This window comes from Vigna angularis, chromosome 5, assembly GCF_016808095.1.
Source record: "Vigna angularis cultivar LongXiaoDou No.4 chromosome 5, ASM1680809v1, whole genome shotgun sequence".
Taxonomy (NCBI): domain Eukaryota; kingdom Viridiplantae; phylum Streptophyta; class Magnoliopsida; order Fabales; family Fabaceae; genus Vigna; species Vigna angularis.
In genome coordinates, this window is record NC_068974.1 from 19662222 (window position 1) to 19734310 (window position 72089).

A 72089-nucleotide genomic window follows, 5' to 3' on the forward strand; every position below is an offset into this window, starting at 1 on the left:
CCTCATGTCGAGCGTTCGTCGTTGAGAGCGTTCGACCTTATGTCGAGCGTTCATCTTTGAGAGCGTTCGACCTCATGTCGAGCGTTCGTCTTTGAGAGCGTTCGACCTCATGTCGAGCGTTCGTCTTTGAGAGCGTTCGATCTCATGTCGAGCGTTCGTCCTTGAGAAGCGTTCGTCCTTGAGAAGCGTTCGACCTCATGTCGAGCGTTCGTCTTAGACGGCGTACGGTATTCTACCAAGCGTTCGTCCGAAATAGCGCTCGGCCTTATAACGAGCGTCAGTTCTAAATCGCGCAAGGTCCCATATCAAGCGCTCGTGCTAATTGATTAATTATTTGATAAATAGCGTTCGTCCAAATATTTCAATAGTCATTTTCTTACGTTCGTTCAAATACAGGTATCAGTTATTTTAACTGGTCAAACAAGGAGTCACGTCCGATCCTCCAGTACTATATTTGAACGCTCGTCCTAATTCTTCAAAGGACTGAACGTTCGTTCTTTTATACTCTTAAAGTTAAATATGAGATTGATTATGAATTATGATAAATTACAGTGCGAACGTTATATCAAGTGATTTTATGATTATGGAATTTGAACGAGCGTTCCAAGGAGGAACGTCTCAGATGTGTTAAATATTAAACTTTGGTAAAGTATGAACATGGATAAGTTAAGACTCGCTGTCCATCCTGATATTCCGTGATACTTCTCTTCAAGTAGAAGGGGGTAGTCATGTGTGGGAATGGCAGGAGACCCTAGTCCATTGAGTACTTCGGACAGATAGGGTTAACCTCGAGGGGCAGCTGTGAGATTAGATCAGTTACTACACCACTCGGGTGCAAGGACGCTTGTAACTACATGGTTCATACAGTCCGGACGGTCTGTCTTATATATGTATTTCTATGCTTGCTGATGCATGAGTTACATGTTGTAGGTGTGGATTTAGCTGTAAATGTATGTGTTGATTGTATAAACTAAATATTATAAGCTTACCCTTGCTTTTCCATTGTGTTGTCTGCTGTCCATGTATATTTCCGTCTTGTCAAAATGCAATGATCATCCGTTGTGGGTGTGAGCAGATGGTGGAGCATCCCTTGAGCAAATGCTGGAAGAAGAAAATTTGGAAGATGCGAATCTGGTCGAGGTGGAAGTCAAGGCCGAGCCTTAGAGCGCTCGTTAGATTAGTATTGTAAATGATAGCGTAGTTTGAACGTTCGGCTAAGTGTTTTGTAAAACCGTTCGTCCTGTTTGTCACTGAACTCATATTGAACGTACGTTCTTCGGTACTGACGCCGTTCGGCTTCTTCTGTAATTTCTGTTTAGTGCCAAAGACTGTTTATGTTACTGTTAATTGTAATTAATCCTGATTTATGGTAATTATGGTATTTTGGGATGTTACATTAGTGGTATCAGAGCAGTTTTGTTCTTTTAAGGACACTGTAGGGTTATGAGTGCACCGTGTTTTTGCTATGTGCTTATTTTATGTTTGATGAGTTATTATTATTTTAACTCTTGGACATAACTAACGCTCGTTTTTCCCTGTATCCAGAGAATCAATGGCACCTAGATTGCCTCCCCCTCCTCAACCGAATGAACCTGATACTTCCAACAACTCTAGATTGTTGGAGAACGTAATTGAGAGACTCCAACAACAAAATGCCACCCTCATGGATCAAAACGCCACACTGATGCAGCAAAACCAAGCTGCTATGCAGAGTCTGGAGGCCTCTCGTGCAAATTCTGAGACCACGCAGAGGCAGTTAATGGAGATACTTGCAGCAACTAGAGGTGCGTCTGGAGCATCTTCTTCAAACGCTGCTCAACCAAATGCTGAATGGAGTTTGGAGAGTTTCCTCCAACATCATCCGGTCAAGTTCAGTGGGAAAGGTCTTCCGGATGAAGCGGATCAGTGGCTGAGAGATATGGAGAGAATTTTCAACGCCAAGAGATGTCCAGATGAAAACCGCTTGGCGTATACGGAGTACTTGCTGACTGGAGAAGCAAGCCACTGGTGGGCGAGCGCCAGAGCCATTCTAACGGACGCTCACCAGCAGATTACTTGGGAAGTGTTCAGAAACAAATTCTATGAAGAGTACTTCCCTGACAGTGTCCGTTTTGCAAAGGAGGTTGAGTTTTTACAGCTGGTTCAGGGGGGAATGTCAGTTTCTGAATATACGAACAAGTTCAAACACTTGATTCGCTTCAATACAATGGCCACTAGCGAGGAGTGGCAGTGCAGAAAATTTGAGAACGGTCTACGCAGTGATCTAAAGGTTGTGATTTCCAGTTTGTGTATCCGAACGTTCCCGGCTATGGTGGAGAGGGCCAAGGTGTTGGAGAAGAACTTGGCAGAGGCGGAACGGCACAAGAAACAGCAAACAGTAAGGGGGCCGATTGTCTCAAGGGGAAATGTGAATCAGAGAGGATCCCCTTACTCTCGTCCAGCAGTCAACGCGAGTGGATCTCAAGCCTTGGTTCCTGCCGGACAGTCTGGGCAGCAAGGTAGCGTTGTATGTTTCAAGTGTGGAGGGCCACATTATCGATCGTCATGTCCTCAGCTGGTTGGAGTGAAATATTGCACTCGGTGTAGGCGAAATGGCCATCTGGAGAGCGAGTGCAACATGGGCGGACGCGCAGTAATGAGGCCACCGAACGCTGGGAGAAATCAGCAGGGAAGAGGTGGTCGAGCCCAAGCTACTGGGCGGGTTTATGCAATCACTGGAGCGGAGGCAGCGAGCTCAGGTACGCTCGTTACTGGTACCTGCCTAGTTCATGGAATACCTTGCTGTGTATTATTTGATTCTGGGGCGACACACTCCTTCATCTCGAAGGCATGTGTTGAAAAGCTGGGGATTGTGGAGAGAGATATGCAGTTCGACTTGGTGGTATCAACACCAGCGGCTGGAGAGCTTAGGACATCTACCGTGTGCATTAGATGTCCTATTGTGGTTGAGGGGCATAGCTATAAGGTGAACTTAATTTGTTTACCTTTGAAGGACTTGGAGATCATTCTAGGGATGGATTGGTTGGCTGCCAACCACATTCTCATAGATTGTGGCAATAAGGAGTTAGTATTTCCAGACGAGGATGAAGAATGCGTAGGTGTGACGCTCGGTCAATTGAAAGAAGATATTATGGAGGGCGCGTCTTGCTTCTTGATCATGACGCATGAGGACCAAGAGCTGGAAGAATTGAGGCAAGAACGGGCGTCCGTTGTTGACGGTAAAGAACGAACGTCCATTTTGGAGGAATTCCAGGACGTTTTTCCAGAAGATATACCAGGGTTACCTCCTGTGCGTGAGATTGAATTCACCATTGACCTGGTGACCACAGCAGCCCCTATATCTGTTCAACCGTACCGTATGGCGCCTGTAGAGTTGGTTGAACTCAAAAAGCAGATTGAGGAACTGATGGAGAAGCAATTCATAAGACCGAGCGTATCACCCTGGGGAGCGCCTGTGCTCTTAGTAAAGAAGAAGGATGGCAGCTCTCGGTTATGTATAGATTACAGGCAATTGAACAAGCTGACCATCAAAAACAAATACCCGTTGCCTAGGATTGATGACTTGTTGGATCAACTGCATGGGGCAACGGTGTTCTCTAAGATTGATTTGCGTTCGGGATATCACCAAATCAGGGTGAAGGAGGACGACATCCAGAAGACTGCTTTCAGGTCGCGTTATGGACACTACGAGTATGTAGTGATGCCTTTTGGAGTAACGAACGCTCCTGCAGTGTTCATGGATTATATGAACCGCATTTTCCGACCGTACCTGGACAAGTTCGTGGTTGTTTTTATAGATGACATTCTCATCTACTCTAAGACACAAGCCGAACATGAAGAACACTTGAGGGCAGTGTTGAGCGTGTTGAGAGAAAAAGAGTTGTATGCAAAGCTGTCCAAGTGTGAATTTTGGATGAAGGAAGTACAATTTTTGGGCCATGTGGTCTCGACTGAAGGTATTTCTGTGGATCCAGCTAAGGTGAGAGTAGTGTTGGATTGGAAAAGCCCGCGTTCGGTCACGGAAGTGAGGAGCTTCGTTGGACTTGCGGGCTACTATAGACGCTTCATAGAGGGATTCGCCAAGATAGTGGCTCCGCTTACGCAATTGACTAGAAAGGATCAGCCGTTCGCTTGGACTGACTTGTGCGAGGTACGTTTCCAGGAGTTGAAAGTGAAGTTGACGAGCGCTCCTGTACTAGTCATTCCGGACACGACCAAGCCCTTTGAAGTCTACTGTGACGCGTCTCATCAAGGGTTGGGCTGTGTGCTTATGCAAGACAGACGAGCAGTAGCATACGCGTCTCGTCAATTGAAGGTTCATGAGCGTAACTATCCAACGCACGACCTGGAGTTGGCAGCGGTCGTTTTTGCACTAAAAATTTGGAGGCATTATCTATACGGATCAACATTCCAAGTTTTCAGTGACCACAAGAGCCTCAAGTATTTGTTTGATCAGAAGGAGCTGAATATGAGGCAGAGGCGTTGGTTAGAATTCTTAAAAGACTATGAGTTTGAGTTGCTCTATCATCCTGGGAAGGCCAATGTAGTGGCGGACGCCCTAAGCAGGAAGTCAGTGCATGTCTCGTTAATGATGGTGAAGGAGCTGCACTTAGTAGAGAGTTTCAGGGATCTAAAGTTGCAGTTTGAGTTAGAACCGAACAGCATCAAGTGCTGTAATCTTAGAATATCAAGCACTGTATTTGACCGAATCTGGATGAAACAACGAGAGGATGAAGAGCTAGTGAAGATTTTAAGCGCGCTCAGTACGGATCAGGCCAAACATTTCAACGCTGGAACGGACGGCATGTTACGTTACATGGGTCGGACATGCATTCCCAATGATGGCGAGCTGAAGCGGATCATACTGGAGGAAGCGCATCATAGCCGTCTTAGCATACACCCCGGTATGACTAAGATGTATCAAGATCTTAGACGCTCGTTCTGGTGGCCTGGAATGAAGAGTGATGTCGCTCGTTTTGTGGCATCCTGCTTGACGTGCCAACGGGCGAAGGCCGAACACCAGAGACCAGGTGGATTACTTCAACAGTTGGAGATTCCCGAATGGAAGTGGGACGGCATCTCTATGGACTTTGTGACTCATCTACCGAGAACGGTTAGGAATCATGACTCAATCTGGGTGATCGTGGACAGACTAACGAAGAGCGCCCATTTCCTGCCCGTGAACTTGAAGATGTCAATGACAAATTTGGCCAAGTTGTATATCAAGGAGATCGTTCGTCTTCATGGAGTGCCTTCAAGCATCATTTCTGACCGAGACACGAGATTCACATCTCGGTTTTGGCAATCATTGCAAGGCGAGTTGGGGAGCAAGCTGCAGATGAGTTCAGCATATCATCCGCAAACGGACGGCCAATCCGAACGTACCATCCAGACGCTAGAAGATTTACTGAGGACGTGCGTCCTAGACCACTTAGGCGCATGGGATGAGGTCTTGCCACTGGTGGAGTTCACGTACAACAATAGTTTCCAGTCTAGCATTGGAATGGCGCCGTTTGAAGCTCTCTATGGGAGAAAATGCCGAACGCCACTTTGCTGGTTCCAAGAGGGAGAGAACGTGCTAACTGGACCTGAACTCATCCAGCAAACAACCGAGAAGGTTAAGTTGATCCAAGATCGATTGAAGACGTCCTTGAGCAGGCAGAAATCCTATGCGGATAGAAGAAGAAGACCATTGGAGTTTGCTGCAGGAGACCATGTGTTCTTAAGACTCAATCCGATCACTGGAGTAGGCAGAGTCGTTCGTCCAAAGAAGCTGTCTCCCAAGTTCATAGGGCCGTACCAAATTTTGAAGAAGATTGGACCAGTAGCTTATGAACTTGCCTTGCCTCCTCAACTATCAAATCTGCATCCGGTCTTCCACGTATCTCAACTCCGGAAGTACATTGTTAATCCCTCTCATGTCTTAGAACTGGAAGACATTCAACTGCGTCCAGACCGAACGTTGGAGTTACAACCAGTCCGCATTGAAGATGTTCGCACCAAGCTACACAAAGGAAAAGACGTTCGTTTAGTGAAAGTTGTGTGGGACGCTAAAACTGAAGATTCAACGTGGGAGGTGGAGAGTGCAATGAAGGATATGTATCCGAAATTGTTTACATGTAATTTCTAAATTTTCGAGGACGAAAATTTTTGTAGTTAGGGAGAATGTGAAACCCTCAATATTTAGCAATAATAATTTGGTGTTAAATCAAATTAATGCACATTCTGATCAATGCTTGTTTCATTAAAACCCACTTCAAATCTGCTAAATCCTTCTGCTGGGCACAAAAACCAAGCCTCATCATTCTCTGAAACACGCACCACGCCACCCACTCAGTGCATTAAAAACGCACCAATCTTTGCATGCACGCACGCCACGTGTCGCGGGAGAAGCTTCCAAAGCAGGGTTTGGTGTGCAAGTGGCAGGATGGGAGACGCTCGTCCGTTTTGACGTGGAATCCACAAAATCTGAGTTTTTGAGAAACTCTCTCTCTCATTTGCACGCACACTTCGTCTTCCCCACAACCTAAAACCTCCATTTTCTCCAACTTCTCTCTAGAAACCCTAAACTTCTCTCTTCTGTAATCCTCACGTTTCTCCTCCGATCCCATTTCCAGCACCGTAGGAACGTTCGTAGCACTGAGAGCTATCCACTGGACCGAACAGCTTCAAGGACTGAAACTGGTAAGTCCCCTTCCATAGCTCGTCCTTAGGTTTTTGGAAAACTAGGGTTCATAGTTGCATGCAAGCTTGTAGTCTCAGTGTTCTGTATTCTGTGGTTAGATTGGTGATTGGAAGAGTCAAGAACGTAAGAAAAACGTAGTTGGGCGAATCCACTGTTACATCTAAGATCAGTTTGGTTGCCAATCCGGGTAAGGGAAGCTTATATGTTTAAGTTATACTTGTATGTTGTGTAATCTGGATTGCATGTATGAAAAGTATGAAGTTTGAGCTGTATTGGACGTTTACTGATATCTGGTATGAATTCTGGTTTTGATTTATCTGTCATGAACGAGCACTGTCTGTATGTATTGAATATGTTGTGGACTTTGATTGAAATGCATGTTGATTTGATTACGTATGAATGGAGTATGGTTATTGTATAGTTGGAATGATTAAAATGATGAGATCTATATGATGATGATATTTAAGGTGAATTAAATTTGGAATGAAAGTTATAAAGTTTATAAATTTGAAATCTGGAAAAATTTTATAAGGTTGAGAAATCTGAAATTTCATTCATCCCCTTTGATAAATGACGCTCGTCACTATACGGTCTTAAATCGTTCGGTTTCCCTTAAAATAACTTAGAATGGGATTCCTTCATTTGGAAAGAATTCTGCTCGTGAACGAGCGTCCCCATTTGAATCTTTGAGAGCGTTCGACCTCATGTCGAGCGTTCGTCGTTGAGAGCGTTCGACCTTATGTCGAGCGTTCATCTTTGAGAGCGTTCGACCTTATGTCGAGCGTTCGTCTTTGAGAGCGTTCGACCTCATGTCGAGCGTTCGTCGTTGAGAGCGTTCGACCTTATGTCGAGCGTTCATCTTTGAGAGCGTTCGACCTCATGTCGAGCGTTCGTCTTTGAGAGCGTTCGACCTCATGTCGAGCGTTCGTCTTTGAGAGCGTTCGATCTCATGTCGAGCGTTCGTCCTTGAGAAGCGTTCGTCCTTGAGAAGCGTTCGACCTCATGTCGAGCGTTCGTCTTAGACGGCGTACGGTATTCTACCAAGCGTTCGTCCGAAATAGCGCTCGGCCTTATAACGAGCGTCAGTTCTAAATCGCGCAAGGTCCCATATCAAGCGCTCATGCTAATTGATTAATTATTTGATAAATAGCGTTCGTCCAAATATTTCAATAGTCATTTTCTTACGTTCGTTCAAATACAGGTATCAGTTATTTTAACTGGTCAAACAAGGAGTCACGTCCGATCCTCCAGTACTATATTTGAACGCTCGTCCTAATTCTTCAAAGGACTGAACGTTCGTTCTTTTATACTCTTAAAGTTAAATATGAGATTGATTATGAATTATGATAAATTACAGTGCGAACGTTATATCAAGTGATTTTATGATTATGGAATTTGAACGAGCGTTCCAAGGAGGAACGTCTCAGATGTGTTAAATATTAAACTTTGGTAAAGTATGAACATGGATAAGTTAAGACTCGCTGTCCATCCTGATATTCCGTGATACTTCTCTTCAAGTAGAAGGGGGTAGTCATGTGTGGGAATGGCAGGAGACCCTAGTCCATTGAGTACTTCGGACAGATAGGGTTAACCTCGAGGGGCAGCTGTGAGATTAGATCAGTTACTACACCACTCGGGTGCAAGGACGCTTGTAACTACATGGTTCATACAGTCCGGACGGTCTGTCTTATATATGTATTTCTATGCTTGCTGATGCATGAGTTACATGTTGTAGGTGTGGATTTAGCTGTAAATGTATGTGTTGATTGTATAAACTAAATATTATAAGCTTACCCTTGCTTTTCCATTGTGTTGTCTGCTGTCCATGTATATTTCCGTCTTGTCAAAATGCAATGATCATCCGTTGTGGGTGTGAGCAGATGGTGGAGCATCCCTTGAGCAAATGCTGGAAGAAGAAAATTTGGAAGATGCGAATCTGGTCGAGGTGGAAGTCAAGGCCGAGCCTTAGAGCGCTCGTTAGATTAGTATTGTAAATGATAGCGTAGTTTGAACGTTCGGCTAAGTGTTTTGTAAAACCGTTCGTCCTGTTTGTCACTGAACTCATATTGAACGTACGTTCTTCGGTACTGACGCCGTTCGGCTTCTTCTGTAATTTCTGTTTAGTGCCAAAGACTGTTTATGTTACTGTTAATTGTAATTAATCCTGATTTATGGTAATTATGGTATTTTGGGATGTTACAATTACAGAGAGAAAGGAGGAGGAAATGTATATGTTGAACCACTATTTTAAGGTTCTTCTCTTGCTTTTTCTGATATACAAATCTCTGTAATTTCTTCATGTCAATATAATCAAATGATAACTAATAATATATTTGAAGAGTTTTTATTACAGCACAACTTCCTTATCTGTTTTTGTTCGTTATCAGAGAAAAGATTGAATCAAGTTACTTCTGGAACACAACCCACTTAAACAAGGCTTCTTATTTGTTGTGTTATTCAAATTTTAGATAACACTTAAATTATTTTAGACAAAGCTTATTGATGTCTGACAAAGGGTGCTTATTGACCACTATGCTGCTGATTGTTGTAAGGGTTGAGAAATATTAAATTAAATTTTCTTTCAATTGTTTTTTAAATTTAGTATTTTTATAATATTGGCATATAAGTGAATTTTCAATGCACCAAGTCATTGAATTGCTCTGCACTAAAAACGTTAGGACAGAAATCCTCATAGGATTAGCTTCAAAAACTGAAATTTATCAATCCTAAGACTAAAACGTATCTAAAAACACCTAATAAGCACAAATTCATCAAAACAACTATGTTATCATGAAAAGAAAAATCTAATCTATAAAAAACGTATAAGAACAAAAAATGGCCCAAAAAGGAGTGTTTTAACTCCTAAAATCATGCTGAATTGGTGACTTAACACACTTCCTCATTTAAGTCCTTGCACTCCTGGACAAGAAACAAAGAAAAGAATAATAAACAGAATAAAAAATCTCAATTTTCAAGGGTGGACAAAACCAAAACTTCTGCTGCAAAGCTGAGATTTGTGAGCATCCAAGAATCTGTCAAAGCATAACTTAAACATCCAACCATGTCTGAATTAGCTAAAATAAGGCAAATGCAGTAAGAATTGATCAAACCAAACCCTAGAAACAGAACTGAGCTCATTGGATGGTGTTTACCCTCATGCTCTCAAGTGTGTTTGGGGGTAGGTGTTTATCTCTCAGCACACCAGGAACAAAAACATTGGCATAGGCTTGGAAAATCTCTCAGCACTTATAAGGCTTATAATGTGGCTTGAGTAAGGGTAGGATAAAGGATAGGATGCAGAGCTAAACCAAGGAAATGTGAGGCAGCAATACCAAAAAATCTGGAAGCACAAGTGAGTTCAGTACCTTCATCACAAGTCAGACCTTCACAAGTCAGACCTTCATCAACTTTTTTTGTCTTCTTTTTTCCAATCAAAGACCACATTTGATTTTCTATTTTTCTTAGGTAACTCTTCTATCTTATTCACTATACTACTTATGACTACACAAACTAACATCAAAATTATATTTCTACTATAAGAGACAAAAAGCAGGAATTGACTCATCAATCTTACTCCCTTATGCTCAACCAATCTGTGTAGCTTGATCATGCTCAATTGATTCTACATTTCCCAGGCACTCTGCTGTAGCAGCAACACCTCCCCATCCAATGAAAGTTTTCGGGTGTGTGAAACTGGAATAAGCCGTGCAGGCCTATCAGCAACAGGAACAATTCTATTTAATAAGCAATAATCAGCTGCATTAAGATCAATTAACACTGCACTAAGAGTGTCAGCTGCAACATCAAAATTAAAATCAACAGTTTCATCCTTGAATTTATCAGAAGCTCCATCAACCTGTGTTGCAAAGCAGTTATCAATTGAAATTGTATCAAAATCAGCGCATTCAACAATTGAATAAAAAACAGCAGTATGTATATCAATGTGATTGTTGGACTTCTTAATTCAAGAAGTCAAGAAAGCAAATAAACCACACCCACCGATTATACTTCTCTGAATATACTTCTCTTATTCAATGAACCAAGAATACAATTGTCTAGTAATCCCTCTTAGGCCTTGTTCACTTGAATAGATTTGGGGGAGAGTGATTGAGGGAATTTGAGAGAATTTGAAAGTAAATTTTGTTGTTGTTTATTTGAGTGTATTTGGAGGTAAGTGAGAGTGAATTTGGAAGTAAAGTTTGTGAGAATTAGTGTAGGATTTGATTGACGTGACAGATTAAAAAAATTTACTTCCAAATTCACTCTCATTTACCTCCAAATTCACTCAAATAAACAACAAAAATATTTACCTTCAAATCCTCTCAAATACCCTCAATCACTCTCCCCCAAATCCATTCAAGTGAACAAAGCCTTAAGGAAGTCCGATCTCCCTCCACTGGACTAATGTTCCAGTCAACAACAATTACTAATCTCATGCCTCCCCCCCCTTCCTTTTCCACTAATTATTATTTATACTCCCCTTTCCCTCTAACAAACTTCTAACAGAAACTCCCTCCTAATTTCTAAGGGACATTTTGTCCTTCCCGCCTTTATTTTTCCTTACATATACTTTTATTCCCCTATCAATGATTCATAGCAAATGCTGAATCAAGAATGAGAATGGATAGTCCTAACAGCAGCAGTATAAGCAGCATGGACATAAGCAGCATGGACATGAGAAAAATCATCAAAATCAGTGGGAACATCATGTAATCAAGTAGGAACGTCAAATTCAATGTAAGCGTGAACTGGAATATCACTGACTGCCTCACTAGGTGTTTGTTTGATGATCCGCAGTTGTGAAATCAGTGTGAGCTGTATGTTCAACAAAAAAATCAGAATTTAATCCAGCAATATCAATGTTAAGCTCAGAAACAACATGTGAATTTTTAAAAACAGTATATTGCTAAATAAGATGGGAATAAAAAAGCTACGTATTTAAATACAAGTCAAGACAAAAAATTCATACCGAATAGTACTGCTAAATAAACCCATAATGCAGGTAATTTTTCGTACCTTCACTTAGAAGACTTTCGCTAAAATGTTTATCCACCACAATAATCGCAACTTATTTAGTTCAGCATTCTCAAGGATCCTCTGAAGTAAACTTGTCTATAAAAAGCAGGAGTAGGCATTATCCACCCTTGTAATTTACAGAATACCCGATAAAGCATGCATATTTTACAGTCAAGTTCACTTTCAAAGAACATTTTACTCTATTCAAAACACCAATGACAGTAATAATGTATGTTAGCATATGTTAACATTCACTTCACTAAATAATAATAACCAAGTGGACCTATGAGCTCAATGTTAATAACTCAGTTTGCAACTATTATTACACACAATTTAAGAAAATAAACTCCTAACAGACCTCACTTTTCTCTTGAAGTTTTTCACCAACACAATTATACGTGTACTCATGCTAATACGTACTAAGTTATGGTTTTTTTTTTCAAAAAGTTCAATATTAAAGCCTTTTAGGATTCACCATTGTCCTTTTGTCTTCTTTTCAGTTCACGCTCTTCCCCAGATGAACACAATGCAGCCACATAAGAGTGTGATCCAATTCAATATGAATGTAATTATGTATTATAGATATAAGAGACACAAATAGATCAAAACTTATAACTCTTAATCTTGGTTTGCAGCAATTCTTTAGAGATGTTTATAGTTAAGGTTGTTCGTTCGGTCCCTACTCATGTCCGACTGCTCAGCCATGCCTTGTTTGCCTAAATTCGTAGGTTTAGACGTATGTGACCGCTCTTTCTTTCAGCCACATATAAATCTTACACAAGCATTATAACAATTCCTAGTGACAAACTTCTTATGGATTTGATAACCAACCCCCTTTAAACTTATTGGAAAGGCATCACATATGGGTCATGGTCCTTACAGGATAATTTAAGTATTCTAAGGTCTAGACCTTCAATCAACACATAATCAAACATCCAATAATTTCAAAATAATATTATAAACCAAATTAACTACAACAACTACCCAATAATAGATAAAATAACTGCAATAGTAAGGCACAACTAACAAGTAAGGCACAACTAACAAGGTGTACTTGTGAAGAACTTTTTTGTTGTGATATACATGAAGAAACTCGACTTATACTTTCACATAAGGTATCATAAATAGCCATAACCCAATTATAGTCATTTATATCTTCTAAATTATCTAAAACCTTAAAAGGTTTAAACCCTATAAAATAATTTGTGTTACGAAAATAAAATTCGGCTAGTCCAAGTAATATGTAAAATCTAGCAAAGATTTCAACATCATCGTTGTGATGTACCTCAAGTTTAAAAAAACATCCTCATAAGAAACATTTTTTTATTGTAAATATTATGATTGTTTCACTCTGATAACAGTTGAAAAACTGTTATTTTTATGCTTGAAATTGATACTAAAAGCAACCTTAACCCTTAGAAACTAGCTTGAAATCATGCTTTTATTCATATTTTCAGAAATAAGAGAGCTGGACAGGTTTATGCTTGATTTCAGTGTTTTTGTGTAGTTTTTAAGGTGAATTTGGTGAAAGAAGTGAAGAAGGAGAGAGATGGAATCAGAAAAGACATCAAAAAGTGCAAAAGGAGAAGCCGCAACTGCCGCTCAGCGGCAGTTTACCGCTGAGCGGCACTCAGGAGTTCACGGGAGGTCCGCTGAGGGGAAGAAACCAACTCACGCACTTACCGCTGAGCGGTACTTTACCGCTGAGGGGAAGAAACCAACTCACGCACTTACCGCTGAGCGGTACTTTACCGCTGAGCGGCACACTTATGGGCTTGGGCCTAAATTTTCTGTAATTTTAGAATAGTATATAAGCTTTAGGACGTCCTAGGGTTTGTATCTTTGGCTGTGACGAAGCAAATACTCTCTCTTCCACCCCTTTGAAGGAGGATCTTGGATGCTCAGGCTACCTCTTCACCTTTTTAGGGTTTTATCTTTCCTTAATTCATTATTGTTCATCTAGTTTCACCATGAATATGGTGAACTAAACCTTGTATTGTTGTTGGGGAATCAATGTAGTCTTGTGAAACTCTCATATATGGAATTTGTTTTTACATCTTATATTTAAGACCTATGCTTTCTTTCATCATTAGTTAGGGTTTTTCCTCTTTGCTCAATGCTTTCTTTGTTTAACTCATTCAATGCATGATTATTGATTTTGTCGATACGGGAACGTACGGGGAAGTCTAGATCCGGGGAATTTCTCCCAATAGTATATTGGTTGCCGTTAAGCTCCTGCACTAAATAAACTAATTATTAGGAATGCTAGGAATCGTATGAACTCGTAATTAAGGAGAAGCCTTCTTGAAAGGTAATTTAGAGAGTGGCATTAACAATGATGAAAAGAATGTTGAATTCCTAAAGTATATGAGAGTGGATAAGATGAAATTGATAACCCCAACAACATACTCATCCATATATTTCATTGAAGTGTTTGTATTTTGTTTTAGCCATTGATCAAATTCATGCATACATGTTTATTTTCTTTTTTGCATATTAAACTCCACTTATTTCGTTCTTAAGTCTTAAATAATCAACGAATCACATAACTAAACTAGGCCGTGAGTCCTTTGGGAGAACGATACTTGGTCTTACCGAGTTTATTACTTGAAACGATTCGGTCACACTTGCCGATTGTTAAACAAGTTTGTGGCGCCGTATTTCGGTGTTCATAAATTTGTCATCACACTCTAATCGTCATCATTTAAATTTACTTGTCTCCCCACAATAGAAAGGCCTAATAATAGACAAACATCTAAAGGTATAAAAACTACAACTCATGAGAAAACACCTCCATCCATATGATCTTTTACATAGCTCTAGAAGTAGTGGAATGCTTATATTTATTTCTTCACTTATTTTCAATAATAATTTGAGGGGAGTTTCACTTATTCTAGTCTTCTGCATGTATGAGATATCATTATTTACTTTTTTAAGCCATTTTGTTGCACAACTTGTGTCTCAGTCAAAAATCTGCATGGTTGTATAGGATTGAAGTTTTCTTGTTGAATACCTAGAAACAATAAAAAGAACAACATACTGAGTTAAGTAAAAATGATTGGAATCCATGAAAAAATTATATGAAATATGCAAAATAAGCTAACAATTGTTACTCTTGTAGAATCTGTTTTATTCCTACTATAGTGGCAGGATCTGGATTAGAGTATATACTAATGAAAATAAACTGACTTGTAGCCAATTTGAGTTAGGATAAGTTGATTGTAGATTTAGGATTAGTGTAACTTTCTTTGCTTTTTCATAGTCTAGGATAACTTAGTTGAGTTTTATTTTCCAATACAGTTTGAAGAAGCAATAATTTACACTTATTTCCTTTGTCCTAAAAATTCATTGACTATCAATCCTAAGCCATGAACTCGTTTTCTTGTAAGCTAGAAAATTTAAAGGCAGTGAACTTAAAAATTACTTATTACTGCTCTTTATTGACTATTTTGTTTTCTCATTAATAGAAATATATTCATCGTACACCCTTGTCAATGAGATTAATATTGCATTTTATTGTGCTGTCTTTATGAATTAAACATAGAATAATTGAATAAACTTAGGAAAAAGATAATGGAAATCTAGTTTACAGAAGCTAATACACAACAAAAAAGCCTATTTAACAAGCTGTGTTAGACAATTTTGGGAGCAAATGATGAAATCATAATACATTTTAATATTAAAAAACTGAATTGAACTGGCAAGGATTCACCCCTTCTATAAAAAATTGAACTAAACTAGGAGGGATGCACCCATCCATTGCAATAGTGCAAAGCAAAGGTGATGCTTGAGAGCCCCCAATAGCAAGCTACTGGAGTTGACCCTCTCCCTAAAAATATAAATTTAATATCATGTGGACCAATGGACCACATATCAGATATTAAACTGATAAGAACAGATACTACACTTGATCTTAGCCAAAAGGCCGAGAAAGGTATGATTTAGACAATGCAAGTTATGAAAATTTATATTCAGACTTCCATCTACTTGTGAAAGTCTTGACTAATGTGGGATTTTATAACTTGAGGTGCTTCTAACTTAGCGTATCCTTTTATAAATCGTCAATAATATTGTTTGCTTAAGTCGAGAAGTCCATCTAATTGTTTCAAATTTGTTTGCTGGATCCAGTCCTTAATAGCTTTCAATTTTAAAGTATTCATGGCAATAACACCTAGACTTGGCAGAATATGTCCTAAATACTATATCTCCTGCACTATATTTAAGTAGAAGACATATTTCTTTTATTCACCCATGAAAACATGTTCGTGAATGATCTAGAGAACCACTTCTAAATGATGTGTATGCTCATTCTATATTGAACTATATATTAAGATGTCAGAAAAAAATGGGAACAAACTTCCTCAAGTCATATTTAAAAACATCATTCATTATGCTTTGAAATGTGGCCGGTGGATTCATAGGGCCAAAAGGTATCATAAGTCATTCAAAGTGTCCATGATGCGTGCAAAAAAGCAGCTTTTTTATCTGTCCTCTTGTGCCAACATAACTTGACACTAACCGGATCTGAAACTGAGCTAAGAGAAAAGAAGTTGTGATAGTTTGTACGGACCATCCAAGAACCATATTTCTTCTTCATAAGGATTATAGGAGATGAAAAAGGGCTCCTGCTTTGCTGAATAATCCTCTCACGAAACATATATGTCATTAACTTTTCAATTTATGATTTTGGACTATGGGATAATGGTATGGTTTCACCTTCAAAGGAGTTGCTCCTTCCGTTAAAGAAATATGGTTTCACCTTGAAAAAGTTGATGTTTATGAAGGTGATAGAAGAGCTAACTCGGGTTCCATATGCACTGGTAATTCAGGTTATGATAAGGTTTGTGCACTATGATCCATCAATGTCATGCTATAAACTTTGACAGCAGAATTTGTATTAATCATATGCGAAATGCGATGTAAATGTGCTTGCATCATAGCATGATCCACCTTGTAAAGTAACAAATTTACCATTATGTAAGAATTTTAAGTTTAAAGACTCAATTGTCCACACCAACATGGCTTAAATTTGGCTAGAAATCTAATATCATCCACACCATTATCGCCCTTCAATTTGGTGCTTTTGTTACAACATGGCTGAGAACATGCATCTTAAGAAAAGATCCATAGGTTTATCTTCAAGGTGCTTATCTTCAAAATACTAAAATTAGTCATGACTGAGAAACATAGGTTGTCTACATCAGAATATATGCTAGTTTCAATCCAAGAGAAGATCAAATGGGCATATGCTGAGTGAAATTCACAAGAAGCTCTGGAAGGATGTGGAAGAGAAGGCGGAAGAAGTAAAATAGTCTATTTTCAAGGTGGAATGGAGTTTTGAAAATCCATGTGCATCCTATTTAAGGACATTCCATAGTGTTGGTGTTCCATAATTTCTCGAAATTAATGATCCTATATAAAAGGCTTAACTCCAATGTGACTTATGTGATAGTGACAGCAAAACTAAAAAAATTCCTTATTTAGATCTGCAACTTGTAATAACCAATTGGACTGAATGCTTTCCATATTTTGAATTTCTCGTAAAGCAGACAATAAAAGTCATTTTAGGGAAACAAGTAGAATCAAAGTATCGCTGCCCTTCTTCGTACTCTTTCAACCTTGGATTTAGCAAAGGTCTAACTGTTCTTAAACAGATAGTTACTGAACTGGGATTCCCAAAATATTATTTCTAATGTGAATTCACCAATTTGGGAAGGAAGACCTACTGAACAGCATCAGTGATATTGATTATGTTGACATCAGTGATGTTGATTATATTGATATCAGTGACATTCATTAAGTTAGTATTTCATACATGATAATTCTAATGAAAGATTTCTTAATCATCAGGATTGATGTAACTAAAAGGCTACAGAGAAATTCCTGCGGGATATAATTATCCTAAAGTTTGCAGTATTACCACTCTGGTTTTAAAATCTTATGATCATTCTTTGGAGCTATCTAGTATTCACAAAATTGTGTTTCTATTGCCATTTTAGATGCACTTAAAATTCATAATTATATGCACATAAAAGAGAACAATAACAAAATAAGATAAGAAGCATATATTTCTCAATAAAAGTAAAAAGTATCCATTATAAAAAACTGAACTGATATAAAAGGGATGCAACGAGTCTTTGCAACAGTGCAAAACAAAAGTGATGCTTAAGAGCCACAGTAACAAGCTACTGCAATTGACCTCTCCATTAAAAAAATAAATTTAATATTGAGTGGACCAATGGTCTATATATCAGATATTAAACTGATAAGAACAGATACTACACTTGATCTTAGCCAAAAGGCCGATAAAGGTATGCTTTTAACTGGGCAATGTTGAAAATTTATAGCTGAGCTCCATCTTCTTCTCAGAGTCTAGAAAAGTGTGGGACTTCGTTCATGTAGATATGGACATATTTGGTTTTCTTCCTTTTGAGGATTTCATCTAGTTTTCTAATCATCCTTTGTTGAATGTTAATAAATTGGAAGTTTGAAAACAATATTTGATGAGTGGCAGACATGATTTCTAATTTTGTTCCTGTCGTCTGAGGAAAGTTGGATCAGTTGTGTCTATGCTCTGAGGTCTTAGCTTGTCTTCGTCGATCTGTCATTATTTAAATTTTTTATCCTTCAACCAACTATTCTTCTGTAGAAGCAAAACGTCTTCCAATTAACTTGACTTTCAAAGTTATAATCTCGATTTGAATTTCAATCATCTGATGGTTTTTTTCTCAAAAGCTGGCTTTATGAAACCCGTCAATTTCTCCGTAGTAAACACAATTTAGTGTTGTAATCCACTGAAAAATGTCATAAGTATAAGGATAAATGTAATTCAACCAGTGCTCTTTTGGAACATTCATGTAGAACGAACGTACATGAGTTACATTTACGTATTTCTTTTGTTTTTGAAAGTTTATTCCGAAAAGTTTCTGAAACATGTAATCAATAAGTCTCTTTCACATGAGGTAAATGGTCATTTTCCATATTTGTAGGGTACACAAAAAAATTGTGGAGGTGCAGGATGTAAAAGCTTGAGTTGGCTTACTTAATCCAAGTTGAGAGTTGAGTTTGGAGACCGGGTGTTTCAGGGTGGTGCTCCCTCCACCACCACCCCTTCTCCCTCCACCTCCCCAAAAAAATTTTAATGACAAAATTATCTTTTAATTTTTAACCATTCTACTTTTAATTTTATTTATTTACCAAACCCTAAATCATCCCTCAATTTCACTCTTGCGTAGCCTCACACCCCACCCCCCCTTTCTCTCACTCTTTATCTATTTGAGATCCGTTTCTTCCCACCTCCGTCTCACTCTCTTCTCTCTTTCTTTCTGTGTGAGATCCGTTTCTTCTCACCCCAACTCTCCCTGACAGTGGGAACAGTCTTTTTTTTTTCTCACAGTTGTCCATGGCCTTGATCAAGATTGCTCGCAGATAATTCTACACTGGCACTAGATCAAAATAAAATAATATTCTATATAGTACAAGAAGTTTAAGGAAGAGGCATCCTGGTGGACAAAAAATCAAACCGACCCCATTTCTGTCTGTATACATTTTTTGGGAAACAATGGCAGATATTGTAGATTCGCGATTAGATTGTTTGCAATTGCAAGGTAGCACCAAGTTGGATTTTAAGTGACAATTTTGGGTTTGCATTGCAGCCTAGTAGAAAACAACTTATTCGTTGCAGACTTAATTATTCGTTTTAGATTTAATAAGGAACCAAAAATTGATCATTGATCAGCTTTGAGATGGGAACCCATTATCACCTAAACTGTAATCTTGTTCTTTATTAGCTTGGCTCCTGCTTTTTTAACATTTGTTAGCTTTACTGACCTCTCACTTAAAAATCCAAAAAGTACCAAAGTAGACATTTAATTGCCCTTTTAAAAATTAATCAAAGAAACAGATCGAAAGAGAGAAGAGAGTGAGACGGAGGTGAGACAGAGGTGGGAAGAAACGGATCTCAGAGAGAGAATGAGTGAGTGGGGTGGAGCTGGGTGTGAGTGAAAGTAAGGAATAATTTAAGGTGTGGTAAATAATAAAGTTAAAAGTAAATTGATTAAAATTAAAGAGTAATTTTGTCATTAAAAATTTTGTGGGAAGGTGGAGGGAGAAGAGGTGGTGGTGGAGAGAGCAACACCCGGTGTTTCACTCTACACTTTCAAGGATTTCATCCTGTACCTCTAAGTTTCAGATTTGTCCTCTAGTTAATGAGGTTGGATAAAAATTATCATAATAATTATATTATTATTATTATTATTCATTTATGATCTTATTATCGTATATTAAAGTTAGGATTTATAATTTTAATTTGTACTGAAAATTTAAAAGATTTAATCACAAATGAAAATAATAAAATGTGTGCTTAATATTCATAAATGAAAGGTACATAGAAGTTATTATCGTAAAAAAACATTATATTGAATATGGAAATCCAAAAAAAAAATATCGAAACTCGAATTTCAAAATCCGATACTTCTCTTTTCGGATTTCCATAAATACAGTACTTTTGGTAGTTTTTTTAGTTGTACTATTTGTAAATGTTTATTAAATTATTTTAAAATGGTTTATTATATTATTTTTAAATGTTAATTAGGTAATTTGTATGAATTAATTTAATTTATGAAAAAATATATTTATTTAAAATTGATGAATTTATTTAAAAATGATATGAAAAATTTAAAATAATTTTTAGGTAGTGTTAGTTATTATTAATTCATTAAAATACTTTAAAATAAATATTAAATATTTCAAACAAAATTATTTAATTCATAATTAATGTAATTAATTTAAATATTTATATATTTATAAAATCTTAATATTTCATTAAAAAATAACTATGTATCTTAAAATTATAAAAACAAGATATGGAAATTGAGAAAATATTTAGAGAAACAAATTCCTAAATTCAGAAAAATTATTTAGAAAATTATATTCCGGAAAACTTATTCATAAATATTTTTAATGTATTCTGAAAATTTTATTTCAAAATTTCTTTTTCAGAAATTCTATTTCGCAAATTTCATTTCAAAGATATTATTACCGAAAATTAAAAAAAAAATGGTTTCAAAAAGTTTCCAAAACATGTATTCCAAAAATCAGTTTCATAGAAGGTAAAAGGTCATTTTAAAAAGAAAAATGATACTCGAACAACCAAATTTGACAACATTTGAACACGGCACACATGTCAGCGTTTGAGCGGTCCACGTTTTAGGGTGAAAAAGCTGCTGCATTCTGAGAAAACCTGCTTGAAGTGTGACGTGGCGAGGGACGGGCACGGGCAGTTTAGGGTGTGCGTTCGAAATTTGAAATGATATTCGAACTTCGTAGAGAGAGAAGCGGCGCGAACATTGGAGACGCTCAAACGTGACCTAGACAGAGAGACGAGAGAGTTGGAGAAAGGGTTGACGAGCGAGAGAGAGAGAGACCGAGTCCTTGCCGGAGTGCCGCCGTTCACTGTTGAAGGCCGTGTCGGAGAGATCGAACGCCTCCAGCCCGTTCCGTTTGACGGCGCCGCAGCTCCGACGTCGAGCGCTCGACGCGAACACGACATCGTGTTTCCTTCGTTCCGGCCCAGCGACCTAGGGAGGCGTTGAAGGTGTCGCTTCATCCCAGGTGGTTCCGTCCCTGTCCCGGAGTGCCGCCGGAGGTTCGCCGGAGTCTCGCCGGAGTGTGGGCTGTGAGGTGGACCAATAAGAGGGGTTTTCCGCACTGTGAGTTCCATCGACACCTTAGGCAACCGTCTCCGTTCCAACCGCCACACGTCGTCTTCATTGAAGGTTGGTTTGTTTTTTGATTTTTCAGTGGAATGAATGTTGAATACATGGATGATGTTGTTTTTGGATTGGATTTGGTGTTGTTCTGTTACTCATTTATATACAAGTTTTGTGGTTAATCTTACATTGTTGCTACTCATTTTTATACAAGTTCTGTGGTTAATCTTACATTGTTGCTGTAATTTTGTTCGATTGGTAGTCATGGACCTAGTTGGCCTTGCTGTCAAAAAATGGAATTTAATAACCTACTTCATTCGGGTTTGGTAACAGTGATGTTGGTGAACCTAGGGTCCTAAAGAATGTATTTTTATGGGAGACGATTTTGTTAATAAAATGTTAAGAAATTGTTCCCAGATTACTTAGAAGTAGCTGAAATGAGGCAAAACAAACAAGCCACCCTAAAATGAGAGTGATGGACGTAGGTGGTCTTGGTGTGCAAAAACTGGAACCCAGGTACCCACTTATATTGCCTAACGTACCATTTCTGTTCTTGTAGCTTGAGTGTTTGAAAATGTTGTTTTATGTGGCACGAATTATATGAAATAATGTTAACATGAGTGTTCCCAGATTACTTAGAAGTAGATAAAATGAGGGAAAACAAACAAGCCACCCCAAAATCAGAGTGGTGGACGTAGTTGGCCGTGGTGAGCAAAAACTGTCACCCAGGTACCCACTTATTTTGCCTAAGGTACCAGTTCTCTTGCTGTAGCATGAGTGTTTGAAAATGTTGTTTTATGTGGCACGAATTATATGAAATAATGTTAACATGAGTGTTCCCAGATTACTTAGAAGTAGATAAAATGAGGGAAAACAAACAAGCCACCCCAAAATCAGAGTGGTGGACGTAGTTGGCCGTGGTGAGCAAAAACTGTCACCCAGGTACCCACTTATTTTGCCTAAGGTACCAGTTCTGTTCCTGTAGCATGAGTGTTTGAAAACCAGAGTGGTGGACGTAGTTGGCCGTGTTGAGCAAAAACTGTCACCCAGGTACCCACTTATTTTGCCTAAGGTACCAGTTCTCTTCCTGTAGCATGAGAGTTTGAAAATGTTGTTTTATGTGGCACGAATTATATGAATTAATTAATGACTATTATATTTAAGTTGTCTTTTTTGTTGTGTTTTAACAAATGCTGACAATGTTTGTTATGATTTCCAATTTGTTGTTTTAGTTGATTGTGTTGGTGTAATGTAATTTCATTTTTTGTGTTGGTGTAGTGTGATGGAGGAAGAACTTGGTGAACAAAGTGACAAAGGAAGTGATAGAAGGAAGAAGGTACGTAGGATTGTATTTCATTTCCATACATTTGTTGTTTGACTGTATTTAATTAGTAAGCATGACTTCGTATGCAGTTAGTGTTCAGACACTACTGCAGAACCAAGATGATAGGTGTTTTGAACGAACGGTTGACTATTGAGCACAAGGGTTACATTGAGAACAGTGTTTTTGGTTGGTTGTTATACTTGCCAAGTTGTATTAAGATAGGTCGGAATTTGTTATCTAAGTTATGTGGTCAATGGGTAGATAACATGAGTGGGTTTTATTTTGGGGGCAAAGTTATTAAGTTTACTGAATTTGATGTGTGTCTGTCGTTAGGGTTGCCTATTGTTGGTGAAGTGATAGATTTAAATAAAGTTGGGCATCGTAGTGTTTGTAGGGAGTACTTCCCTGAGGGGAAAGTGGATGTCAGCATGGTATATGACTTTTTGTTAGAGGAACATGAAAATTTTCCAATAGAACATTTTTGCAGCTTGTATATATTGGTAGGGATATCAGAGTTCTTGCTTCCGAATCGAAGTGGAGTAGTGTTTCCAATCATTTTTGACCTTGTTTGGGAGTTGGGGTATGTGGCTAAGTACAATTGGGGCAGTTTAGTTTTTCAGTACTTTGTTGAAAGTGTGTGTAGTGCTTCAACAACAATGAAGAATGAAACAACCAAAATCCATATTCATGTTCAAGGATGTGCTTACCTATTGCAGGTACGTGTTTGTTATGTAATTGTTAGTGAAAGACAATGATTGTTTATTGTTTGAATAATTTTTATTGTCTTAGTTGATGGATTAAACATTTGCAGGTATGGTTTTGTCACCATTTTGTGACATCGAAGTCCATTTACAGTACACGGGTAACAAAATTCCCAAGGTTGTTGAACTGGATTGATATGAATATTGGGGATAAGTTTATCAAAACTGCTTTGGCAAAGGGATCGGTGAGTAGTTGTTGATTACAGGAAGGTGCAAAGTTATTTATGATTTGTGTTATTATGAAACAAAAATTGTTAATCACATTGCAGGTTGTTATTGATGTTGGTGTGTCCAAAGAGGAGCTTTGTTATGGTATGGTGAAAGACGCTTGTGAGAAATTTGGTATTCCATTTAAGAAGCAAAATACAGGAGATAAGGAAAAATTACTTTTTGTTGTAGAAGAACAAACACGGGTAATCGCGGACATGCAAAGTAGTATTAACGATTTAAGAAAGTTGGTTGAAGCAAAAAATGAAGATAAGAATGAAGAATTTGTGGAAGAACTGTTGTGGGGAAGTGAAGATGGTTGTCAAAGTACACCGGTTCAGCATGACCAGCAAACCCCTGTGGTTGAACGTGGATTTCAAATGCAACAAAGCACAATGTATGATCGTATGAAAGCGCAACCCCGAATACGGGTTAAGAGTGTCGTAAAAAGAAGTCCTTATACTGCAGGTGTTAGAAGAAAAAAATGAGTACCTCAATAAGTTGTATTACATTACGAATTTCAGTTTTAGATAATGTTATCATGTTTGGAATCATGTTGAAATAGTTGTTTTAATTTTGAAAACATTGGAATCCTTTTTTGAATTGTCATGATTTCATTCTTGTTGTCTGTAATAGTTTATGACAGAAGCAGGGAGTTCAAATGAAGTGGGATGAACATTAAATCAAGTTCTTTGAATGTGTTTTGATGTGTAAAAGGTTAAGAAATTTATAGTAATAAACCTTTTGTTTGTTAGAATGTTTTAGTTCATGTTCCAAAATATTATTTACTTTTCATTATTTATTACTATTTTATTCAGTAAATGGGAAATGTTAGTGATCATTTTGACAACAAATGTTTTATTGCAATGGTTTTAATGAATTAATTAATTTATTCTTTTTTACCATAACAAATGAAGTTAAGTCAAAATTATTGAAGTTGAAGTACAACAATTGGTGAAGACCAACGTGGTTGACAGAAATAAGTAATAATTGCATTTTCATTAGATCATAAAAATTCAAAGACAGTAACATGAATTCGTAATGTACATTATGGTTTACACTGAGATTGGATGTATCACAGTACAGGGACATCCATTAATATAAACTTCAACTAAAATGTCATTTCCAAGATTGTTAACCTCAAAGACTAGCATGTCTCCCTCCTTCAACCCATATTCCGTGCAAAATTCCTTCCATCCTTTGCCAAACTTTGTGGAATTGCGAGTGACAGAAACCAAAACACTACACATGACGCCGTCCTTCTGTCCAAGGAGCATAACCTGTGTCAAGCCTTTGCTCCTGATAAGATTCCCAAATGCAATTTGCAAGTCCTGTGGCAGTAACAAAAATGAAGTAAATCACATTGTCCAATTTATGACAACTATATATTAGAAAATAAAAAATTAGTGAGGACGTACCAAATGACTTCCCCGTGCTTGTGATTTTGTCAACTTCACCGAAAACAATGACGTATCAGGATAATTGGTACCATCATAAATGAAGGATTCCCTACTCTCTTGGGAGCAAGCACCGAAATATATGGTGATATGGAAATTATTATTACCCACATAGTCGAAGCTTATGTGGGAATCGTTCAATCTTTCAGGGTATATGTTTCTCATTTGACCCCAACCATTAGTTATTCTTGGATTGACGGTATCCATGTTATAAGTCACCACATGCGTGTGACCATTGTTGTCCAGCAAGGACCATGTCGGTCCTAATTCATTTTGAAAGGCCGCAGCAAAGTGCCTATCAACGTACCCAATGTCCTGCACAAGTTTTAACCAAGTATAAGGTCACTTTCATGAGAAGAAATTAATTAAGAAGAACATGCTTACTGAATGAGAAAAGTGGATGGATCCAAATTTCCACAAGACTCGTAATGTTAGAGCAGAGGTTGAGGCAGCCATAACTTGAAATAGCAAAACCAATATGTTTGGCTCTTTCCATTTACCCAACCCTAAACCACAAATATATATACACAATGAAGAGGTTTGACGAAAAGTTAGAACAGTGCACCGTCAGACGTGTCCAATGAATTGGTAGAGTAAATTAATTGGTTGGTTACAAGAACGTTGAATGGCATTGGGAGATGTAGAATTTGAATCCGTTCCACGAAGCAGTAAATGTGTTGAACCGTTTCAACAACCATTTATTTCATAATAAATGAGTCGTAATAGTTTATGACGTGGTGGTTGGGGTACATTAAATGGATAACAGAGGAATAAAAACCACATTAAGAACGAACGCTACTAACATTGAGAACGAACGTTCTCCGAATAAGAATATTACGGAACGGGCGCCAAATAAGGACGGTCCTAAGAACCAAGTTGACAAACCGAACGTTCAAAGTTAAAAGTAGAGCACATGTCAAACCCCATCATTGCCGAAGAAAACGAACGATGCTAAGAATGGGCGAACGGTGGCTACATAACGAGCGTCATACCAAGGAAGCACAGCACGCGGAAGGTTTAAAGTAAAAACTTAACCATAAGTAAAGAGGGATGATTGGAAGCACAAACCGAACGGCCCTAACAATGGGCCGAACGGTTACCATGGATAACGAACGGCCTCTTCAGGAACGGCCTCTTAACGAACGGCATCTTAACGAACGAAATAAAAATGCAACAAAGTGCATGGCAACGGTCAAATCAACGTAAACAGTACGTCAACTGCTGAACGTTCGTAGCCGTCAGGGAACGCTATGGAAGTTACCAACGAGCGCTCTGTTAACTAAATATGTGAACTCGTTCAGCAGTTACTATGGCAGAGCGTTCGTTAACGCACGTTTTGTAGTGGTCCGCCTAAGTGGAAGCTTGAACTCAAGAGTGGGTAGTGATTTAGCGGTCGGTCGTTGACGCTTGTTCGTTGACGCTCGTTCGTTGACGTTCGTTTTGGAGGACGTTCGGTGTCCATGCTTTGCGTTATGCGAAATCATCTGGACAGCGTTCGGTATTCAACACACGGTTTGGTATTAAACATTCCTCAGTAACCATATTCATGAAAAATAAATGTAACCAAGTAATATATTAATGTTATTTATTTGAATGTAAGGACACACATAATATTGAACACCATACATACCCCAAAAAATAAGTTTATACCCACAGTGCATGGGTTAAAGGTGTGTATAAGTATTTGGTGAAAAGTCATCATTGTGAACGATGTATTCTCCGGATGTCAATAAAGACATGAATTCTGATTGGGTGACTTGAGATTCAAACATATCCTCATTTGGAAGTTCCTGAACATTGTGGATGTCCGTTATGTCTTGGTTACTTGTATCCTGAAATAAGAGTATTAGTTAAGGTTTAAATCAATGAAGTTGATTACTAAGAAAAGTACATCAAAACAAACGACATGTGTGTCTGTTACTGACATTGGAATTCCTTGCATGTTTGGTTTTAGTAGCATGGGACTTTTTCATTTTTGTAATTTTTTCAACTGTTGATTGCAACCTTTTTGTCCTGGGTCGGCCTTTGCGTTTGACAGCTACAGGACTGCGCACAAGTAAGCCGTCAATTTCACAACTAGGTCGAACCTCTTCATTACAATGCAGACGTCCATCCATGTGAGAGGCATCATTGACCATCGACAATGTCGTTGATGTACATACACCCAAAGTTTTGGCTATACAGTTTAAATCCGAAAGCAAGTTATCAGATGCAGTCTCAGAATCACAAGCAACCTCTGCGATGTCATAGAAACGCTTACACAAAGCTTGGTACCTTTGCATCTTACGGTCTTCAATGTTGTTGGTGTAAGATGCTTTAATGAGAGTATGTCTTCTACGGACGTTTTTGCTCCACCTACGCAAAACATATTTTGTTGGTACATTACGCACATCTTCCTGCCCTAGGACCAATAACGAATGTCTACACAAGATTCCCTTAAACTCAAATAGTTGGCAACTGCAGTGAGTGTCGGTTGTCACAGGATCAAAGACTACTACATGAAATTTTGAACGACACTCACCCTCCCATATGAAGTCTTCTTTAACAGTGTACCTAGTTATTGTACCTTCTTTTGTCATGTTTTTAATGAAGCAGTTCATGCGTGACCGAAATTCGTTTTGAACTTCCACAAATTTTGCCTGTGTGTACTCGGTTTGGTATTGTCTTTCAATAAGAGATTGAGATCCACATGGTAGAGTCGTATTCATTGAAGAAAAATCGGCCTCAAGTTCTTTTTGCGCTTTTTGTCGCAGGGCGTTATCGTACTGCTGCACAAATTGTTGAAGTGTTGTACTTGAATTTATGAATCCATCAAAGAATGCATTCATGCCCTCACTTCGTTGGGTAGTTGACATTCCCGCCCAAAATTGATGTTTCATATAACAAGGAACCCATCGTTGTCTATCTGCATACAATGAATTTAGCCAATCATTATTCTCTAACCCTTGACATGACATCAAATTTGCCCAGCCTAACTCAAAGTCTTCATAACTGACTGTGTCATACACAAGCCTCTTAAGTTCACTTTTGATTGCTTTATAGCATTTGTAGCCTTGCAACTTCTCAGGTATTTTTTTCATTATGTGCCACAAGCACCAACGGTGTTTTGTGTTTGGAAACACAACATTTATGGCATTGGACATTGCCTTGCATTGATCAGTCACGATACCTTCAGGACCCTTGTTTGACATACATCTAAGCCAAGTTGAAAATAACCATGTGAATGTCCTAGTGTCCTCTGCAGAAATCAAAGCACAACCCAGTAATATTGAATGACCATGATGATTAACACCAACAAATGGTGCAAATGGCATATCATATTTGTTTGTTAGGTAGGTTGTGTCAAACGACACAACATCACCAAAATCTACACATGCTGCGCGACTTCGTGCATCGACCCAAAAGACACTGCTTATTCGGTTGTCGTCGTCCGTTTCCATATCATAGAAAAAATCATTGTTTAATTCTCTCATTCTTGAAAAATATCTTAAAAGTGTTTGGCCATCACCTTCCTTACAAAGAGTTCTTCTCTGCTGCCCAATGTAATTACGGGCATCACGTTCCACGAATTGCATATTTTCAAACCCACCGGCCTCATTCACCAAAGATATGAAACTTTTGTTAATGCGAACACCAGAATTATCATTGATATTAAGGGTGTGCATCGCATGCATATTAATTCTTCGATTACCACGTATAAGGTTGGAGTTATTTGGACACATGTCATGGCTGTGTTCAATAACAACTGTTCTCACCTGCCATCTTCCTTCTTTCATAACAACAGTTATTCCAGCTGGACATTGGTTTTTCTGACTTGGCTGGGTTTTCCATTCTGGAGCAATGGAAGTTAGGTACTTCCCTTCCCTAGAGCAAACTAATTTAAGGAAGATTAAGTCGTTGTTCTTATTTCTCCTAGAAGTCCTTATCCGAACACCAAAACCACTCCTCACAGCATAGTCAGTGTAAAAACTTTTAACCTCTTCAATTGTATCAAACCACATGAATTTTAGGGACAATATCATTCACATTCTCAGTGGAATCGTTGTTCATCGCACAAGCTACTTCTTCAGACGCCATAATACGTGACAAACACATTCAAAAGCAATGCCTAGTCCAACATCACATGGACGTCAAAGGTTAATGAAAGCAATCATTAAAACATGACAACAACATATTTCATATTCCGGGACCACTAATGTTCATGCCCACACTTTCTCATAACGACAAATTTCTTGTATTTGCAACTTTCAAACAATATTGTAACAAAAGCCAATATTTTTCTTTGTTCAATCAACCAGAAAATAACTCTTTAATAGAAGGCATAACATTTGAAATCAGTAAAACATTAACTTACTAAGAGAAGGAACGTCCTTTCACAACCGCTTCAATAAATGGCCTTCAATATCCCACCAAGGTCCAACGGCCAAGCTCCTGGGGATTAAATGCTCTTCAATGTCTGAACAACTTGCTGGGATTAAATGCTCTTCAATGTCTTACCAACTTCATACACGGAAGCTGTTGCTTTCGGCCATACCCTGTAATTCTTGAATGAGAAAAGGTGAGTAATGCGAACAAACAAATTAATCACAAAAGGTCGGGTTTATTTGGCTTTATACTGCATTAAATGGAAGTTCGTGGATGGGCGGGAAACTCCAACGGCTGGAACGCCTAAACATTAATTGCATGACAAGCCAAATAAGGGTTTTAGCTGCACAAATCATTTCAAAATAATATAATATTATTATATGATTATTCAATTGTTAAGTTATCCCTGCGTCAGTTGTGTGAAAAAAGTTTCAAGTGTAATTATGGCCATTAAAGTCAATATTATAATATTATATTCCTCTATATAATACAGCTTTCGATTTCCTATTGGCATACCTCTTCAAAGTAGTTTGGACGTCAAGTACAGTTGCTTATCCTTTAACTACAAGTTTTGTGTTTTTTCGTTGGCCCATGCATAACCTAATTCGTTTTCAACGATGCAGTTTGAAAGAATGGAGCCATGGGAGGGACTTGATATAGACGACAGTGATCTCAAAGCATTCTTAAAAAAGTGCAACTCAACTGCAACGTTGATACCAGGACTTGCTGGAAATGTACAAGCGGCCATGCTAAACAGGCAAACAGATGAACCTAAGTCAACATAGGAATTTGTTAATGACATTGCAAAGGCAACATTTGATCGAGATTTCAAATCTAATCCTTGGATATTGTCTGAGAAGTTCATTAAACACCATGGTGAACTTTTTCATTATCAGTGGACACGGTTATATAGTTTAAATGTTTAATGTTTTCAATAAGAATGGTATGATATTGTTTGCAGGACTTGTACAAGATGGCAACATTAACAACGTCACCCAGCTAGAATGCGTTAAGTCAATGCATGTCCTTCCATTTGTAGCATGCATTGTTAAAGAGTGCAACCCAAATGGATTGGGTGACATGAAAATTGTTGTCAAGGTCTATCACTAACAAGATTGAACTGCCACACTGTCTACATTGTTAACTTTGTTAAAAGCGTGGTATGTTAACTATTTTGGTTTTCCTTCCTAACAGGATCAAAGTACCTCCTTGTCTGCTTCGGTTTACAACAAAGTCCTTCTGCATCCAGAGTTTGGGCCAGATATAGGAGTTGGTGCTGTGTTATTATTGCAAAGTGTAAACCAACTACAACTTCTAATTATAACCTTTAAGAATCATGCACCACGTTAACTTATTCGTTGTTTTACAATGTTATACACGTCTTTACGCACAGGTTGGTGCATTGAGTCCTTTTGGCAGGATTTACTATTTGAATATAACAGTCCGGAACGTTGTTAAGGTAATATCGTCAACTCATAACTAAATCCTAATTATTTTGTTGGTTACGTACGGGCGTCGTATTGTTAAATTGACTTTAACCAATGTGTAGGTCTTCAAAGCTGACATAGGTCCTCCAACTGAGGAACTACTTAACGCTTCATCAAGACCTGTGATTCGACCCAACCCATGTGCCGAAAACAACAACAAACACAAAGATGTTGGTCCATCTGAAAAGGCTTGTCCTTCTCGCTCTAATAATAAAACAACAACCACCATGGAAGATTGATGAGTGTTTACAAATTTACGTTATGTTTGTATTTCAAGCATTAGTTAACATAAATATTAGTTATGTTTTGTAACGTATTGTATGCACTTATTTCAATATCAATGAAGGTTACCTATTCACAATTGAAAGAAAAGAATAACCATAATTTACGTTCGACATCATTGTCACCCACCTTACCTACCCTTGCTTTGCTTTCAGCATTTGCTATTGGATCCATCCGACTTCGTTCATGTCAAACAAATTGAGCTGAATTCATATCTAGAAGGCCTGTATGCAAGGACAACATACCCAACAACCAAGTCGTCCGTCCTAATCATCCCACAAAACCCCACTTCATCAAACGAAATAGACGACATACTAAGGAAACTTGTTAGTCCCTGATGCGAACGTTTTCTTATTAAACATTTACGCACATTCTATTTTCCGTCATGCTGTTAAAATTAAATTTGGCTAATGTGTTCGACTTCTACGTAATTTCCAAACAATTATTTAATGATCTCCACTGGTATCAATGGCTAAATTAGTGGGTACTTAGGTTTCACTTTTTGCACAGACATGCGAACTTCGTACACCACAGTCATTTAGGGGTGCCTAATGTCCTCACATATCATTCCTTGTGTTTGTCATTAATTTCGAAACAATTATTTCTTAATTTATTAAGAAATTCGTGCCACTGGAAGCTCAATTGCTAACGCTCCACCTGCACCACCAGAACGGGTACCAATGGGTAAATAAGTGGGGACTTAGATATAACTTTTTGCACACAAAGGCCAACTTCGTACACCACAGTCATTTAGGGGTGCCTAATGTCCTCACATATCATTCCTTGCGTTTGTCATTAATTTCGAAACAATTATTTATTAATTTATTAACAAATTCGTGCCACTAGAAGCTCAATTGCTAACGCTCCACCTGCACCACCAGAACGGGTACCACAGGGTAAATAAGTGGGGACTTAGATATAACTTTTTGCACACAAAGGCCAACTTCGTACACCACTGTCATTTAGGGGTGCCTAATGTCCTCACATATCATTCCTTGTGTTTGTCATTAATTTCGAAACAATTATTTCTTAATTTATTAACAAATTCGTGCCACTGGAAGCTCAATTGCTAACGCTCCACCTGCACCACCAGAACGGGTACCACAGGGTAAATAAGTGGGGACTTAGATATAACTTTTTGCACACAAAGGTCAACTTCGTACACCACAATCATTTAGGGGTGCCTAATGTCCTCACATATCATTCCTTGTGTTTGTCATTAATTTCGAAACAATTATTTCTTAATTTATTAACAAATTCGTGCCACTGGAAGCTCAATTGCTAACGCTCCACCTGCACCACCAGAACGGGTACCAATGGGTAAATAAGTGGGGACTTAGATATAACTTTTTGCACACAAAGGCCAACTTCGTACACCACAGTCATTTAGGGGTGCCTAATGTCCTCACATATCATTCCTTGTGTTTATCATAATTTCGAAACAATTATTTCTTAATTTATTAACAAATTCGTGCCACTGGAAGCTCAATTGCTAACGCTCCACCTGCACCACCAGAACGGGTACCACAGGGTAAATAAGTGGGGACTTAGATATAACTTTTTGCACACAAAGGCCAACTTCGTACACCACAGTCATTTAGGGGTGCCTAATGTCCTCACATATCATTCCTTGTGTTTGTCATTAATTTCGAAACAATTATTTCTTAATTTATTAACAAATTCGTGCCACTGGAAGCTCAATTGCTAATGCTCCACCTGCACCACCAGAACGGGTACCAAAGGGTAAATAAGTGGAGACTTAGATATAACTTTTTGCACACAAAGGCCAACTTCGTACACCACAGTCATTTAGGGGTGCCTAATGTCGTCTAGGTCATGTGTTGTATTTGTCATTAATATTTAAACAATTATTTGGGAATGTATTAACTAACAAATTCGTTCCACTCCAAGGTCAATTGGTAACGCTCCAGCTGCACGACCACAACTGCTACCAATGGTTAAATAAGTGGGTACTTAGGTTGAACTTTTCCCACACAAATGCGAACTTTTTTCACCACACTCATTCAGGGGTGCCTAATGTGTTCTCCCTCATTGCTTGTGTTTGTCATTGATTGCGATACAATGATTTGTCGATTTATTAACAAAATCGTCCCACACCAACCTCAATTGGTAACGCTCCAGCTGCAGGACCACAACTGTTACCAAAGTCAAAATAAGTCGTTACTTTGGTATAATTCTTTGGACACACAGGACCAATACGTACCTGGATAAAACGTTTTGCACGTGAAAGTCAAATAACTTCAAATCACTTAATTTGAACTACCAAATATATTTCCTTCTCAAAATTTTCAAAATTCAGATTGGATGTGCAACCAATACATAAATATCAAATGTATCAACAACTGTTCAAACATCATTAATCCCCTACATTCTACAACATGCCTAAATCTTCCAAGACTTCATTCCTCCGCACGTTGTCCACATCCAAAATCCATTGACATACATAATGCTCCCTAACTTGTTGTAGTTCTTCCTGCAAACACAATAATGCACAAAACATTAATCCAATGCAACATTTGTATCAACGATGCACAACATAGAAATATAGACCGCTTACAGTTGTGTAACTGGGCATTGTCTTTCTTTCATATTTGTCAATGCCATCCCACAACTCCATAATTTTCAAAACAATTACTCCACAATCAAATCTACATCAAAACAAGTCCAACAACGTGACTATGATATTTAACATATGAATTATACAATAAAATATTATACTTACAAAAATGAACATTACAAACATACTTGTTTGGTTGGATTGGAGTATGCAAATGTTGTACCTCCAATGATGGTTTGTTCTCTTCCGCACAATTCAACAAATGTCCAAAAAGCAATGCAAGATTATGTGCCTGGAAACAACAAACTTCCCTTATAAATTTGGAATCACAAAGTAAACATCAATTACTATACATACAATGACATTGTCAATCTTTTGTCGTTCCTTTCTTTTGTGCCCAAAAGAGTCCAGTGCAAACATTTCCAATGATGGAATCTTCACAGCGTAGCACCACCAATGGCCGTCATGGATAATTGGGACAAACAACTACAACAAAAATAATATCACACCATCAACTACGAATAACCATAAACATACTCTCCAAATTACTTAAATGAAATGTAATTGCACTAACAAATTCGGCATTAACAATGTCATCAAATCCGATGATATTAGACTGGAAGTAGTGAGAGTAGTCATTCAATGTCCAAACTTTGCGATTACTCTTTCTCTTTCTTGACTCAATTAAAACATGGGTCTGCAAGGAACTGACACGGTTAGCTTTCATTTCTCATGTTAATAGATTATTAGGAGCATAAAACAACTAATATTTTAACCTACCGCATATAATGGACTAAAACATATCCTTTTCACTACTCCAGTACTCCTTCTTTCAAAGAACATGAACACTGATGTGGCAAACAAAATCCCCTACAGAACCAACAACTTCTTAATACTATACAATTCAACTGACATATAAAATAAATCATAAATTCACACATCAAATTTCATTATTACCGTGTTGCCAACCTGCATCCTAGGTCCAAAAGAATAACACTCTTGGGTTCCAAATGTTTGACCGGAAATTTCAGAAACAACCCTTGAAACAAAAATATGACATAAGTCAACATGTTTCATCATCACAGTATTAATAAATGGAATTTAAGAATTGTCAAAGTGTGAAATTCATTACCTCCAAGGAAGTTTAAACGGAATAACCATGTTGTACAACTGTGTTCGATTTACATTCAATAAATTATCATCCTCAGTGTCATCATGTAGTGGCACAGTGCTTACAACAGGTCCAATATCCATAACGTCCTCAACGTCATCCTTCAGTCCTTCGCAACAACCACCCACATCACTATATGTGAATGTTTGAAAACATTGCCCTTCCCCATGTGCCCCACCATGACCATGAACATCACCATCCTCTTATTTACCATCATTCCCTTTCTCATAATCTTCCTTCCCAACACCTACCAATGTAGCCAAACTTCTTAAATCTTTATCCATTGCAACCATTTTTCTTTGGTTGTCTTCAATTTTCTTCATGACCACTTGTTCCCAACTTAACCCTAACTCATCTCCATCATCTTCCGCTATTGACCCTTCTTCCAAATGAAGGGCCGCACAAATGATTGAGTTTTGACGGTCCTCGTCCCGCAAAAACCACTCCCAACATATCTATAAACATCCTTATGTAAGTAATCATTTAATAACAAAAATACACAATTCATGTACTACATATAAAAAAAATGTCAATTAAAATAACACCTAACTTACCTCTTTCCGTTTAAACAATTCCTCTATTTTGTTACACCTTAACTTAAGCGAACGCCAATTCATTATTCGCGGGAAGACAATGTCATGTGCACCGTCCGCTAAACCCAAACGTTCAACCGTCCATAGCTAAAAAACAAATATTAACCAAAACATTAATCATATAATAAACAAATTATGCCCACATCAAACGTAATAAAATTTTCAATTTCTTACCTGCAACACTGCAACATTCCCACTAAGACCTAGGTCCCTTATGTCACCTTGCCTTATCTTCCTTGAAGCATTTCCTAAACTATTTACCACAAATGTGTGCACAGCTTTTGCCCAATTATATTCGTACAAATTATCAATGTTATCTAATACTCTAAAAGGCATGTTACTAACTGCCTTTGAATGTCTAGGAAAGTAGAAAACAATAAAACAAACTAAAATATACAAACGACAAACACAATCAACATCCGTCTCATTATTTTGTATTAACAACTTTATCCTATGTATGACATCTTTTACAGTGAATGACTTTGACGAAAATTGATGACAAACAACAGCATCAAAGTCATCATCAAAATTTACATCTAAACCACCAACACCCAACCCTAAACCCATGCAAACATCGCCTACTGTAAATGGTACCATTGTTTGCTTCAAAACAAAAGATTCGTTGCGGCTAACCCAACGTCTAACCATTTCCTTCAACAAAGGAGTGCAGAAGTCAATTGGACTGTTCATATAAACACACCACTTGAACGGAGTCATTTCGATACGTGTCCTATGACTGTCGCGTAGTATGGAATTAAGGTCCACTATCGGTTTTGTGTGACTCCATGCCCGCAACCGCAACTACAATTCATTTTCAAACAATTAAATGAAGACGGTTGCCTAAGGTTGGAACGGAGACGGTTGCCTAAGGTGTCGGTGGAACTCACAATGCGGAAAACCCCTCTTTTTGGTCAACCTCACAGCCCACACTCCGGCGAGACTCCGGCGAACCTCCGGCGGCACTCCGGGACAGGGACGGAACCACCTGGGACGAAGCGACACCTTCAACGCCTCCCTAGGTCGCTGGGCCGGAACGGAGGAAACACGATGCTGTGTTCGCGTCGAGCGCTCGACGTCGGAGCTGCGGCGCCGTCAAACAGAACGGGCTGGAGGCGTTCGATCTCTCCGACACGGCCTTCAACAGTGAACGGCGGCACTCCGGCAAGGACTCGGTCTCTCTCTCTCGCTCGTCAACCCTTTCTCCAACTCTCTCGTCTCTCTGTCTAGGTCACGTTTGAGCGTCTCCAATGTTCGCGCCGCTTCTCTCTCTACGAAGTTCGAATATCATTTCAAATTTCGAACGCACACCCTAAACTGCCCGTGCCCGTCCCTCGCCACGTCACACTTCAAGCAGGTTTTCTCAGAATGCAGCAGCTTTTTCACCCTAAAACGTGGACCGCTCAAACGCTGACACGTGTGCCGTGTTCAAATGTTGTCAAATTTGGTTGTTCGAGTATCATTTTCCTTTTAAAAATGTAAGAGGGTGCAAGTAGTTGTAGAGGTGCAGGAAGTAAAAGCCGACTTTCTTGGTGGAGTTTTGGTGGAGTTCTTCTACAACTATGAGTGAGAAATTTATGAGTGAGAAACTAATTGAAATTTATGAAATTATTATTCTTTGTACAAAAACTTGGATAGCTTTGTACAAAATAAGAGTGAGAAATTAACTGAAATTTATGAAATTATTATTCTTTGTACAAAAACTTGGATAACTTTTAAGTGAGAGAGTTGCTCCATCCACCACCACATAATGTTCTTTGCACCTTCTCATTCTTCTTTTGTCTTTCTGTAAATTTTTAATTTTTGTTTTTACTTTCATCAATATCCAACTATTTCATTAAATCTCATTAATGGTTCCCACCACGGTAGTGAGTGTGAATGGCAGGGAATTTTCTTGTGGTTGGTAGTGAAGGAGGGAAGGATAAGATGAGTTTTTAGTAAAAGATAGAAAAAAAAGTAGGAAAGTATGAGAGAGGTTACATGTGATATATGTATGGAGTAAGGGAGAGAAAGAGAGAAAGTGAGATTGTGGGGTGGAGCTGCGGCTATTTTTGAGTGAAAATGAGAGGGAGGTGTAGGCTATTTTTGAGTGAAAATGAGAGGGAGGTATAGGATAATTAGGGTTTTGACATAAAAGTAAAAAAAGGTAAATATTTAAAGTAAAAAAGATAATTTTGAAATTAAAAATAATTTAAAGAGGTATAAGGAGCACTGTGTGGTGTGGTGGGAGCATGACTCTTTAAGTGATTATTCTTAGTACTAAAAAATCATAAACATTACACAATTAATTTATTCTAGAGAAAAAAATAAAAATTAAAACAATCATTTGAAGAAATTAAGAGTTTCATTGTTAACTATATATTAAGCAATTGAATACATATAAATATTACATTTAAAAATAATTTAAGAATAATTATTTTAAGAAACTCCAGCAAAATTTCAAATAGCACAGCCAAAAGAAATTCTTCATCATCAAATAATCTTTAATTCTTTCTTTCTAATTTTAACAATATTGTAAAAGAGTCAAAAATAATAAAATTCCCATTTACTACATCTTTATCAGAACTTTGTATAACTTCATTGGCCATTGATATTTATTTCTTTTCAATACTTATTTATTTCCTTTTAGATTTAAGGTTTAATACATCATTTTGGTCTCTACTTTTAGGGGTTTGGTTCAAAGTGATCACACCTTTTAAAAAAGTTCAGTAAGGCCCCATATTTCGTTAAAAAATGTTCAATCTGGTCCTTTTCGCTCACGTCGTTAAAAACATAACGGTGCAAATGTCATCATGGCCAAACCTGAGTGAGTTGTGCAGTTTGATGAATATGTGTCACGTTTGAAGACGTTGCACTATGTAAATATTTTTAAAAAAATAAAACGACGTAAGTTAGGTGCAAATCCCAACAGCCACCACTATCGGAACGAGACCAGTGGGGAACCACACCGACGTATCCCGGTGGGTATTGGAGGGAAACCGGCAAGACTCGGGGGCACGGGGGAGCCACTAGCTAGGTATCCTCAACGACGGCGGCACCAAGGGAGGAAGAGAGAAACCACCATTTTTTGTCCTTCACCATGAGCGTAGTGAGAAATAGAGAGAAGACTGTGAGTACCAAGGAGTTGTGCAGGGGCCCTTGTTGCAGTCATGGGATTTTCTAGGAACCAAGGGGCCTTTAAAGAATTCACTGGAAAACCCAGGTAAGGGGAGTTAACTTTTTGATGTATTGATTGAGCATGATGCATTTCCTTTGAAACTTGTTAATGTTGAGAAACGGTGTGGATAGTGTAGACGTTGGAATCCAGAGAGTTAGAAGGGGTTCTTGATATTGACATTTAATGGTTTTCGTGGTACCTACCTTGGGAGGGAAATCATAATATTGTTAATACCAAGTGTATGAAATTGTTGTTGTGCATGTGCTATTATGTCCCTTGTTGATAGGTAAAGTACGCAAATGATATTCTGGGGTTCCATGGGTGGATTATAAGAATGGTGAAGGGTTACAGACTAAGGTTTTCGTTGTGCAGATTTTAAATTTTGGGTCTATAAAATAGGTCTAGGGAAGCTAAAGGAGTTTTCTTTGAAGATATAAAGATTGATGAGAGAGGTGTAGAGGTTATATAATGGTCACGGTTTTGTTGTTAATAAGCAAGGATTCTTTGTTTTAGTTATATTAATGTCGTTCTAATAGTGAAATATCTAGTTTTATGGGTTTCGAAAATTATATCATTATTGAGTTATTATTGAGTGGAATAGTATATAGGGTGGAATCTGGAGGTGGGTGTATAAAACTGGTGCATTGTTGGGTTGTGTCCAGAGAAATATTCTTTCTATAATCAATACATCATTATCTCTCTCTTCAACCATTAAAAGTCATTTACGTTTCTCTCTCTCTCTCTACATTTAATTCTTCAAACAACCATTTACATTTCTCTCTCTGCATTTAATTCTTTCAGCTACGTATTCATCAAACTACACAGCTCACTCAGGTTTGGCCACGGTGGCATTTGCACCGTTATGTTTTTAAAGGCATGAGCGAAAAGGACCAGATTGAACATTTTTTAACAAAATATGGGACAAATCGTTATGTTTTTAAAGGCATGAGCGAAAAGGACCAGATTGAACATTTTTTAACAAAATATGGGACCTTACTGAACTTTTTTAAAAAGTAGGATCACTTTGAACCAAACTCCTAAAAGTAGAGACCAAATTATATATTAAACCTAAATTTAAATAGTCATGTTATTTTTAATTAATATATTAGTAAAATTCACCTAAAATCCTAAACTAAAAAATCTTTATTTTCAATACTTAATTTAATATTTCCAAATTTTGGGTCCTTACAAATTCCTCTCTTAATGATCTACTATAAGCATGTTTTGAAATGCATAATAAAAAGACAATTAACAAACAATTAAATAAGTTCAACAAGTTGCTTTTCAATATGAAAAGTTGATGTATATATTAACAAGAAGATCAAATAGTCTTGTTGTGTGGAAAAAATTAGAGCTCTCAAAATGGGTCATCTGATCCGTCCCGGTCCACTACGGGTTGGTCACTTAGTGAGCCAACTCAACCGGTTTATTTATTAGCGAGTCAGAAAAATTTGAACTCGGCCCGACCCACCACGAGTTGGTGGGTAAACGAGTTGGTTCACTAGCTCACTTAATTAAAAAAAATTTAAATAAAAAAATATTACAAATTTTCTATAATTCAAATCTAAACAAATTTCATTCCCAACATGGGTGTTTAATTAATTTTGAAAATAAAGAACTTAAATAATTTTTTCAAGCAAAAAAATAATAAATATTTTTTTATAAAATTAAAATTAAATTTTAATAAAATAAAATTAGGTAGGTGGGTTGGTGGACCAACCCGGCCCACCACAGATTCAACCCACATGAACCGGATTTAAATGAGCCGGATTGAAATCTGACCCGTATAAAAAAATACAATTTTTTCAAACCCAACCCGACTCGAACCCGTGGTGGGTCAAATTGACCGGTGGATTGTAACCCATTTTGACAGGTTTAGAAAAAATACTCTCCTCTTGTTACATTTTTCTACTTTGGTATGAATCAATGCTAATCTACAACACAATTAAAAGACTTATATATATAGAGTAAACAACTCACTCAGGCTGATACGAGGTAAAACTCAATTGTTATATACCAACAACGTGGTTCTGTTTCCTTTGCTTCTTGTTAATTTCACTTCTCTTGCGTTGAAAGAGCAGACTTTCTGATGTAGACACTTATAGATGGAAAAATACAAATGTATCAAAATACATTTAAATAAAATAACAGATGATGAAGACAAACAACGACCTCAAAGCATGGACACAACTTTGGCATGAAATATAGAATAATTTAATTAATTTTGAAAAAATGGATCGTACACTTTAAGCTTTGGTTTAAAATGGTTAGATGTTTGTGTTCCTACAAGTGGAATTTAAAAACAAAATGAGCCTATTAAAATAGCTGTGTTAGACAGTTTTGCTTGACTCTATAGTCTAGTGCATGTGCATGTGATTTTTCTCAGCAGCTTTTTATTGTTCACAAAAATATATTTTTATTAATTGTTCTCTGGTATGGAATTGTTAGGTTTCTTGGAGATAATAAACCAGATTTATAATTCAGTTTAAGAAATTAACATATTACTGCACAATGTAAATAACACTCTAATTCTGAAAAACATAATAAAAAAAACATCCAACCGCTTCCAAGGGAAGAAATTCCCTTCTACACAGGACAAGCCCTTTTTGAAACAAAATACACTCCACAACCAGCACCAGAACAAAAACTGTCTAACTACTAATTAAAACTTTCCCTAACTGCGGTTTAAACTCCTTCTAACTACCCCTAACCACTTCATTATGTTTTATTTTTTTCAAACTATCTAAAAGTTGTCTAATACATTACATATCCTATCAGGAATAATGAATTTTCTAATACACTTCTAGAAATTGACAATGATGTCTAAAGTGAACTCTCGAAGAGTGCATATTAGACATTTGAACTTAGTTTTATGTCTCTTTGTGCTATATACAAATATTCTGTGTAAATATATATATATATATATATATATATATATATATATATATATATATATATATATATATATATATATATATATATAGATGGAAAGTAGAAGCAGACTTTTGAGACTTCAACTTCATCCTAAAAGAGGACATTGCATGTTCTTTTTGTATGGATACATGTAGGGCTGAGAGACGTACTTTTCTGATGTAACCTTCCTATCTTCCAATATTTGAATCTTTTGCTCCGCTTGCTTTCATTCTTGACCAGGGGAAAGTACTTGCAAAAGACAGTTCAAATTAGGCATAGTTCAGTGAAATGTTACAATTCAGTATTTGAAATTTAGTCAAGCATATCTTCATTTTGTACTTAACCTTCTATTTATAAGTTATCTATGTTTTTATCACCAGATGAAGACAAGATTTTATACTTCCAGTGCTTAGGAATAATGGACATTTTGTATGGACTGAGGAATCCGAGAAAGCTTTCATCAAGCTTAAAGATATCAAACTCATCAATCCTAACAAAACAGAATAGAGCCCAATTTATGTTTATATAAAAGCAAAGCCTGAGCCATTAGTTTGATCCTTGTACAAGAGATATCAGGAGAACATAAACTAATATACTTCATCAACAGACACAAGGCCAAAGATCAAACATCAAAAGATAGAGCGATCAGCTTTTGTGATTCTCTTTACCACCAGCATAAGGTATTATTTTCAAAGTTTTAATGTGATAATGAGAACTGATTTACCCATTACACGGGTTTTGAAGATTGATCTTGTTGGAAGCATAACAAAGACTTCAAAATTCTTATCCAGATTTTGAATTATTAATAGAGGTGAACTCGTTGCACATTTCTTCATCTATTAAAACTTTATTCATATTGGTTTGTCTAAGTGAATGGTTGATTCTTGTGAATTAACATAGTTATTATCTGAGAAAACTTTATGCATTGTTGTTGCTTTGCACTAATGCAACAACTTGGTGCATCCCTCTAAAAGCAGTTTAACTTTGGTTGATAATAGAACTTGCTTTAATAGCTGGTTCATGCCTCTCAGAACAGTTTAACTAACTGTTCTTATCTTATAAAGTTGGGTGCAGTCTGCTACTTGAGACCAAATTATTATTGAATAACATTACCAAAGAAATGAAAACGATAATAATCCTTTCAAATTTGTCTCTCTCAAGAGGTTTTTAGTTAATATATGAACTCTTTGGAATTCAATAGTACACTCAGCCTTTCAAACTTTCATTTCTTTTAAAATTTAATCAAGCCAAATAGCTTGACAAGATGCATATGAACCAGTAATATATTGAGTCTCACAAGATAATAGTTCCACAATTAATTGTTATAAAGATGTTGTTTCATTTTCTTTAGGATGTGGATATAATTAGCATAAAGTTTGATGTTTAACCACTCATAATTGAAAATACTTGTGTCTTCTTTTCTTTTGAGTGGAATATAGGATAATTGGATGAATTTGGGAAAGAAAAAACATCCTAATTTTTACTGTACTATCGGCTATAAGGAGTAAATGTTTTAAAATATTATAATCTTGAATTTGTGGTCATTCCCTGCAAATTTCTAGTATTCACAAAATTTTACTGGTAAAGAAATACAACAAAAAAGACATTTATAATCTAAATGATATTGAAATTGAAACTGAACTTTCACGGTGTTTACATGTTCAACATTTTGACACTCTTTATGCAATACATTCTGAACTTGGAATACTTATACACCATGTCAAAGATTCTGCATAGGTATATGAAATACATATATATTCAATAAAAATTGCTGTGCAAGCTTTTCCAACCAAAGTAGTGATTATTCTTTGTGGCATAAGAGGCTCCATTTTAGTTACTCATCAACCTTATCACTGATGAAGTCTAACATTTAGTGTAAATTTTAACCTCTATTTAAAAAAAAAACAAGATAATGCATGTGATATAAGACTGAACCAAAAATCATTGGACTGTTTTGGGTGACATCAGGGCTGGACATAGTTAACTAAACTATACTAAACTATAGTTAACTATATTTTTAATAAACTAAAAAAACTAAACTACTTAGTATAATATTTAACTGTACTGTTTAAAAGTTTAGTTTTGAAAAACTGAACTTATATCAATTAACTACTAACAGAACTGGATTTTGTATTCAAAAGTTAAGCCTACTACTAACTACAGCGGTAAATAAAATATATAATGATAAACTCTTGAACAGTGAAATGAAAGAAAATTGAGAAGATGACCTTGTTCCAGTCCATCTCTCGCTAATTTGTTTAGATACAAAATAAGGAATATATACAATTTATTAAAAGGTAATGTTTATTTAAAATAATAATATAAAAACTTTAAAATAAATTATAAAACAAAGTTTACAATTATCTTACATGTATTAGTTGACAAAAATACATTGATTAATTAAATTATACATCAAAACATAATTAAATTATATTAATTTTACTTTTATTTTAATTATATTAATTGATACATTTTATTTTAATGTTAAAATAAAAATAACTAAGGATCATATTTAAAAATATTAAAAATGTTAAATATTTAAAAATATTAATTTTTAGGTTTAATGTTTCTATAAGTCCCTATTTTTGTCCGGAATTTCATTTAAGTCCCCTTTCTTTTTGCCGTCTCAATTGGGTCCTTATTTTTGTAAAATTGGAGCCTGTCGTTAAATTGGACAAACGGCCGTTTAATTGTGCGTTACGTGGCATGAACAGTATTTTCACTAATCACACGTGGAATTAAGAAAGAGTTTTGTATTAAAAATTTGGATAGAATCAGATTAAGGGAAGGGTAAAGTGGGAAAACTCATTCGTTAAAGTTCTGGTTTTTATATTGTTAATTAATCTCTGGAGCATTTATCTCCCTCATCCAAGCTTTTCTGATGTTCCATCATCATGCTGTGAGTGAAAGGTGTGTTACATTGAACTTAAACAAAACCCCGTTTCTGTCCATGAATATCAAGTAATAAGTCTTACCATCTTAGGGACACTTGAAATCAAGTTATCTGATAAGAAATTTGCATGAAATCAAGTCTTACCATCTAAGTCTAAAGCCACAAATGCTGCAATGATGTGGAAGATCATCAAATAATCCACTAATTACAGATGAATGGAATTCTCGTAACACTGCTTCAGGACACCAGTACAAGAACATACAGACGATGGCATGGTTGACTCATCATAAGCCACTTGGTTCAATCCCAAGTACCTGACCTTTCCTAGATTAATCAAATCCCTAATTCTCAAATGAATCAATCTGCAGAGAAAACAGATGAATCAAATCCCTAATTTCAATTTAAAAAAAAAACCCCTAATTTGAAACTCAACCAAGAACGTGATCCACACCACTCACGAGAACGACCATTGAGATGCCGAAACGAACCCTCCCTCCTTGCACCACGAAGCGGACCGACCAACGTCCTCCACAAGGTCTCTACCTGTGCTCGAAAACGCAGAATATTCTCTCCCCCAACGTTGAGTCTGTTTGCGTCAAAGGAGAAAGGGAAGAAGCTTCAAGCTTCTGGAGTTTTGCTTTTAACTGGAACAGAGATTCTGGAGTTTTGCTTTTAATTGGAACAAAGAAGAGATGGGAAAGAGTTTTCCCTTACGCGACCTTGGGGCTGCACTTAAATTTTTTTTACATTTTCTCCACTTTGCCCTTCCCTAAATCTGATTCAATCCAAATTTTTAATACAAAACTCTTTTTTAATTCCATGTGTGATTAGTGAAAACACTGTTCATGCCACGTAACGCACAATTAAACGGCCGTTTGTCCAATTTAACGGCAGGCCTTTAATTGCTCCAATTTTACAAAAATAAGGACCCAATTGAGACGGCAAAAAGAAAGGGGACTTAAATGAGATTCCGGACCAAAATAAGGACCTACAGAGACATTAAACCTAATTTTTATACTGAATCAATATTTTTTAGCTAGAATTTATTTATTTTAAGTTGAGTTAGATTAGTTGAGAATGAAAAATGGTGCACTATCTCCAAAAAGCGACATTGGATTGATTTGCGTGAACATGAATTTAAATAAATAAAAAAATAAGTATGTAAAAATAAATAAAAGAATAAGTATTTAAAAATGAGATAAGATTAATACTACACATAACTAGGTTGGGTTTTCCATGGAGTTATCCATCTAACTTACAGTTTTAGAACAAATTGAAAGTAGAAGTGATAGGAACTCACTAAACACAGAAGTAAAATTCCAGTTTTCAGTTAATTGCACTAGAAATATAATAAGTTTAGTTTTTCTAAACTGAACTAGATAATAATATAATTAGTTTTTAGTTAAAATAGATTAGTTTTTTTTAGTATAAAATAGTACAGTTAATTATAGTTTAATATAGTTAAGTTATTTTGTCCAACCCTAGATGAGATGAACCAAGTGTTGATAAGGTCGCACCTCCCAACAAAAGTTGTGCATAAAAGAATGCAGTATAGACTAGGAAGTGACTCCTAGGTCGTCTCTCAAGGACCAAATGTGGTTCAGTCTTAGATCAAACACATAGTGGGGGGTTTTGAAAGATTTTTTTGAATGCAATTGACGAAATTAAAGACGAGAATTAAATACAACCGAATACAATTGGAAACATCAAGATAGATGAAAATATTAAATCGAACAATCTTAAACCTCACACCAGTCCGTTAATTAAATTTGACAAAAATGGAGTAGTTAATAAAAGGAAATAGAACTAAGTGGAACTAAATATGCGTGCATTGAAACAGGGAAGTACCGTGGAGCAAAAATGCCCTTCACTTGAAGCTTGCGTGGACCAATTTAAATGCACATATCATAAATGCAAATTTGCATCAGCCCATAAGCACAATGCGGCGGGAATTAAAGAGAATTTGCAACACTTAAGCTAATGAATGAAAGGCACCATGCAGTATCTATCAACTCCATTTCTTCCCAAAAAAAAACGTGAACAATGAAAATAAAATGAAATGATAAGCATCACAAAAACGCAGCTAATATTGAAATGCAATGATTGAGCTAAAGTAAAACAAATTAAATGCATTGCAGCAAAGAAGCAGTAAAAGGTTTTAATCAAAAGTTAAAATGTGAGCTTGTGCATCCTCCCATTCCGTGACAGCACACCACTTTCCGTGCACACCATTCTTAGTGACGCTCTTCCGCGTGCACCTCCCATGTGCGTATGTATCTCCTTTCTCCAATGCTGGATGTGGGCCGCGTGTGCTGATGTGCTGCACCTCCTGCTTCTTCCCAATCTCTGCATGAAGCTGCTGGACTCTTCATTTTTCTCACCGGCACACCACCTTCACGCTAGCTGGAAAATGAAAATGAATGAAGATGGTTGGCCTGCTTCCAAGCTGCTGGGTGCTTCTTTCTTCACGCACCACCCCCTGGAACTTCTCATGGGCCGTGTTGAAGCTTGGATGGGAGCTGCCCCTTGGATGCTGGATACACCCCTGGATTTCCGTGTGCTTGCTGTCCAGCTACAGCCCCTACTGCTGGAACGTGTGAAGGCCTCTTCTCTAGAAGAATTGAATGGCCCAAACCGTGACACCACCTGCTCCTATGCTGCTTCATGGGCCCTAGGCCGTGTGCTTTTAATTTTGTAGCAAAACCATGAGGGCCCCTCCAATAAGCACACACCGAGAGTTGCTTCTCATCTCCAATTGAAAAGTCAAAAGTTTATGTGTAGAGTGGAAAGCACCGAGAATTAAAATCTGCACCTCTTTTCCATTATGTGGGTCGTGACCTATGTGGCATGTGGCTGCTTTAAAATGAAGAAACATTTTAGGATGCGTGGCTGCTCACCGTGTGCACCTCTCCAAACGAATCCAGCTTCTCAATGTGCACCCCCCAATTTAAATCCACACCTCTCTTTCATTTTATTTTAAAATATATTTGATGTGGTATCTTTCTTTTGACCTCCAAATGTTCCAAAATTTATCCAACAATTTCCCTACAATTAATAATGCAAATAATTAACTCAAATAATTCAAATTAATTAAAATTTGAATTTTCGATCAAATTAAACACAATTAAGAAAAATGGGAAAATACTGGACATTTAAGCACAATTCCCTGATTAAATTCGGTACAATAAGCTAAGTGAAATTGAGAAAATATTGACTCATCAAAATAGACCACACTTAGTCTTTTGCACTCCCGGGCAAAATCAAGACGCAGATCAAGGAATAGTTCAAAGGACATTAGGGAAGTGACACAAACTCAGCACACAGAAAACAAACACTAACTAGGACAAGAACAAAATTACACAATTCTCAATGAATCTGGACCAAGAAGGGAAGTAGACAATATCCAACACAGAATCAAGGAAATCAGATACTCATGAAATCATCCAAGCACTTCCAAGCATGGCAAAATTATTAATCAGTTCAAGAGATGAATCAAAAGCAACAGAGCCTCACAGATGCACACAATCAGTGTTTCTCTCAAGTGTTTAAGGTAAATCAATGTCACTCAATGCACTCAAGAAAGTAATCACAAACAAACTTGGCAAGCCTCTAATATCAACACTCAAGCACATACGCATGTTTAAATCAAAAGGTCTTTTCATGGTTGTAATGGGGCCAAGGACAAGGGAGGATATATCTGGATAAGAAGCTACAAACCATAAGGAACAGAGGAGCAATGGGGAACAAGTGTAAACACATTCAAACACACCCACAACCTCTAATTCCATCCTCTTCTTGACTCCATTATTCACATTTCTTTTTCTATTTTTCTGCTCTTTTTTTTTTTTTTTTTCATTTTTCTCTACTTTTTTTTTTCATCCTGTCTCTTTTCTTTTCCCTCTTTACAAAACAAAAATTGTAAAAGACAAGATACACATATATTTACCAAAACAAAACAAGAAGAGGAACCAACTAGCCAACTCATCAGAATCCCCAAGGAGACCACACTTGTTCCCAAAACACTTCCAAAGCTCCAAAATTCCCTAAGGTTAAGGTAATCATGGTTTTTCACTTAGGGCTAGTGTATGAGCTTCAAAACAAAGAAATGAGGGAAGTATAGGCTCAAAAAGGGTTATCAAAGGATCAGAACAAGGTAAGCTTATTTGGCTAGAGAGGCTCAACAACAAAACTGCCTTTATCACTTCCAAACATGCATATCAATCAAGAATTATCAACAAGAGTCAAGCCAAGGCATATGTGCAAGCAATCAAGAGACATATCACACACAAGAAAGAACATAAAGTGGCTCAAATTCTCACACAGGGTAATTGTCACAATCAATTCAACCTCTCAAACATCATAATCATCTTCCCAAGCAGAGAAAAGCAAGGATTTCAAACAAATCAGAGTATCAATGAAGTGAAAGACACATCTACAACCTAAACAAAGTCCAGAAATCAAGAGAAACATGTAAAACTGTACACAAGATACGACAAAATTAACCTAGAAAAGAAAAAAAATTTAACCAAGAAAACAAAAACTAACAAAGAAAAATCAGAATCTCCCCCAATAGACCACACTTAAACTACACAGTGTCCACAATGTGTCATAAGCATAAGATCAGAAATCAAAACAGTCAACAGATCATGGACAAGTGCAATAAAAGTAAGGAAAGGGGGAGAAGAGAAAAAGGAAACTCCCCTGATCATGGTGGCAGTTGCCAATTTTGGACTTTCAGGGAGATGTTTTCCGCCATAGTATCCAGCAAAGAGGTTTTGAGGACGAACTGCTTCATCCTCCAAATCTGATCTAGCAGTGAAATGTTTTCCACAGCTGGATCTATGCAGTGATTGTTGATGAGCAGGTTCAGCAGGTGCCTGTTGATGTTGAAACTTTCGTGAATGCGGGCACCTTTGTCTTCCAGCGTGGGTGCATGTTGGTCAAATTCATATGTACCTCCTGCAGCATGGTTAGTACATTGTGGCTCCAAAGAATTGACACACAGGGGTATAACACCCAATCCCAGTGTAACAGGTTGAACAATAGATAAACTCTCAGAACATGAATCAATTTCAAATTCAGAAACAATATCAACCACAGACTCAGATTCATGTTCAGTGCATGGAGAATAAACATACGAATTTGATATCAAAAATTGATTCTCATCATGCAGAGAGGAAGAATTAAAAACAGACTCATCAACAATACAATCATCAGCATACCTCTCAATAACATAATCATCAACATAATCAAATTGAGGTATGCTTACCTCCTCTTCCTTGAAGATTGCTAAAGTGTGGGAAGATGAAGGTGGTCTACTTGGTTCAGGGTTACTGCTTATTTCTGCCTGCTCCTCAAAATACTCATCACTCTCCTCAGGTGCAAAAGTAGGGACATAGGATGATGGGAAAGTAGATGGCACAATAGTAAGTTCATGACTCTTCTCCCCATCTTCTATGTTGATGCCACTATCATCATCATCTGGAATCTGAACAATCTGAAATGGTAACTCTGAATCTTGAGACTGTTCCTCAGTGAGTTGAGTGGCCATCTGCCCTATCTGATCAGTCATACTCTGAATGGCAGCTCCTATTTCTTGCTGGAACTGCATGTTCTCTTGCCGAAACTGAAGGTTCTGCATGGTCATCTGCTTCAACAACTCCTGCAATGTAGGCTCAGAAGTAGAAGGCTGAGGAGCTATTTCGGCAGGAGCACTATACTGCTGACTCTCGTATTGCTGGACTGGTGGAGGCATAAAAGTACTCTGGAATGGTGGTTCTTGATATTGATGCTGTGGAGCATCATACCATCCTAAGGTAGGGTCATTCCATCCAAGACCGTTGCTGTAAGCATATTGCACAGGGGAAAATTTGCTCAGAAACTGATGCTCAAGATATCCCCAATCGGTAACGGATCTCAGAGGAAGAGAGTCTTTCCAATCCTTAGCTGCTCCTTGTAATGAATGCGGAAATGCGCTCAAGAAAATGTAATCAAGAGGGACATCTGGAGGCTTCATTGAAGAGCACATGATGTGGAGCTCCTCCAAATGTCTGTGTGGGCATTCTCCTGCAAAACCATGAAACTTAGGCAGCAAATGTATCAGTCCAGGGGTGAGATCGCAATGAAGATCATCCTCCTTAAGTGAAACCGGCTCACAAAGAGCACTCTCAAAAATTAGAGGATGAGTCATATTGTTCTCAACATAGACATCAGCAAAATATGAATTACAATCAGAGTAACATGCAGAAGGAGAATCATAATCAGAGGCACTAGCAAAACAAGCAGTATTCACGAAATCAGAATAGGTAGACATGGAAAAAGAAAAATACTAAAAATCACGAAACAAATAAAACACAACACATTTATACATGCAACACGCACACACAAAACAGAACATCACATCACATCACAACACAAGACAAAACACAACACACACAAACACAACAAAAACCTAAGACCGAACCATTGGTCCCTGGCAACGGCGCCATTTTGTTGATAAGGTCGCACCTCCCAACAAAAGTTGTGCATAAAAGAATGCAGTATAGACTAGGAAGTGACTCCTAGGTCGTCTCTCAAGGACCAAATGTGGTTCAGTCTTAGATCAAACACATAGTGGGGGGTTTTGAAAGATTTTTTTGAATGCAATTGACGAAATTAAAGACGAGAATTAAATACAACCGAATACAATTGGAAACATCAAGATAGATGAAAATATTAAATCGAACAATCTTAAACCTCACACCAGTCCGTTAATTAAATTTGACAAAAATGGAGTAGTTAATAAAAGGAAATAGAACTAAGTGGAACTAAATATGCGTGCATTGAAACAGGGAAGTACCGTGGAGCAAAAATGCCCTTCACTTGAAGCTTGCGTGGACCAATTTAAATGCACATATCATAAATGCAAATTTGCATCAGCCCATAAGCACAATGCGGCGGGAATTAAAGAGAATTTGCAACACTTAAGCTAATGAATGAAAGGCACCATGCAGTATCTATCAACTCCATTTCTTCCCAAAAAAAAACGTGAACAATGAAAATAAAATGAAATGATAAGCATCACAAAAACGCAGCTAATATTGAAATGCAATGATTGAGCTAAAGTAAAACAAATTAAATGCATTGCAGCAAAGAAGCAGTAAAAGGTTTTAATCAAAAGTTAAAATGTGAGCTTGTGCATCCTCCCATTCCGTGACAGCACACCACTTTCCGTGCACACCATTCTTAGTGACGCTCTTCCGCGTGCACCTCCCATGTGCGTATGTATCTCCTTTCTCCAATGCTGGATGTGGGCCGCGTGTGCTGATGTGCTGCACCTCCTGCTTCTTCCCAATCTCTGCATGAAGCTGCTGGACTCTTCATTTTTCTCACCGGCACACCACCTTCACGCTAGCTGGAAAATGAAAATGAATGAAGATGGTTGGCCTGCTTCCAAGCTGCTGGGTGCTTCTTTCTTCACGCACCACCCCCTGGAACTTCTCATGGGCCGTGTTGAAGCTTGGATGGGAGCTGCCCCTTGGATGCTGGATACACCCCTGGATTTCCGTGTGCTTGCTGTCCAGCTACAGCCCCTACTGCTGGAACGTGTGAAGGCCTCTTCTCTAGAAGAATTGAATGGCCCAAACCGTGACACCACCTGCTCCTATGCTGCTTCATGGGCCCTAGGCCGTGTGCTTTTAATTTTGTAGCAAAACCATGAGGGCCCCTCCAATAAGCACACACCGAGAGTTGCTTCTCATCTCCAATTGAAAAGTCAAAAGTTTATGTGTAGAGTGGAAAGCACCGAGAATTAAAATCTGCACCTCTTTTCCATTATGTGGGTCGTGACCTATGTGGCATGTGGCTGCTTTAAAATGAAGAAACATTTTAGGATGCGTGGCTGCTCACCGTGTGCACCTCTCCAAACGAATCCAGCTTCTCAATGTGCACCCCCCAATTTAAATCCACACCTCTCTTTCATTTTATTTTAAAATATATTTGATGTGGTATCTTTCTTTTGACCTCCAAATGTTCCAAAATTTATCCAACAATTTCCCTACAATTAATAATGCAAATAATTAACTCAAATAATTCAAATTAATTAAAATTTGAATTTCCGATCAAATTAAACACAATTAAGAAAAATGGGAAAATACTGGACATTTAAGCACAATTCCCTGATTAAATTCGGTACAATAAGCTAAGTGAAATTGAGAAAATATTGACTCATCACCAAGCCCTTTCAATAGTGCAAAGCAAGAACAATGCCTTTTAGACTCAGTTGCAAACCACTCAAAACCATTACCAATGGCATTGTGTGATATGCTAATAAAAAGAGGGCTTAATGGCACTGATGGTCCCTATTTTCGTCAGGTTTATTCGAAATGGTCCTAGTTTTTTTTTCTGTTCAATGTTGTCCTAAAGAATGTAATTTATGTTCAATTTAGTCCTTTTTGCAGACGGCGTTTAAATCGTTAATGGTCCACTGTCCAACTATGCAAAACTCAAATGAGATGGCATTTTGAAGCTACCACGTCACCGTCTTCTTCAACCTTCAGTCCAAACAGAAACTAAAACCCTAATTTCTCTCTAGCCACCTAACCCTAGCGTCGTCACACCTAAACCCTCAGGTCACCACCGCAATCACCAAAGACCTTCAAACGCAACAGAAGACCATCACTAGGACGCCGCTGCGACTACCTCCACGCACCACCATCTTCATTGCGTGCCTTCACCATCATCTTGTTCCCAGTTCGCGCTGCCCCACAACCCCGCCACCAGCACCATGTCGTTGTGCTCATCCTCTCTTTCCACCATCAACCTTGCGTCAGCCTGCGCGAAGCGCACTTCCACCATCATCAATTGCACCGAAAACCTGCATCAAATCCAATCCAAAAAACCCATAAAAACCCAGAAACAGCACCGATGCGATTCGCGATGTCTTCGCGAGTTCCTCCTTCTTCATTGACGCAACCTAGCAGTTCGAAACCCTCAACCCTATCGCGCCTAAGAACCACCATATTTGCGAACCTGCTTCTCCCTCATGCTTTCATCAACATGTAACGAAACACAATCAACCCAAAAATTCCCAAATTAGAAACCCACAGAACCCTAATATTGCACATCCAACTAGTGCAAGACCACCAGCATCCATCACAAGGGCAAGGCTGCAACGTCTTCATCTTTTTCTTCATTGAGACACCATCGCCGCGAGAGAGAACAAGAATCGTGACCACCAGGCGCGCTTCCATCATCACAACAGTGAATGACCCTTCTCGATTAGAACACGTGGCAGCTCCACATGGGCAATTAAATGTCATTTCATTTAGGCTGGACAGTTAACCGATTTAAACACCGTCTGCAGAAAAGACTAAATTGAGAGTATAAATTATATTCTTTAGGACAACATTAAACAGAAAAAAAAAACTATGACCATTTCAAACAAACCTAATGAAAATAGGGACCATAAGTGCTTTTTATTAAGCCTAAAAAGAGTTTGATATTATATCTTATAATGCTATTTTGTAAAATTTGATATTATATCTTTTAATGTTGTTTTATAAAAATTCAAGGAGAGAGTCGACAAAATCAACATTTTCACAAAAAGAACCGAACGTACAAATTGTTAACAAGAATTGAGTGGGATGCACCAAGCTCTTAAATTAGTGCAAGATAGGAGAATACCTAAGAGTCCCAATACTTTCCCTCACAATGGTGTCTAAGATCAAGACCAAACTTCAACTGGATTAAGTGGATGCACCCAACCCTTGCAGTAGTGTAAAGCATAGGTGATGCTAGAGAGCCACAATAGCAAGCAACTGCAATAAGAACCTCTTTCCCTTAAAAAGTAAATTTAATATCGTGTGAACCAATGGTCCACATATCAGATATTAAACTGATAAGAACAGATACTACACTTGATCTTAGCCAAAAGGCCGAGAAAGGTATGATTTGTATTAAGTATGGATTGTTCTTTTATATTTTATGTTGCAGCTTCTTGACAGAATCCTGATGAATGTGGGACTTTGTCATTGGATTAATATGACCAGAGGAATATAATTTCACAATTAAACCAGAATTGTTGTATTATTATTTAAATCTGATACTAATAACTTTTAGAACAGTATATTCTTCACAGATAGTTTACTTGAATATAATATTATATTTTATGTTGGTTCTTTTTCGTACTCGAAGTTTGGTTTTGAATGACAAAAATTAGAAGGAGAAAGTTTTTCTAAAAAAAATCAGTGGCTGAAACACTGTTTGGTATTTCTAAAACAAAATAGCTTTTGATGTTTGGTCCTAAGCAAAAGACTTGACAGTTTGAAAGTTGTTCATGTAGTTATAAAAGACCTTATTAAATGTAAAATTTGAATCCAAGATTTAGCTATATTATTCAATATTTTAGATAAAAATTTATTACTTTTAGAGAGGAGGAACAACTCACCAAAGATTGATTAATAGAATTTCATGCTTGTGAAGTCTAAAAAAATTGATATGCATAAAAGATTTGAGAGAGGTATTTGATATGACTAATAAGTATCATTAAAGTTAGACTCTGAAAAGTGTCTTTGATGACAGGGTGGAAAAACATAAGGTTTTATGTTGACATAGATAAATGTTTATTAGAAATATGATAAGTGTAAGGAATATACAGCAATTAAGCTCAAAGATATCAAACTCGTCAACCCTAACAAAACTGAATATAGCCCAATTTATGTTTATATAAAGGCAATAGCTTGAGCCATTAGTTTGATCCTTGTACAAGAGATATCAAACTCATTACACATTTTTTCATCTCATTAAAACTTTATTCACAATCGGTTTGTCCAAGTGAATGGTTGGTTATTGTGAATTAACTTTCATTAAGGGCATTAAAATTTTAAAGAACCCTTAAACGAATTTTCTAGAGTATCTGACTAATCATACAAAGCTACATATTTTTCTTGTTTTAGTTATACCACTTCATCACTGCCTCTCATTTCGAAGGATCATGCAAAAAAAAAAATTGTTTGACAGCACATATTTCAAAAACTTTATTTTTTCATCCAAAACTTTCATTGTTTTATGATTTAACATACAACTTTTTCTCCTATCACACACAATATCAACATTTTGTTGTGCTATTTTGTGTTTCAAAGAGCTTCCACTCTAGGAGCCAAGAAAAACAATTGCCTGAACAATCAACTTTTACAAGATAAGAATAGTTAGTTAAAATGTTTTGAGAGGGATGAAAGGGATGAACCAGTTATTGCATTGATGCAAGTTCTATTATCAACAATAGTTAAACTGTTTTGAGAAGGATGTATCAAGTCATTGCATTAGTGCCAAGCAATAACAATGTATAAGTGTCTCACTAAACCAATGGCACACATCAAATATGAAGCTGATAAAAACAGATATTAAATACTTCATCTTAACCAAAAGGCTCATAAAGGTATGTTTTTTGCAATGTAAGTGTTCTGCTTTTATACTCCGAACTACATCTTTTTGTCAGAGTTCAGATAAATGAGGGACATTGCCCCTTGATTTTGATGCTTTTGGAAAGTGCAAATTAATTTCAAAATTAAATCACTCTAAGTGAGTTCAAATGCATTATTCTTCTTTATAGTAATAGTTTGCTTGAATCTATTCTTGACTACTATTGTGTTTCATTTTCATACTATCTGCAGTTTGATTTTGTGACAACTGTCAGTCAAGCTACTTAAGACCAAATTATTGTTGAATAAAATTACCAAAGCAATGAAAATGATAAAGTCTCGTGATTGACAATGACCACACTGTTGAAGGAAAAAAAATGAACAAAAACAGAGAAGAAAAACTGTGAATCATGTCCAACCGTTTGATCGCAATTTGGACAACTAATTGTCATATTGATATATTTGATAAAGTGAGAAAACTTGTAAAAATGGACAAATTTTCAATCAACCAAATACATGGCAACTTATAGTACTTCTAAAATGTGAATAGAAGTTTTTATAAACAGAACCTAAATTTTTTAAGATATTTTCACACACAAAAAAATTAATCTAAGCAACACAGCTCTCATCAGAAAATTCATATTAAGCTCATTCTCTTCTACCAAAGGTTAACCAAAGAAGTTCTTCTAAACAAAGATTTTGACAAAAAAATTATGGATCAAAACTCAACTCTCAACTTTGAGACAATATTGAACACCAAGCCCAACCTAGAAAGCCTCAATGTTGTTTGTTCCACCACATTAATGCTCCCACTTGGGACATAAGCGGGAGTAACTCAGCTCATCAGTGGTCTGTCATCTTATCAGACAAACATCCTAATTTTCCATAGATAAACACTGCAACCCCAAATACACATTTGAACTATATTAGAGACACCAAATACACATTTGAACTATATTAGAGGGGATGCACCCGAACCTTGCAGTAGTGCAAAGCAGGGACAATGCTTAAGAGCCACAGCAGCAAGCTACTGTAGTTGGCCTTCTCCCTTAAAAAATAAATTTAATATCATGTGAACCAATGGTCCACATATCAGATATTAAACTGATAAGAACAGATACTACACTTGATCTTAGCCAAAAGGCCGAGAAAGGTATGATTTGTATTGAGTATGAATTCCAGTTTTATATTTTATGCTGCAGCTTCTTGTCAGAGTCTTGACAAATGTGGGACTGGGAGATAGTCAAAACTCTGAAACTGGTGAGTTCAAACAGACTCACTCGGAGAAACAACTTGGTTGAATATATTATTAGGTATTATGCTGTTTTTTCAATGCACTTAAGTTCATATGAAGAACTTTGGAATGAAATGTGTCTCAAGTTGGAAGAGAACAGATTGAATCCAAATTACTTCTGGAACATTACCCACTTAAAAAGGCTTATTATTTCAGCTTTGTTATTCAAATTTAAGATAAAAATTGAACTATTCTAGATAAAGCTTATTACATGGAGCCTCATATTAATTGTGTGGTCCTTTTGTAGTCAACACTGCCTTTTGGAAGTTGATCTCTGACAAATACACAAAGGGGCTGGAGTAACTCACCTCAACAATCTGACATCTTGGCAGAGAAGTTATATAAAGACATTGTTGTTTCATTTTCTTTAGGATGTGAGATATAATTACCACAAAATTTGCCGTAGTAGAGTACAGATTAGGATGTTTTATCTTTCACAAATTCATCTAATTATTCTATATTTCATAGAAGTGAAAAAAAGATTGAAACTATTAAAATCTTGTATTTGCGATCATTCTCTGCAACTTCCTAGTATTGACAAAATGTCTTTTCTTGTTTATTGTCATTTCACAATATGACTAATTTTTCTTTTATTACTAAGTGTAAGACCTTGGAAAATTAAACCAGTCTCCACCTGTTAAATCACAATTAATGCACTGAAAACCTTCTCTGATTCATTAAAAACCCACTATCTTAACTCTGCAACTTCTGCCAAGTGTCACAAAGGGAATGTTCTGAAATTTGTAGTGGAAGACAAGTGTCAGCAAGAGAACGGACGTTGGTTTTTAAACAAAAATGATTTTTCTGAAGTCCGCGTCACTCCTTGCATGCACTCTTCTTCTTCCTCAGAACTCAACCTTTCATTTTCTCCATCTTCTCTCTAGAAACCTTGTCCTTCTCTCTACTGTAACTCACCACCCTCTTCTCCGATCACGTTTCAGAAACCGTAGAACCATTCCCAGTGTCTTAAGCTTCGTTTTGAACCGATCATTTCAACGTTCTGGTACTGGTAAGTATTCTGCTTCTTAACCGTTCGTTCTGGCTAACATGCAAACCAAGATTCGGCTGCATGCAAGGGTAGAAATTAAATTCTTCTGCGTTTTCTTTTGGTTAGATTTAGTTGGAGAACTTAAGGAAAACGTTGAAGGTAGAAAGCCATAGTTGGACGAGTCAAAATCACACTCTTAGGACATTCACTACTGATCCAGGTAAGGGAAGCTTATTAAATTTAATTCGTATGCTTTTGTTTGTGCTGTATGGATGTTCTGAGAGTTGCGTGAAGCATGATCTGTGATGTTTGATTTTGATATATGATCATAAGTATGAGTTGATATATGGTGAATATGAAATGTACTATGATATGAGTATTTGAAAATATGAAATATATATGCTGAGAAATGAGTGAATGTAAGTGCAACTTTGAATATAAACTCCCCTATGATAACGTACGTTCGACATTAAACGGTTCTTGACCGTTTGGTGTTCTAGTAAACTTCTTTGAATTGGAATACTTTCATTTGGGAAGAATTCTGGTTGAGGATGAGCTGTGTCGGTCTTCTGCTTAGAGCTCATTATGAGCAGTGTCGATCTTACACATAGCAATCGTATTGAGTAGTGCTCGGTCTTACACCAAGCGCTCTTACTCTTTTCTTGAAAAATCCCTTGATGAAAAATAATGTTGGTCTAACTTCAATAGTGTTTTCTACCGTGCTCAGTCGTTTACTAGCATTGGATTCTTGTATGTAAACTCTACCAACTGGTCCTTCCGACAAGTTGACCAACCTTGATATTCCACGAACCGAACCTCAGGTCATCCATCTGTGTCGATCGACCGTGTCGAGCACCCTTGTTAATACAGGTCATCCATCTGTGTCGACCGACCGTGTCGAGCACCCTTGTTAATACAGGTCATCCATCTGTGTCAAACCGACCGTGTTGAGCACCCTTGTTAATACAGGTCATCCATCTGTGTCGACCGACCGTGTCGAGTACCCGTGTTATTACAGGTCGTCCATCTGGGTCGACCGACCGTGTTGAGCACCCTTGTTAATACAAGTCATCCATCTGGGTCGACCAACCGTGTCGAGCACCCGTGTTATTACAGGTCGTCCATCTGGGTCGACCGACCGTGTCGAGCACCCGTGTTAATACAGGTCGTCCATCTATCTGGTAGTCGATATTACTTTATTTTGGAACGGGGTAAATTCTTCGGTCTCGTTCCTCACGGTTGTCCTCGTTATAAAGAGGGTTGAACGTTCGTGATTTTATGTACTTGGACTGAAAGACAAAAATGAAAATAAAAGTGAAAGATTATAAATGATGAACATTATATGAGATGAATAAACGGTTGTTGGTTTTGAACGAACGTTCCAGGGAGGAACGACTCTTACATATATTGAATATTAAATTTGGTAAAGTATGACTGTGGGCATGCTAATGCTGGCTGTCCATCCTGATGTTCCGTGAGTACTCATCCTCACTTAGAGGGGGTAGGTCATGTGTGGGAACGGCAGGAGGTCCTTAGTCCATAAGTTAACATGGGCGACGTAAGAACAGACTAACCTCGAGTGGCAGCTGTCGAGTGTAATACAGTTACTACATCACTCGGGTGCAAGGACGCCTGTAGCTACACAGATTCATACAGTCCGGACGGTCCATCTAGTAATAGTTTTTGGATGATTATTTATGTTGAATTATTTTGCTATGTTTGGATTGATGAAATTTTTATGTTAATGTATGAATTAAATTACATAAGCTTACCCTTCGTTTTTCCTTGTGTTGTCCCTCGTCCTTGTACGTCCGTCTTGTCTTCGCGATGATCATCCATGTGGATGGGAGCAGATGGAAGTGAGCCACTGGAAGAGGCGCTGGAAGAAGAAAATTTGGAAGACGCGAGCCTCGTAGATGTGGAAGTCAAGGCCGAGCCTTAGCGCGCTCGTTGGTTTAGTTTTATATTATTTAAATCTAATTAGTGGACGTTCGGTTATTTTGGTTTTGTAAAACCGTTCGTCCTTGACTCTTCTAAAAATTTTCTACTGTATTGTATCCTTATTCTGTATGTTAAGCCGTTCGGTTTTTGAACCCACTGTTTTAGTGTAAGACTGCATTGTTTAACTGTTAATTGTAATTAATTCTAAATTATAGTTATTACTGTATTTTGGGATGTTACATTAGTGGTATCAGAGCAGTTTTGTTCTTTTAAGAACACTGTAGGTTATGAGTGCACTGTGTTTTTGCTGTGTGCTTAATATGTGTTTAATGAGTTATTTTTCAACTCTTTGAACATGACTAACGCTCGTTTTTCTCTGTTTTCAGAGAACAAATGGCTCCTAGACTTCCTCCTCCACCGCAACCTACTGAACCTGATACGTCCAACAACACTAGGTTGTTGGAGACAGTAATTGATAGACTGCAATAGCAGAATAATACTCTAATGGAACAGAACGCTACTCTGATGCAGCAAAATCAGAACGCTCTGCAGAGTTTGGAGGCCGCTCGCGCCAACTCTGAAGTGACACAGAGGCAGTTAATGGATATCCTTGCCGCTACCAGAAACACACCAGGAGCGTCCTCTTCTAACGCTACCCAACATGCTGAATGGAGTTTGGAGAGCTTTCTTCAACATCATCCCGCCAAGTTTAATGGATAATGCCTTCCTGATGAGGCAGATCAGTGGCTGCGGGACATGGAGAAGATTTATAATGCAAAGAGGTGCCCTGACGACAACAGATTGGCGTTTACTGAATACCTGCTGACTGGTGAGGCTAGCCACTGGTGGGCGAGCGTGAAGACTATCCTGACAGACGCTCATGCTCCCATCACTTGGGAAGTTTTCAGGAACAAATTTTATGAAGAGTATTTCCCAGACAGCGTTCGCTACGCCAAGGAAGTGGAGTTCCTTCAATTGGTGCAAGGGGGAAAGTTTGTATCGGAGTACACCAATACTTTCAAGCAGTTGTTGAGGTTCAACACTATGACCACTAGTGAAGAGTGGCAGTGTAGGAAGTTCGAGAATGGGTTAAGGAGCGACCTGAAGGTGTTGATATCAAGTTTATGCATTCGGTCATTTCCTGCCATGGTGGAGAGAGCCAAAGTACTGGAGAAGAATATGGCAGAGGTGGAACGACAAAAGAAGCAGCCACAGGTGGTTAGAGGACCGGTCGTATCCAGGGGTACTGCTAATCTGAGAAGTACTCCTTACACTCGTCCAAGTCAATCGAATACAAGTGGATCACGAGCGCTGGTCTCTGCCAGACAGTCTGGGCAGCCAGGAAACATTACTTGTTTCCAGTGTGGAGGACCACACTATCGTTCGTCCTGCCCTCAGCTGATAAGAGGTAAATTCTGCACTCGTTGTAGAAGAAATGGGCACTTGGAGAGTGAGTGCAACATGGGTGGACGCGCTGTGATGAGGCCACCGAATGCTGGGAGAAATCAACCAAGGGGAGGTGGACGAGCCCAAGCTGTTGGGCGTGTATATGCTTTGACTGGTGCAGAAGCAGCAAGTTCAGGTAATCTTATAACGGGTGAATGCTTGCTGTATGGTAGATCTTGCTGTGTATTGTTTGATTCGGGAGCAACACATTCCTTCATCTCGAAGGCGTGCGTTGGCAAACTGGGTTTAAAAGTGAGAGAGATGCAGTTTGACCTGGTGGTGTCAACCCCAGCGGCTGGCGAGGTTAGGACGTCCACTATGTGCGTCAGGTGTCCTATAGTAGTGGAAGGGCGTAAGTTTAAAGTTAATCTCATCTGCTTACCTCTTTAAGGTTTGGAGGTGATTTTAGGAATGGATTGGCTGACTACCAATCGTATTCTCATAGACTGTGGGGAGAAGGAGTTAATTTTTCCGAATGAAGAAGAGGAAGAATTATCAGTGACGCTCGGCCAGCTGAAAGAAGACATTATGGAGGGCGCCAGTTGTTTTCTGATTATGACGCACGAAGATCAGGAGTTCGGAAGTGTGAGGCAAGAACGATCGTCCAACAGTAAAGAACGATCGGTTGTAGATGATTTCCCGGACGTCTTTCCGGAAGAAATACCTGGACTTCCCCCTCCTCGTTAAGTTGAATTCACCATTGATTTGGTGACGACGACAGCACCTATCTCCGTTCAACCATATAGGATGTCACCAGCCGAATTGGTTGAACTTAAAGCGCAGATTGAAGAATTGATGGACAAACAGTTCATCAGGCCGAGCGTATCACCATGGGGAGTGCCTGTGCTTTTGGTGAAGAAGAAAGATGGCAGCTCGCGATTATGTATAGATTACAGGCAATTGAATAAGCTGACCATCAAGAACAAGTACCCACTACCGAGGATAGACGATTTACTGGATCAACTGAATGGGGCGACTGTATTCTCAAAGATTGACTTGCGGTCTGGATATCACCAAATCAGAGTTAAAGAGGAAGACATCCAGAAGACTGCTTTCAGATCTCGTTACGGACACTACGAGTATGTAGTGATGCTGTTCGGTGTGACGAACGCACCAGCAATCTTCATGGATTATATGAATAGGATATTTAGGCCGTATTTGGACAGATTTGTGGTCGTCTTCATAGATGATATTCTCATCTACTCCAAGACCCCGGTCGAGCACGAAGAACACTTAAGGGCAGTACTGAGCGTGTTGAGGGAAAAGGAGTTATATGCAAAGCTGTCCAAGTGTGAATTTTGGATGAAGGAGGTACCATTTTTGGGGCATGTAGTGTCGGCTGGAGGTATCTCTGTAGATCCAGCGAAAGTACGAGCGGTACTGGAATGGGAGAGTCCGCGTTCAGTCACTAAGGTGCGTAGTTTCGTGGGACTGGCGGGCTACTACAGACGTTTTATTGAAGGATTTGCTAAGATAGTGGCTCCGCTAACTCAGTTGACCCGGAAAGATCAGCCGTTCGCTTGGACCGATCGGTGTGAAGCGAGCTTCCAAGAGTTGAAGCATAAGTTGACGAGCGCCCCAGTGCTAGTCATTCCTGACACGTCCAAGCCCTTTGAAGTATACTGCGATGCATCTCACCAAGGGTTGGGTTGTGTGCTTATGCAAGAGAAGAGAGCGGTCGCTTATGCTTCTCGTCAATTGAAAGTTCATGAGAGAAATTATCCAACGCACGACCTGGAATTGGCGGCGGTCGTTTTCGCACTAAAGATTTGGAGGCATTACTTGTACGGATCCACATTTCAAGTCTTCAGTGACCACAAGAGCCTCAAGTATTTATTTGATCAGAAGGAGTTGAACATGAGGCAGCGGCGTTGGTTAGAGTTCTTAAAAGATTATGAGTTTGAACTGCTGTATCATCCTGAGAAGGCTAATGTAGTGGCGGACGCCCTAAGCAGGAAAGCAGTTCATGTCTCGGTTATGATGGTGAAGGAACTCAGTTTGATTGAAAGCTTTAGAGATTTAAGGTTGCAGTTCGAATTTGAACCGACCAGTATTAAGTGCTGCAACCTTAGTATATCCAGCGACGTGTTCGACCGGATCAGAGCGAAACAGCGAGAGGATGAAGAGTTGGTGTCGATCTTGAGTGCGCTCGGTACAGATAAAGCTAAGCATTTCAACACCGGGACGGACGGTCTTCTACGCTACATGGATAGGACGTGCGTTCCGAATGATGGTGAGCTGAAGAGAATTATTCTTGAGGAGGGTCATCACAGTCGTCTTAGCATGCACCCCAGCATGACTAAGATGTATCAAGACCTCAGGAAGTCGTTTTGGTGGCCTGGAATGAAGAGTGATGTCGCTCGCTTCGTGGCATCATGCTTAACTTGTCAAAGAGCAAAAGCAGAGCACTAGAGACCACGCGGCCTATTGCAGCAGCTGGAAATTCCTGAATGGAAGTGGGACAGCATCTCCATGGATTTCGTGACTCACCTACCACGTACGGTCAGAAATCATGACTCCATTTGGGTGATCGTGGATAGGTTAACGAAGAGCGCCCACTTCCTGGCAGTCAACTTGAAGATGTCAATGACCAATCTAGCCAAACTCTACATTCAGGAAATCGTTCGTCTACATGGAGTACCTTCGAGCATCATTTCTGACCGAGACACGAGATTCACATCTCGGTTTTGGCAATCGTTGCAAGGTGAATTGGGAAGCAAGCTGCAGATGAGTTCAGCCTATCACCCTCAGACGGACGGCCAATCTGAGAGGACAATCCAAACGCTGGAAGATTTACTGAGGACGTGCGTCCTAGATCACTTAGGCGCTTGGGATGAAGTCTTGCCACTGGTGGAATTCACGTATAATAATAGCTTTCAGGCTAGCATTGGAATGGCACCGTTTGAAGCTCTCTATGGTAGAAGATGTCGAACGCCCCTCTGTTGGTTCTAGGAAGGAGAGAACGTGCTAACTGGACCCGAACTTATCCAGCAGACGACTGAGAAAGTGAAGTTGATCCAGGAAAGATTGAAGACGTCCCTGAGCAGACAGAAGTCCTACGCGGACAAGCGAAGAAGACCTTTGGAGTTCGCCTCAGGAGATCATGTGTTCCTTCGACTCAATCCGATCACTGGAGTAGGCCGAGTCGTTCGTCCAAAGAAGCTCTCCCCCAAATTCATTGGACCGTATCAAATTCTGAGGAAGATTGGAACAGTAGCTTACGAGCTTGCCTTACCACCTCAACTGTCAAACCTTCACCCAGTCTTCCACGTTTCCCAACTTCGGAAGTACATAGCGAACCCATCTCACGTACTGGAGTTGGAAGACGTTCAACTACGTCAAGATCGAACGCTGGAGATGCAACCAGTCCGTGTGGAAGATAGTCGCACCAAGTACTACAAAGGAAAAGACGTTCGTCTAGTGAAGATGGTGTGGGACGCAAAGACTAGTGATTCAACGTGGGAAGTGGAGGACGCTATGAGGGGCTTGTATCCCCACTTATTTCCGGGTAAGTATTAATTTTCAAGGACGAAAATTTTTGTAGTTAGGGAGAATGTAAGACCTTGGAAAATTAAACCAGCCTCCACCTGTTAAATCACAATTAATGCACTGAAAACCTTCTCTAATTCATTAAAAACCCACTACCTTAACTCTGCAACTTCTGCCAAGTGTCACAAAGGGAATGCTCTGAAATTTGTAGTGGAAGACAAGTGTCAGCAAGAGAACGGACGTTGGTTTTTAAACAAAAATGATTTATCTGAAGTCCGCGTCACTCCCTGCATGCACTCTTCTTCTTTCTCAGAACTCAACCTTTCATTTTCTCCATCTTCTCTCTAGAAACCTTGTCCTTCTCTCTACTGTAACTCACCACCCTCTTCTCCGATCACGTTTCAGAAACCGTAGAACCATTCCCAGTGTCTTAAGCTTCGTTTTGAACCGATCATTTCAACGTTCTGGTACTGGTAAGTATTCTGCTTCTTAACCGTTCGTTCTGGCTAACATGCAAACCAAGATTCGGCTGCATGCAAGGGTAGAAATTAAATTCTTCTGCGTTTTCTTTTGGTTAGATTTAGTTGGAGAACTTAAGGAAAACGTTGAAGGTAGAAAGCCATAGTTGGACGAGTCAAAATCACACTCTTAGGACGTTCACTACTGATCCAGGTAAGGGAAGCTTATTAAATTTAATTCGTATGCTTTTGTTTGTGCTGTATGGATGTTCTGAGAGTTGCGTGAAGCATGATCTGTGATGTTTGATTTTGATATATGATCGTAAGTATGAGTTGATATATGGTGAATATGAAATGTACTATGATATGAGTATTTGAAAATATGAAATATATATGCTGAGAAATGAGTGAATGTAAGTGCAACTTTGAATATAAACTCCCCTATGATAACGTACGTTCGACATTAAACGGTTCTTGACCGTTTGGTGTTCTAGTAAACTTCTTTGAATTGGAATACTTTCATTTGGGAAGAACTCTGGTTGAGGATGAGCTGTGTCGGTCTTCTGCTTAGAGCTCATTATGAGCAGTGTCGATCTTACACATAGCAATCGTATTGAGTAGTGCTCGGTCTTACACCAAGCGCTCTTACTATTTTCTTGAAAAATCCCTTGATGAAAAATAGTGTTGGTCTAACTTCAATAGTGTTCTCTACCGTGCTCAGTCGTTTACTAGCATTGGATTCTTGTATGTAAACTCTACCAACTGGTCCTTCCGACAAGTTGACCAACCTTGATATTCTACGAACCGAACCTCAGGTCATCCATCTGTGTCGACCGACCGTGTCAAGCACCCTTGTTAATACAGGTCATCCATCTGTGTCGACCGACCGTGTCGAGCACCCTTGTTAATACAGGTCATCCATCTGTGTCGAACCGACCGTGTTGAGCACCCTTGTTAATACAGGTCATCCATCTGTGTCGACCGACCGTGTCGAGCACCCGTGTTATTACAGGTCGTCCATCTGGGTCGACCGACCGTGTTGAGCACCCTTGTTAATACAAGTCATCCATCTAGGTCGACCAACCGTGTCCAGCACCCGTGTTATTACAGGTCGTCCATCTGGGTCGACCGACCGTGTCGAGCACCCGTGTTAATACAGGTCGTCCATCTATCTGGTAGTCGGTATTACTTTATTTTGGAATGGGGTAAATTCTTCGGTCTCGTTCCTCACGGTTGTCCTCGTTATAAAGAGGGCTGAACGTTCGTGATTTTATGTACTTGGACTGAAAGACAAAAATGAAAATAAAAGTGAAAGATTATAAATGATGAACATTATATGAGATGAATAAACGGTTGTTGGTTTTGAACGAACGTTCCAGGGAGGAACGACTCTTACATATATTGAATATTAAATTTGGCAAAGTATGACTGTGGGCATGCTAATGCTGGCTGTCCATCCTGATGTTCCGTGAGTACTCATCCTCACTTAGAGGGGGTAGGTCATGTGTGGGAACGACAGGAGGTCCTTAGTCCATAAGTTAACATGGGCGACGTAAGAACGGACTAACCTCGAGTGGCAGCTGTCGAGTGTAATACAGTTACTACATCACTCGGGTGCAAGGACGCCTGTAGCTACACAGATTCATACAGTCCGGACGGTCCGTCTAGTAATAGTTTTTGGATGATTATTTATGTTGAATTATTTTGCTATGTTTGGATTGATGAAATTTTTATGTTAATGTATGAATTAAATTACATAAGCTTACCCTTCGTTTTTCCTTGTGTTGTCCCTCGTCCTTGTACGTCCGTCTTGTCTTCGCGATGATCATCCATGTGGATGGGAGCAGATGGAAGTGAGCCACTGGAAGAGGCGCTGGAAGAAGAAAATTTGGAAGACGCGAGCCTCGTAGATGTGGAAGTCAAGGCCGAGCCTTAGCGCGCTCGTTGGTTTAGTTTTATATTATTTAAATCTAATTAGTGGACGTTCGGTTATTTTGGTTTTGTAAAACCGTTCGTCCTTGACTCTTCTAAAATTTTTCTGCTGTATTGTATCCTTATTCTGTATGTTAAGCCGTTCGGTTTTTGAACCCACTGTTTTAGTGTAAGACTGCATTGTTTAACTGTTAATCGTAACTAATTCTAAATTATAGTTATTACTGTATTTTGGGATGTTACACTAAGGAATTACAAACATAGACATTTATAATCTCAAACAATTTACATAACACATTAATCAGGTGCAACTCCAGACCCAAAATAATCAATTCACAGTTGAATAATTTTAAGTGAAAGAGAAATAGCAGTATATATGTTAGGTACCTGGGTTAGGAACCTAACAATAACACTTTCTCGATGCAGATAAAAGAGATGAAAGAAAGAATTCTCTTATTTCAGAATGAATAAGCACTGTACAATGAATGGTTTGGGAGCATAACCTCCTGCTAGAGAGCATAACCTCCTCCCTCAGTATGACAAATCCTGTTAGAACTTACAATCAAAACAATTCCCCCTCTACAATTGTTTCTTTGCTATTTATATAGCCAATACCCCGCCCTTCCTACTACTAATGCAGTTAGACATTTAATGTTTTATTCCTTCTCGTAAACTCTTCATTCATCTCCTAACAATATAACTTTCTGTAATCTGTTACAAAGAGAGAAAAAGGAGGAAATGTGTTTGTTGAACCACTACTCTTAAGGTTCTTCTCTTGTTTTTTCTGATATACAAATCTCTCTAATTTTTTCTATGCCTGTCGATGTAATCAAGGATAATTGATAATAAATTACAGAGTTTTCGTTACAGGACAACTTGATCTTTTCCCTTTCTGTTTTTGTTCCTTATCAGAGAAGGGATTGATTCAAGTTACTTCTGGAACACAACCTACTTAAAAAAGGCTTCATAACCAAGCTGAGTTATTCAATATTTAAATAACACTTCAATCATTTTAGACAAAGCTTATTGATCTGTGACAAAGCCTACTTATTCACCTGTTGCTGATTGTTTTAATGATGGAGACATATTAAATTAAGTTTTCTTTCAATTTTTTTACAATTTAGTACTCTTTTTTGTTTTTATGATTGAGATAAATGTGAGTTTTTTTTGTGTTAAAAAAAATATGTACATATATTTAATAATTAATTAAAAAAACATAAATGTTTTTAGATAGTGAAGACAGTAAGTTATTCTACTGTAATAATATCAACTAAAAAGAATTTAAAAAAAAAAGGTAATTATCTATTAAAGAGTTAAACGGTTTTAGGCGTAAAATCAAGAGTGGTGAAACTCGTTGTAACTTGTTAAAGTTATGTGAACCATTAAAGAGTGTTTAAAAGAGAATTGGACATAGCTTAAGATTGAGTGAACCAGTATAAAAATGAGGTTTCATCTCTGATTTATTTTGTTGTGTTTCTAAACACTTTTCAAAATCCTTAAGTATTCAACATTATCTGCAAACTGTCTAATCCTTACCAACAACGTCTAGTACTATTTGCGAAAAGTTTTAAAACTCTATTCAACCCTCTATTATTACTGGTACTTAGGACATTGATAGCAATAACATCAACCCAAATATCATTGTTCAATAAATTAGTGAGAAAAAAAATAAGTTATTCGCACTGAATTGGGTAAGAGTTTGATCTTGAGTGTTTATCTAATGTTTAGAAGTATCATCAACATGATTAACAAGTTGAGGTATTTTTATTAAATCACAACTTGACCACAAACTTCATGCTTTGTAGATTGGGGTCTTGTCTTGACAGTGAAAGATCCACCACTAGTTTCTGCATATTTTTGAGAAATTCTTTAATTTCCTAGAAAGAAAAACGTCAACCTACTTTTAGAAAATCCTTTGCTGAAACTGAATATTGATCATTGACTATGGGGAACTTATCTAGATTTGGAATCTGTTAGCTTATTTTCACATCAATATACCATATGGGGTTGCCTACTGTTTCGATGGATAGTTTGTGGGACCGAGACACTAACCTTTCTAACGTGACTTTCCTTCTTCTGACCACTGAATCTCCTGCTCCAAGTTCTTCAAGCTGAGCCGAAGGTGGGAGGTACCTGTAACGGCACTCCGACGCTCAAGTTAGGCGTCTGTTGAAAGAGTTGTTGCTCACAAATAAATATTATGATAATTGAGTATTATGAACTCAATAGAGTGTGAGTATAATGTTTTGGAGTATGAATTGAGCATACCTGGTTGATGTCCCTGACCTTGTATTTATAAGTTGTCATAAGCCAAACAGACTTACCTTAAAATCCGGGCGGTTGTTCATAAACAGTTTTATGAATATCTTTGACTATTTCAATCATCCAGTGGACACTTGGCCCAATAAGCGCTAGCTCAATTGTGGTCCAGCTTTAATAAAACCGATTGCCCTTGTTGGCTATATTGGTGACTGAACGATGTTGAATGTATGACTGTTCGGTATCTACTAGGTACAATACATGATTGACGAGCGCTGTTGTGGTTTGATCTAGCTGACGAACGTTGTTGGGCTGACGAGCGCTGTTACAAAAGATAGACCGATCGGTCTTTGATGCTAACCGTTCGGCCTAGATATCATACTATACACCTACTATGACAACAACAGCCATACACATAGCTACAAACCCCCCATCTATCATGAAAGGACCAAACATTATAAGATTGACCTTCATTACATTTGTGAACAAGTTGATAAGGCACTCTCAAGTTGTTCCATGTCCACCGACATCATCAACTTGTGAAGAGACCGAGCGCCTGTGACGTCGGATAGTCGAGCGCTTGTGAGGTCGGATGGTTGAATGCCTATGAGGCTGAATGATCGAACGCCTGTGAGGCCTGACGGCCGAGTGTTTGTAAGGCCGAATGCAGAATCAAATGCATGGGATGCTGAACGACCGAATACATGTAAAGCCGAACGGTCAAATGCATTTGATAAAACGTGACGGTAGTGTCAGAAACGTTTATTCCAACAACAGAATTTAAACAACAAAAGTTTATGCCTTAAGAAGTTGAAATAAGCATGATAGTAATGTTCAATTAAATTTTAAGATTTGTTGCACTCCACATGTTAGGAAGGAATTTTTATCATATCTTTTAGTCGATGCGGCCCCGAACTGAGCGGTAAGGGCTCCGACTGCGGCTACGACTTCGCCTGTGTCTTCGTTCGGTCCTTTGATATGACCATTCAGTTTCTCTGTGTTGAGACTTTTCTCTAATAGGACTTTTTGTTCGGGTTCTTTCTTCTACAAATTTTTGCATATGGCCTCCTCTGATGAGCCTTTCTATATCATCTTTTAATGCATCACATTCCTCTGTAGTATGTCCTCGATTTAGATGAAACCAACAACTTTTCGTTTCGTCAACATCTTTTGGAGAAGACTTTTTCTGAATTGTAAGAAGTTCAGTATTTAGAGCTTCCTCAAGAATTTTTACCTTAGGTTCGTTGAGGGGAGTGTAATGATTATACCTGAGTGTTCGGACGAAATCCTTGTGAAACGTACTTCCATTCCTGTCACCACTGTTGAATGACTGCCTACCTTCTTTCTTGCTTCCACCTGTAGAGACTTCTTGTTGTTTCTTTCTTTGTGAGACTTGCATATCCTTCATGCAGATGAACTCGGACACTCTTTCTTGGAGCTCTTCCATAGTTTTTGGTGGTCGCGCATATAATTTTTCAACAAAATATCCTGGTCTCAAGCTTGAAGGCAAATTGTTGATAATAAAGGAGTGATTAACCTCTTTAACTTATCATTCGGTTTCGTTGTACCTCTTCATGAAGGCCTTTAAAGTTTCCCCTTTCTCCTGTTTAGTATTTACCAATTCTGTCGGTGTTATCTCTTGTTTTTTATTGGAGGTGTATTGCCTTCTAAAGAGGGTTTCTACGATGGCGAAGCAATCCACTGTGTTTGGGGGAAGAGTGTTATACCACTCCAGTGCCTCGTCCTTAAGTGATAAGGAGAAGGCTATGCATATGACCGGATCACTGTCCGTGTAGAATGTCATTGCATTGGTGAAGATCCTGAGATGATTGTCGGAATTCGTCGAGCCATCATATTTCTCTAATGTAGGAGGATTCTTTTCCGGCATTGGATTTTGCATGATGGTTGGCGTAAAAGGAAGTAAATTGGTAGGTCGAACAGTTTGGAGGGGCGATGGTCCTCTCCTTCCTCGACCGTTCGGGTTGATGTGTTGGGACGGCTGCCGATTACGACTTCTCTCATTTTCATTCTCTTGGTTTGAAGTGGACCGTTCAGTATGAACTCGTTCCACCCTAAGTGTCGAAATCTCTTCCGCATGCTTTCGCTACAACTCTTGTATGGTTCTTGCGTGGGCTTGTATTTGTGCTTGCATTTGTGCTATCAAATCTCTGGTATTCTGTTGTTCGTCCATGCTCCTCGTGGTCACCATTTGGGCTTCTTCTGCTCGCTCTCGGCCCCACGGTAGGCGCCAAAATGTTTCGGTGGATAGTTTGTGGGACCGAGACAC

The 72089-nt window shown here is 38.1% G+C and overlaps 3 protein-coding genes and 4 non-coding genes across 7 annotated transcripts; 1 reads left to right on the forward strand and 6 right to left on the reverse strand.

The window, feature by feature from the left end:
• Window positions 1-15442: 15442 nt before the first annotated feature.
• Window positions 15443-15639, reverse strand: LOC128197302 (U2 spliceosomal RNA). Its single transcript, XR_008249689.1, has one exon. It is a non-coding gene; the product is annotated as a U2 spliceosomal RNA (small nuclear RNA).
• A 2181-nt stretch (window positions 15640-17820) lies between these two features.
• On the reverse strand, window positions 17821-18016 carry LOC128197306 (U2 spliceosomal RNA). Its single transcript, XR_008249693.1, has one exon. It is a non-coding gene; the product is annotated as a U2 spliceosomal RNA (small nuclear RNA).
• A 6742-nt stretch (window positions 18017-24758) lies between these two features.
• LOC128196670 (protein FAR1-RELATED SEQUENCE 5-like) lies at window positions 24759-29161 on the reverse strand. The gene is made up of 4 exons (XM_052878167.1): window positions 27086-29161; window positions 26918-26992; window positions 25122-25475; window positions 24759-25034 (listed from the first exon to the last, which is right to left on the reverse strand). The coding sequence occupies exons 1-4, from the start codon at window positions 29159-29161 to the stop codon at window positions 24759-24761; spliced, it is 2781 nt and encodes a 926-aa protein (XP_052734127.1).
• Window positions 29162-33686: 4525 nt separating this feature from the next.
• On the reverse strand, window positions 33687-36353 carry LOC108339243 (uncharacterized). The gene is made up of 12 exons (XM_052878168.1): window positions 36082-36353; window positions 35811-35994; window positions 35598-35723; window positions 35255-35498; window positions 35005-35152; window positions 34830-34911; window positions 34653-34742; window positions 34447-34569; window positions 34230-34358; window positions 34061-34164; window positions 33873-33963; window positions 33687-33788 (listed from the first exon to the last, which is right to left on the reverse strand). Exons 1-12 carry the CDS (start codon window positions 36351-36353, stop codon window positions 33687-33689), a joined length of 1695 nt encoding a protein of 564 aa, XP_052734128.1.
• Window positions 36354-54324: 17971 nt separating this feature from the next.
• Window positions 54325-54523, reverse strand: LOC128197305 (U2 spliceosomal RNA). Its single transcript, XR_008249692.1, has one exon. It is a non-coding gene; the product is annotated as a U2 spliceosomal RNA (small nuclear RNA).
• Window positions 54524-56956: 2433 nt separating this feature from the next.
• Window positions 56957-57152, reverse strand: LOC128197301 (U2 spliceosomal RNA). The gene has a single exon (XR_008249688.1). It is a non-coding gene; the product is annotated as a U2 spliceosomal RNA (small nuclear RNA).
• Window positions 57153-60974: 3822 nt separating this feature from the next.
• LOC108339244 (uncharacterized) lies at window positions 60975-62351 on the forward strand. Its single transcript, XM_052878169.1, has 2 exons — window positions 60975-62016; window positions 62110-62351. Exons 1-2 carry the CDS (start codon window positions 60975-60977, stop codon window positions 62349-62351), a joined length of 1284 nt encoding a protein of 427 aa, XP_052734129.1.
• The last annotated feature ends 9738 nt before the right edge of the window (window positions 62352-72089 follow it).

What these genes read in the sequence shown, in the direction of transcription:
- LOC128196670 (XM_052878167.1), bottom strand. Translation starts at nt 29,161, where the DNA reads ATGTGGTTTGATACAATTGAAGAGGTTAAAAGTTTTTACACTGACTAT. An exon ending in AGGATATGTTTGAATCTCAA is followed by an intron (nt 25,476 to 26,917) that starts GTCACCCAATCA and finishes AAACTTGTGCAG; the next exon opens with GACATTGGGTACGTTGATAG. An exon ending in AAGCACGGGGAAGTCATTTG is followed by an intron (nt 25,035 to 25,121) that starts GTACGTCCTCAC and finishes TTACTGCCACAG; the next exon opens with GACTTGCAAATTGCATTTGG.
- LOC108339243 (XM_052878168.1), bottom strand. Translation starts at nt 36,353, where the DNA reads ATGACTCCGTTCAAGTGGTGTGTTTATATGAACAGTCCAATTGACTTC. An exon ending in GGATGCAGGTTGGCAACACG is followed by an intron (nt 34,743 to 34,829) that starts GTAATAATGAAA and finishes TTGGTTCTGTAG; the next exon opens with GGGATTTTGTTTGCCACATC. An exon ending in ACATTGTTAATGCCGAATTT is followed by an intron (nt 34,359 to 34,446) that starts GTTAGTGCAATT and finishes TTTTTGTTGTAG; the next exon opens with TTGTTTGTCCCAATTATCCA.
- LOC108339244 (XM_052878169.1), top strand. Translation starts at nt 60,975, where the DNA reads ATGGAGAAGATTTATAATGCAAAGAGGTGCCCTGACGACAACAGATTG. An exon ending in TCCTATAGTAGTGGAAGGGC is followed by an intron (nt 62,017 to 62,109) that starts GTAAGTTTAAAG and finishes GTATTCTCATAG; the next exon opens with ACTGTGGGGAGAAGGAGTTA.